The sequence below is a fragment of the Salmo salar genome, chromosome 14 (genome assembly GCF_965601325.2).
Source record: "Salmo salar chromosome 14, fSalSal1, whole genome shotgun sequence".
Lineage (NCBI taxonomy): Eukaryota > Metazoa > Chordata > Actinopteri > Salmoniformes > Salmonidae > Salmo > Salmo salar.
Genome location: NC_138304.1, coordinates 101098964 through 101171052, shown reverse-complemented (window position 1 = coordinate 101171052; position 72089 = coordinate 101098964). Strand labels below are relative to the sequence as shown.

Sequence of the window (72089 nt, the reverse complement as noted above, 5' to 3'; positions counted from 1 at the left end):
GGTCTCGGTCAGCCTGACCTCGGGTTTCCACCCCGAGAGTAATGGGCAGGTGGAGAGGGTGAACCAAGAGGTGGGTAGGTTTCTAAGGACGTATTGCCAGGACCGGCCCAGGGAATGGGCGAGATACGTGCCATGGGCAGAAATAGCCCAAAATTCTCTACGTCACTCATCAACCAACATGTCACCGTTCCAGTGCGTGTTGGGCTACCAGCCGGTCCTGGCTCCATGGCACCAGAGCCAGACCGAGGCTCCTGCGGTGGAGGATTGGGTGCAGCGCTCGAAGGACACTTGGAGAGCCGTCCAAGACGCACTCACAAAGGCGAGTGGACGGCAGAAGAAGAGCGCTGACCAGCACCGCAGTGAGACCCCTGTGTTTGCACCAGGGGATCGAGTCTGGCTCTCGGCTAGAAACCTGCCCCTCCGCTTGCCCTGCCGGAAGCTGGGCCCGCAGTGTGTAGGGCCGTTTAAAGTCCTGAGGAGGATAAACGAGGTGTGTTACCGGTTACAACTTCCATCTTACTACCGTATTAACCCCTCGTTTCATGTGTCTCTCCTCAGGCCGGTGGTGGCTGGTCCCATGCAGGAAGGTGAGGTGCCGGAGGTTCCTCCCCCCCCGCTGGACATTGGGGGGTCCCCGGCGTATAAGATACGCACCATTCTGGACTCCAGACTTCGGGGGGGGGGGGGCCTACAGTACCTCGTTGACTGGGAGGGGTACGGTGCGGAGGAGAGGTGCTGGGTACCCAGGAAGGACATTTTGGACCCCCCACTACTGAGGGAGTTCCACCGCCTTCATGGGGATCGCCCTGCGCCTCGTCCTCCGGGTCGCCCTCGAGGTCGGTGGCGGCGCGCTGCGGGAGCCGCGCGTCAGGAGGGGTTACAGGGGTTACAGTCACGAATCCCACCGAAGGTGGCTCCCCTGCCTGCTCGGGCGGCGCTCGGCGGTCGTCGTCACCGGCCTACTAGCCGCCGCTGATCCCTTTTTCCTTTTCATTTGGTATGTCTTATTGTTTGCACCTGTTCCTCATTTGGGTCTTTTGATTTTGGTTATTTAAGCCTGGGTAACCCGCCCAGGTTTGTGCGGGATTATTTAGCGTCAGGTTGTGTTTTGTATTTGGATGTGCTGGCGATCTACAATTGTTATATTTTATGCATGCTGTGCGCCTGTTCTGGGCACTTTGCATTTTTCCACGCCGGTTGTGTTGGCGTCGTTCGTGTTGTCTTTTATTTAATAAACACACAGTTCCATACCTCTGCTCTCTGCGCCTGACTCCTACCACCACTCCTAGCAACGATTGACACCTGGCGCTTGCTGGACTTTCTTGGGCGCCCTGAAGCCTTCTTCACAACAATTGAACCGCTCTCCTTGAAGTTCTTGATGATCCGATAAATGGATGATTAAGGTGCAATCTTACTGGCAGCTATATCCTTGCCTGTGAAGCCCTTTTTGTGCAAAGCAATGATGACAGCACGTGTTTCCTTGCACGTAACCATGGTTGACAGAGGAAGAACAATGATTCCAAGCACAACCCTCCTTTTGAAGCTTCCAGTCTGTTATTCGAACTCAGTCAGCATGACAGAGTGATCTCCAGCCTTGTCTTCATCAACACTCACACCTGTGTTAACGAGAGAATCACTGACATGATGTCAGCTGGTCCTTTTGTGGCAGGGCTGAAATGCAGTGGAAATGTTTTTTTGAATCATTTGCATGGCAAAGAGGGACTTTGCAATTAATTGAAATTCATCTGATCACTCTTCATAACATTCTGGAGTATATGCAGAATGCCATCATACAAACTGAGGCAGCAGACTTTGTGAAAATTAATATTTGTGTGAAAATTTATATTTGTGTCATTCTCAAAACTTTTGGCCACAAGTGTACATACTCTACTCATAAACACATGTACAGATGTAGGATATTAATTTGAGCCAGTTTTCTACAGCAGACAAATGATCTGGCAGCAAAGTTAAGAAAAAAAAGAAAGAAAAAAAAAAAATATATATATATATACGTTTTTTTATATAGAAAACATATTATAATAATCCCTTAGCAACAGGACATTTGAATTACTGCATGGATTATAATTAATTAACATTTTGGTAGGGGTTGACATTTTTTTTGTGGAAATATTACTAACTTTAGAAGCCTTTTTAAACCTCAAATAGACAACAAGCTTGTATTTCCAGCATTGCAGTAAAGTTCTACTGCAACAGGGTGATCAAATTTAGTATGAACATACACTCACTCACACACACTGCCAGCGCACTGACCTTTCCCCTGTTGAGCTGCTGCCGGTAGGAGGGGGAGGTCCCACAGCGACCAGGAAGCTGTGGTGTTCAGCTCTTTTCTCTTAATTTAACCTCTCTAATGCCTGCTTCTACCTGCTGCTATCATACCAGGATCTGGATCTCTCTAATGCCTGCTGCTACCTGCTGCTATCATACCAGGGTCTGGACCTCTCTAATGCCTGCTGCTCCCTGCTGCTATCATACCAGGGTCTGGACCTCTCTAATGCCTGCTGCTACCTGCTGCTATCATACCAGGGCCTGGACCTCTCTAATGCCTGCTGCTATCATACCAGGGTCTGGACCTCTCTAATGCCTGCTGCTACCTGCTGCTATCATACCAGGGTCTGGACCTCTCTAATGCCTTCTGCTACCTGCTGCTATCATACCAGGGCCTGGACCTCTCTAATGCCTGCTTCTATCATACCAGGGTCTGGACCTCTCTAATGCCTGCTGCTACCTGCTGCTATCATACCAGGATCTGGACCTCTCTAATGCCTGCTGCTACCTGCTGCTATCATACCAGGGCCTGGACCTCTCTAATGCCTGCTGCTACCTGCTGCTATCATACCAGGGCCTGGACCTCTCTAATGCCTGCTGCTATCATACCAGGGTCTGGACCTCTCTAATGCCTGCTGCTACCTGCTGCTATCATACCAGGATCTGGACCTCTCTAATGCCTGCTGCTACCTGCTGCTATCATACCAGGGCCTGGACCTCTCTAATGCCTGCTGCTACCTGCTGCTATCAGACCAGGGTCTGGGCCTCTCTAATGCCTGCTGCTATCAGACCAGGGTCTGGGCCTCTCTAATGCCTGCTGCTATCAGACCAGGGTCTGGGCCTCTTCAATGCCTGTTGCTATCAGACCAGGGTCTGGGCCTCTCTAATGCCTGCTGCTACCTACTTCTATCAGACCAGGGTCTGGGCCTCTCTAATGCCTGCTGCTATCAGACCAGGGTCTGGGCCTCTCTAATGCCTGCTGCTACCTGGCTCGACCAGGCCCTGGGCCTCTCCCGTCCTCCCACTAAAATCACCACTAAATCCCAGATTAATGTTCCGTCCAATTTAATAACCAAAACAACAGAAGACAGAATAACCACAATAGCTCAAAGGCGTGGGCTGGTAGAGAGGAAGCCCATAGTTAAATGGCTTTAACGTGTTTCCTCTGGGAACCTGGGTTGTACTCAGCGAGTCTTTTTTTCTGTAATAAATAAATCAACAAAACCCAAACTCAACACAAAACAAGCACCACAGCTTGATGTGATGCCAAGGACTTGAACTAGTATCACAACTTGATGTGTTGCCTTGGATTTGAACTAGCATTCAGGGACCTTGATGTGTTGCCATGGATTTGAACTAGCATTCAGGGACCTTGATGTGTTGCAATGGATTTGAACTAGCATTCAGGGACCTTGATGTGTTGCCATGGATTTGAACTAGCATTCAGGGACCTTGATGTGTTGCCATGGATTTGAACTAGCATTCAGGGACCTTGATGTGTTGCCATGGATTTGAACTAGCATTCAAGGACCTTGATGTGTTGCCATGGATTTGAACTAGCATTCAGGGACCTTGATGTGTTGCCATGGATTTGAACTAGTATTCAGGGACCTTGATGTGTTGCTATGGATTTGAACTAGCATTCAAGGACCTTGATGTGTTGCCATGGATTTGAACTAGCATGCAGGAAGCTTGATGTGTTGCCATGGATTTGAACTAGCATTCAAGGACCTTGATGTGTTGCCATGGATTTGAACTAGCATTCAAGGACCTTGATGTGTTGCCATGGATTTGAACTAGCATTCAAGGACCTTGATGTGTTGCCATGGATTTGAACTAGCATTCAGGGACCTTGATGTGTTGCCATGGATTTGAACTAGCATGCAGGAAGCTTGATGTGTTGCCATGGATTTGAACTAGCATTCAGGGACCTTGATGTGTTGCCATGGATTTGAACTAGCATTCAGGGACCTTGATGTGTTGCCATGGATTTGAACTAGCATTCAGGGACCTTGATGTGTTGCCATGGATTTGAACTAGCATGCAGGAAGCTTGATGTGTTGCCATGGATTTGAACTAGCATTCAGGGACCTTGATGTGTTTCCATGGATTTGAACTAGCATTCAGGGACCTTGATGTGTTGCCATGGATTTGAACTAGCATGCAGGAAGCTTGATGTGTTGCCATGGATTTGAACTAGCAGCCAAGGACCTTGATGTGATGCCATGGATTTGAACTAGCAGCCAAGGAGCCCACGGAACAATATGTAGTGCTTTGTCTTTGGTTTAGTTTATTTATTTTTACAGGGACAGTGCACATTAATCAACGTTTCAGTAAAAGTGCCGGTTTTATCCAGCCGGCTAATTTTCAACCGCAGTCCCTGGGCAGGTTATTAAAAACAATTACAATACAGACAATCAATGAGCAGTGAGCACACGCAGAGCAACATAGGACAAGCAAGACATAGCATAAAGACAGAGCAACATAGGACAAGCAAGATGTAGCATACAGACAGAGCAACATAGAACAAAAAGCAACAAGACAAAATCCATAAAAACTATAGAGTGTTTCCACACCTCACAAGCTACAGACAACAGACAACATGGAAAGTGGTAATACACAGCTAGTGATTATGTTCACAAATCTGATTGACCTTTAGCCATGTCTTCATGCATTTTGTGAAAGTGTGATATGTGGTGCAGTTATGTGTGTCTGATGGCAGTGTATTCCAGACATGGGACGCTCTCACAGAGAAAGCGGATTTACTAAAGGTGCTTTTCCTTAAGGGAACTATACAGTCACCTCTCATGGCAGACCTTGTGGATCTGCTGCCATATGTTTGGGTTTCTGTTTAACAAAAATACTGAGTGGAGGGGGAGCTAGGACATTTAGGATCTTGAATACAAGACATGCGTCGGTGTATTGCACAAGATTTTCCCAACGAGCTCATGCTTTCTGAGGATGTAACAGTGATGATGGCTATTGGGCTTCCTATCGAGCACTTTGAGAACCTGTTTGTAGACAGACTGAATGGGTTTTAATGTTGTACAGCAAGCTTGGGCCCAACTAGTCAAGCAGTATGTTAAGTGGGGGAGTATCTTTGAGTTTTTGAAGTACGTTACCAACTCTTATTATAATATTCACAGCAAGCATTACTATTAAATCAATTTTGAAAGGAAATGTATGTTAGGTCGTAGGTGGAGAAACAGGAAAGTACTATTGTTTTTTAATGCATAGGTCTCAGAGCCATATATTTAGAAAAATATACATGGAACAGAAACATAAATGCAACATGTGTTGGTCCAATGTTTCATGAGCTGAAATAAAAGATCCCAGAAATGTTTCATTTGCACGAAAGGCTTATAAAACAAATGATAAAATGGCACAAATTTGTTTGCATTTCTCCTTTGCCAATATTATCCATCCACCTGAAAGATGTGGCATGTCAAGAAGCTAATTAAATAGCATGATCATTACACAGGTGCACCTTGTGCTGGGGACAATAAAAGGCCACTCTAAAATGTGCAGTTTTGTCACACAACACAATGCCACATATGTCTCAAGTTTTAAAGGCAGTGTGCAATTGGTATATTGACTGCAGGAATGTCCAACAGAGCTGTCGCCAGAGAATTGAATGTTCATTTCTCTACCGTAAGCTGGCTACAACGCTGTTGTTGAGAATTTTGTCTCTCTCCTGCCAATATCCAGCAACTTCACACAGCCATTGAAGATGAGTGGGACAACATTCCACAGACCACAATCAACAGCCTGATCAACTCTAGTCGAAGGAGATGTGTTGTGCTGATGTGTCGCGCTGCATGAGGCAAATGGAGCTCACACCGGATACTGACTGTTTTTCTGATCCACTTCCCTCCCTTCCTTCCTTCCTTTTTTTTTTTTTTTTAAGGTATCCGTGACCAACAGTCATGTGAAACCCATAGATTAGAGCCTAATTAATTTATTTAAATTAAACAGATTTTCTTATATGAACTGTAACTCAGTCAAATCTTTGAAATTGTTTCATGTTGCGTTTATATTTTTTGTTCAGTGCATGTCAAATAACAAATATATGGCTCGTACAGGTCTGCATAGAGACACACAACAGGAAACAACGGTGCCTGCCGCTCTCCTGTCAATAACCTTGCCCATAATTGATGCTATTAGTTGTTTACAGTGAAGCTGTCTAATTAACATTGCTTATTAACATGTTGACCTCTTTTAACCTATTGGCTTGTAATTGAACGTGTTCAGCGGAGTGTTTGTCTCATATTGGCTGCCTGGGAGGTTCTAGAGCTTCACCTCGGTCCATGGAGCCTATTACCAATACAGTATAGTGCACTACCTACTTATGACCAGAGTGCCGTTTGGGACACAGCCCATATTTTCCATCATTAAAATGATGGAAGAACAACTAGAACAGTATTGACACTAGAAAACTAACAGTACACTATCTCATCACAGTCAGAATATACAATGAGCTGTACAAAACAATAGGAACACCCCGTTTTTGCCCTCGGAACACACTCAATTCATCGGGGCATTGACCACAATGTGTCGAAAGCCTTCCATTAAAATGCTGGCCCATGTTGACTCCAATGATTCCCACAGTTGTGTCAAGTTGGCTGGATGTCAGTTGAGTGGGGGACCATTCTTGATATACACGGGAAACTGTTGAGCATGAAAAAACACAGCACCTTTGTAGTTCTTGACACACTCAAACCGGTGCGCCTGACACTTATTACTCTATCCCATTCAAAGCCACTTAAATGTTTTGTCTTGAACGCACACACAATCCATTTCTCAATTGGCTCAAGGCTTATAAATCCTTTAAAAAGTGGATTTAACAGCTGAAATCGATAAGGGATCACAGCTTTCACCTGGATTCACCTGGTCAGTGTACTGTATGTCATGGAAAGAGCAGGTGTTCATAATGTTTTGTCCACTCAGTGTAGTAGTGGTGGGAAGACAGATGGAAATAACAGCAGCAATATAGATACAACTGTTGGTTCTGCTTGGCTCTATTTTTCTGTTTCGCTTGCTGCAAACTCTGTTTCTGCTACATATTATGTCTCTATTTGGCTTGCTGTAAACTCTATTGCTGCTACATATTACGTCTCTATTTCCCTTGTTGCAAACTCTATTGCTGCTACATATTACGTCTCTATTTGGCTTGTTGTAAACTCTGTTTCTGCTACATATTGCGTCTCTATTTCCCTTGCTGTAAACTCTGTTTCTGCTACATATTGCGTCTCTATTTCCCTTGCTGTAAACTCTATTGCTGCTACTGTAACGGGCATCATATGAAGGGGACCAAGGCGCAGCGTGTTGAGTGCTCATCGTAAATTTTAATGAAAATGAACACTGAATACAAATAAACAAAAATTACAGCTGACAGTTCTGTCAGGTTAATCTAACAAAACAGAAAACAACTACCCACACAAACCAAGGGAAAAAGGCTGCCTAAGTATGGCTTCCAATCAGAGACAACGATAGACAGCAGCCTCTGATTGGAAACCATACCCGGCCAAAACATAGAAAACAAAAACCTAGAATGCCCACCCACCTATCACACCCTGACCTAACTAAACAGAGAAAAAAGAGCTCTCTTAGGTCAGGGCGTGACAGCTACATATTACGCCTCTATTTGGCTTGCAACAAACTCTGTTTCTGCTACATATTACGTCTCTATTTGGCTTGCAACAAACTCTGTTTCTGTCACGTCCTGACCAGTAAAAGGGGTTATTTGTCATTGTAGTTTGGTCAGGGCGTGGCAGGGGCTGTTTGTTTTGGTGTTTCTGGTTTAGGTTCTATGTTTTCTACTTCTATGTTTAAATCTAGTGTTCTAATTCTATGTTGGGTTTTTGGTAGGACCTCCAATTAGAGTCTGTTGTCGTTGTCTCTAATTGGAGGCCATATTAGGTTGAGGTATGTTTCCCTTGTGTTTTGTGGTTATTTCCTGTATAGTCTGTGCACCTTATGGGACTGTTTCGTCGTTTGTTTCCTTTTGTTTAAGTGTTATTTCTAATAAATTAAGAAGATGAGCACTTTACCCGCTGCGCCTTGGTCCAATCCTTACGACGCTTATGACAGTTTCTGCTTCATATAACGTCTCTATTTGGCTTGCTGCAAACTCTGTTTCTGCTACATATTATGTCTCTATTTGGCTTGCTGCAAACTCTGTTTCTGCTACATATTACGTCTCTATTTGGCTTGTTTCTGCTACATATTACGCCTCTATTTGGCTTGCTGCAAACTCTGTTTCTGCTACTATGACGATCGTCGAAAGGAGTAGACCAAGGTGCAGCGTGGAAAGTGCTTATATTTATTGTAACTCAGAACCCTAAATCAAAATAACAAAACAACGGAAAACGAACGTCACGTTCTGCAGGCTAACGGAGCTGTACAAAAAACAAGATCCCACAACTGAAGGTGGGAAAAAGGGCTGCCTAAGTATGGTTCCCAATCAGAGACAACGATAGACAGCTGCCTCTGATTAGGAACCACACTTGGCTAAACACAAAGAAATAGAAAACATAGAATGGCATAGAATGCCCACCCCACATCACACCCTGACCTAACCCAAAAAAGAGAAAATAAACGGCAATCTAAGGTCAGTGCATGACAGTACCCCCTCCCCAAAGGTGCGGACTCCCGGCCGCAAACCTGAACCTATAGGGGAGGGTCCGGGTGGGCATCTATTCTTGGCGGCGGCTCTGGTTCGGGGCGTAGCTCCCACTCCGCCCGCTGATCCCTCCACTTTTGTGTCTCCGGAGCGACGGTCCTGAAGACTCCGGGCTGCGGACCACCGCTGAAGACTCTGGACTGCGCACCGCCGCTGGAGGCTCCGGACTGCGGACCGTCGCTGGAGGCTCCGGACTGGGGAACGTCGCTGGAGGCTCCGGACTGTGGACCGTCGCTGCAGGCTCCGTGCCATGTATCGTCACTACAGGCTCCGCGCCATGGATCATCCCTACAGGTTTCGTGCCAGGGATCATCCCTACAGGCTTCGTGCCATGGATCATCCCTACAGGCTTCGTGCCATGGATCATCACTGGAGGCTTCGGACCATGGATCATCACTGGAGGCTTCTTACGTGGAGCCGGAACAGGTCTCACCGGACTGGGGAAACGCACTGGAGACTGAGTGCACAGAGCAGGCACAGGGTATACTGGGCCATGGAGGCGCACTGGAGGTCTAGCGCTTAGGGCTGACACAACCCGTCCTGGCTGGATGCTTACTTTAGCCAGGCAAGGGCGGAGCGCTGGCACAGGACGAACTGGGCTGTGCAGGCGCACTGGCGACACAGTGCATAGAACTGGCGCAGGATATACCGGGCCGTGGAGGTGCACTGGAGGTCTGGAGCGTATGGCTGGCACAACCCGTCCTGGCTGTATTCCCCCCGTAGCCCGGGAAGCGCGGGGAGTTGGAACAGGCCGCACTGGTTTGTGCTGGCGAACTGGGGGTACCGTGCGTAGAGCTGGCGCAGGATATCCTGGGCCGAAGAGACGCACCGGAGACCAGGAACGCTGAGCCGGCACAATCCAGTGGCTGCGCACTGGAGACACCGTGCGCATTACCGCATAACCCGGTGCCTGACCAGTCCTACTCTCCCCACGGTAAGCACGGGGAGTTGGCTCAGGTCTCCACCCTGACTCTGCCAATCTCCCCGTGTGCCCGCCCCAAAACATTTTTGGGGCTGCCTCTCGTGCTTGCCTCGTTGCCGTGCTACTTCCTCTTCTCGTCGCCGCTCTGCTCTCGCTGCCTCCACCTGTTCCCATGGGAGGCGATCCCATCCAGCCTGGATCTCCTCCCACGTTCAGGATCCCTTGCCGTCCAGGATGTCTTCCCAGGTCCACTTCTCCCGACCACGCTGCTTGGTCCGTTGGTGGTGGGATCTTCTGTGACGATCGTCGAAAGGAGTAGACCAAGGTGCAGCGTGGAAAGTGCTCATATTTATATTTATTGTAACTCAGAACCCTAAATCAAAATAACAAAACAACGGAAAACGAACGTCACGTTCTGCAGGCTAACTGAGCTGTACAAAAAACAAGATCCCACAACTAAAGGTGGGAAAAAGGGCTGCCTAAGTATGGTTCCCAATCAGAGACAACGATAGACAGCTGCCTCTGATTAGGAACCACACTTGGCTAAACACAAAGAAATAGAAAACATAGAATGGCATAGAATGCCCACACCACATCACACCCTGACCTAACCCAAAAAAGAGAAAATAAAGGGCAATCTAAGGTCAGGGCGTGACAGCTAAATATTACATCTCTATTTGGCTTGCTGCAAACTCTGTTTCTGCTACATGTTATGCCTCTATTTGGCTTGCAACAAACTCTGTTTCTGCTACATATTATGCCTCTATTTCCCTTGCTGCAAACTCTGTTTCTGCTACATATTATGCCTCTATTTCCCTTGCTGCAAACTCTGTTTCTGCTACATATTATGCCTCTATTTGGCTTGCAACAAACTCTGTTTCTGCTACATGTTATGCCTCTATTTCCCTTGCTGCAAACTCTGTTTCTGCTACATATTACACCTCTATTTGGCTTGCAACAAACTCTTTTTCTGCTATTAGGGCTGTTCAAGTGGTAGAAAAGACAGGTCACAATGTCCCCTGAGCCAGCCAGCCAGGCAGAAAGCAGAGCAGTGCTCAGGTGGGCTTGGATAAAATGTAATGGAAAGGCAAAGAACATTCTCTCTCTTTGGGTCAAAACAGCCACACTCTGACATTTTACTAAATAGATGGAGGACATTAATCTCTCTCCATCTCCCTCAATCCCCAATCGCTGTCTTCTCTCTCATTGTTCCCCCTCTCACTGTTTCTCTCTCTCTCACTGCTTGACTCTCTCTCAGTTTCTCTCTCTCAGTTTCTCTCTCTCTCACTGCTTGACTCTCTCTCAGTTTCTCTCTCTCTCTCTCTCTCTCAGTTTCTCTCTCTCTCACTGCTTGACTCTCTCTCAGTTTCTCTCTCTCTCTCTCTCTCTCTCTCTCTCTCTCTCTCTCTCTCTCTCACTGCTTGACTCTCTCTCAGTTTCTCTCTCTCTCTCTCTCTCTCTCTCTCTCTCACTGCTTGACTCTCTCTCTCTCTCTCTCTCTCTCTCTCTCTCACTGTAGATAATAAACACAAGTGAAATAGACATTACAAATGAACAGTAAGCATTACACTCACAAAAGTTCCAAAAGAATAAAGACATTTGAAATGTCATATTATGTATATATACAGTGTTGTAACGATCTCAGTGTCTCTCTCTCTCACTGCTTCTCTCTCTCTCTCTCTCTCTCACTGCTTCTCTCTCTCTCTCTCTCTCTCTCTCTCTCACTGTTTCTCTCTCTCTCACTGCTTCTCTCTCTCTCTCTCTCTCTCACTGCTTCTCTCTCTCTCACTGCTTCTCTCTCTCTCACTGCTTCTCTCTCTCTCTCTCTCTCTCTCTCTCTCTCACTGCTTCTCTCTCTCTCTCTCTCTCACTGCTTCTCTCTCTCTCTCACTGTTCTCTCTCTCTCTCTCTCACTGCTTCTCTCTCTCTCTCTCTCTCTCACTGCTTCTCTCTCTCTCTCTCAATTCAATTCAATTCGCTTTATTGGCATGACGTAACAATATACATATTGCCAAAGCTTATTTTGGATATTTACAATATAAAAATAAATAAAAATGAGAATCAAATATTGTCAACGGGACAATAGTAACAACAATAACCAAGGGTCAAAATAACCAACACATTCAACACTCTCTCTCACTGCTTCTCTCTCTCTCTCTCTGTTCTCTCTCTCACTGTGTCTCTCTCTCTCACTGTGTCTCTCTCTCTCACTGCTTCTCTCTCTCTCTCTCTCTCTCTCTCTCTGTTCTCTCTCTCACTGTGTCTCTCTCTCTCACTGTTCTCTCTCTCACTGTGTCTCTCTCTCACTGTGTCTCTCTCTCTCACTGCTTCTCTCTCTCTCACTGCTTCTCTCTCTCTCACTGCTTCTCTCTCTCTCACTGTGTCTCTCTCTCTCACTGCTTCTCTCTCTCTCACTGCTTCTCTCTCTCACTGTTCTCTCTCTCACTGTATCTCTCTCACACAGTTTCTCTCTCTCAATTCAAGGGGCTTTATTGGCATGGGAAACATATGTTAATATTGCCAATGCAAGTGAAGTAGATAATGAACATTACACTCACAGAAGTTCCAAAAGAATAAAGATCTCTCTCTCTCTCTCTCCCTCTCTCCCTCCCTCCCTCCCTCCCTCCCTCGGTGTAGGCATCATTGTAAATAATAATTTGTTCTTCACTGACTTGCCTAGTTAAATAACGGTGTTCCTGATGTCATACTGCCACCCAGTGTTTCACTATTGCTACAGTATGTTCCATTATCGCTCCTTCCTCCCAAAATGTTCACTTCCCTTCACTGATTTAGAAGGAAATGACTGGTATAAGGAATATGATGGAAACTCTCACTAGCCCATGCCTCCACCAATCCAATGCTTTTAGATTTTGTGGGAAGTAGTACACACTTCAGGAGAAGGGATTTGGGATGCAGCCAGTGTTGTACTATGACCATCAGAAGACTATTTATCCAACACTGCCCCTGAGTGGATGGCACAAGAATACTACCGCAGGTCACACTATCTCACTGTGACTTCTGTCAAGGTCGAGGCTGTGGGAACATGGCCATTACACTTACATAGACATTAATGTCTCCAGCTTTCTGTTACGACAAAACGAAGGTGCAACCTCTAAATCCTTCCAGAGCCAGTCAATGCATTGTCTGTCCCTCCTATCCATCGCCTATGGTGGAGCATGCATATGGGGAGATTTTTGTTTTATGTTGCAGTGGCTGAGGCTGAGGCTAAAAGTCTGTTAGGAGTTTAAAGACCTCTAAGTTCAACATAGAAAACATTAGAATCTACAGGTAACTGCCCAAATAATGGAAACACTTGAGTGAATGAGGAATGCAAAAGTATATTAAAAGCAGGTGCTTCCACACAGGTGTGTTTCCTGAGTTAATTAAGCAGTTAAAATCCCGTCATACTTAGGGTCATGCATAAAAATGCTGAGCAGGCCGTTATTTTGGCCAATATTTCGGCTACCATGGCAATGCACCCATATGATGACAATGTTCCCATCCACTAAGTGCAAGTGGTTACTGAATGGTTTGATGAGCATGAAAACGATGTAAACCACATGCCATGGTCGTCTCAGGTCACCAGATCTCAACTCAGTTGATTACTTCTGGGAGATTCTGGAGCAACGCCCGAGACAGCGTTTTCCACCGCCATCAACAAAACACCAAATGATGCAATTTATCGTGGAATAATGGTGTCGCATCCCTCCAATAGAGTTCCAGACACTTGTAGAATCTATGTCAAGGTGCATTGAAGCTGTTCTGGCTCGTGGTGGTCCAACGCCCTATTAAGACACTCTTAATGTTAGTGTTTCCTTTGTTTTGGCAGTTATCTGTATGATCACCATACTGGTTTAAACTTCTGGTTCATGCTGCCACCCGGTGTTCATACATGTTCAGTACACTTATTAGGTCTAGAGAAATCCAACGTCTCCACCAAGCGATGAAGAGGTAATATTGCATATCTGCAGAAAGCTCCTTTTCAATATCTGAATAAGAAAATTATCTAATCAAATATTCTTCATAACCTGTTTGCTTTAAGATAGTGACATGGAACTATATACATGAAATTAAGTTCATACATTTAGGATATCCATAGGACAAATGTATATACCGATGCATTTAGGATTAAAAATCTCAAAACTATGTTTTAAGTGAGAAGTAGGGATGGGTCTGCAGCCCAAAAAGAACGAAAAATTCACATGAGCACCACGATGCCTACTGCACCCATGCTATACCAAGGTTTTCCAACACACAGCTTTTACCTGCTAAAGTAGAAACAGTTGAAGTCGGAAGTTTACATACACATTAGCCAAATACATTTAAACTCAGTTTTTCACAATTCCTGACATTTAATCCTAATAAAAATTCCCTGTCTTAGGTCAGTTAGGATCACCACTTTATTTTAAGAATGTGAAATGTCACAATAATAGTAGAGAGAATGATTTATTTCAGCTTCTTTCATCACATTCCCAGTGGGTAAGAAGTTTACATAGACTCAATTAGTATTTGGTAGCATTGCATTTAAATTGTTTAACTTGGGTCAAACGTTTCGGGGTAGCCTTCCAGAAGCTTCCCACAATAAGTTGTGTGAATTTTGGCCCATTCCTCCTGACAGAGCTGGTGTAACTGAGTCAGGTATGTAGGCCTCCTTGCTCGCCCACGCTTTTTCAGTTCTGTCCACAAATTGTATGTAGGATTGAGGTCAGAGCTTTGTGATGGCCACTCCAATACCTTGACTTTGTTGTCCTTAAGCCATTTTGCCACAACTTTGGAAGTATGCTTGGGGTCATTGTCCATTTGGAAGACCCATTTGCGACCAAGCTTTAACTTCCTGACTGACGTCTTGAGATGTTGCTTTAATATATACACATCATTTTCTTTCCTCATGATGTCATCTATTTTGTGAATTGCACCAGTCCCTCCTGCAGCAAAGCACCCCCACAACATGATGCTGCCACCCCCGTGCTTCACGGTTGGGATGGTGTTCTTCGGCTTGCAAGCGTACCATTTTTCCTACAAACATAATGATGGTTATTATGGCCAAACAGTTCTTTTTTTCTTTCTTCAGACCAGAGGACATTTCTCCAAAAAGTACAATCTTTGTCCTAATGTGCAGTTGCAAACCGTAGACTGGCTTTTTTATGGCGGTTTTGGAGCAGTGGTTTCTTCCTTGCTGAGCGACCTTTCAGGTTATGTCGATATAGGACTCGTTTACTGTGGATATAGATACTTTTGTACCTGTTTCCTCCAGCATCTTCACAAGGTCCTGCTGTTGTTCTGGAATTGATTTGCACTTTTCGCACCAAAGTAAATTCATCTCTAGGAGACAGAACGCGTCTTCTTCCTGAGCAGTATGACGGCTGCGTGGCCCTATGGTGTTTATACTTGCGTACTATTGTTTGTACAGATGAACGTGGGACCTTCAGGCGTTTGGAAATTGCTCCCAAGGATGAACCAGACTTGTGGAGGTCTACAATTCTTGGCTGATTTCTTTTGATTTTCTCATGTCAAGCAAAGAGGCACTGAGTTTGAAGGTAGGCCTTGAAATACATCCACAGGTACACTTCCAATTGACTCAAATTATGTCAATTAGCCTATCAGAAGCTTCTAAAGCCATGACGTCATTTTCTGGAATTTTTCAAGCTGTTTAAAGGCACAGTCAACTTATTGTATGTAAACTTCTGACCCACTGGAATTGTGATACAGTAAATTATAAGTGAAATTATCTGTCTGTAAACAATTGTTGGAAAAATTACTTGTGTCGTGCACAAAGTAGATGTCCTAACCGACTTGCCAAAACTATAGTTTGTTAACACGAAATTTGTGGAGTGGTTGAAAAATGAATTTTTTGGACTCCAACATAAGTGTATGTAAACTTACAACTTCAACTGTATGTTGGTCTGTTGTACTTCAAACAATGTGTAGGCAGGATTAAAACCTTCTCAAACATACTATTTCATACTCTTAGAGGAGGTGCTTCCACAATAATGTGATTTGTACCGGATTCATATTAAAGTATTGAATTCTTCACTAACCACAATAATCCCATTCCACTACCTTTTCAAGATTGTTTTTTATTATATGAAAGCAAGCTTTGCTTTCATATTTACAACATCATCAGGCTTGATTGAGTGAACCGTTTGTCTTGTAGCAATGTGGTGCTTGCCTGTATTTCCTTAAACCTTGATTTTAACAATATATGTCATTGAGAAAAATATATATTTCATAACATATTTGTGTCGGAAGGTACCCAACATATCAACAGTTTGTGGCACGTTGGACACAGTCACTCATATATAGAGGTCTATAGAGCCTGTCTGCATTCCTGATTTCTGGAACCGTTAGCTTACCTGTGTAATATTGACAGAAGCTCAAAAACACTTGTTTTGCAAAATTAGTCCTGTTTTATCAATGGGCATTTCATTACCTGTGTCAAATGAATATGGAACTTAAAGTTGTGTGTATTTGTATTCATTTTTGCAATACATATTGTGAAGCTACAATATTACACATTTACAATGGGCCTATATCTAAAAATACATACATCCTAATGATATATTTAAGCAATAAATGACGAGGGGGTGTGGCATATAGCCAATATACCACGGCTAAGGGCTGTTCTTAGGCATAGCGTAACGCGGCGTGCCTGTTCTTAGGCATAGCGTAACGCGGCGTGCCTGGATACAGCCATTAGCCGTGGTATATTGGCCATAAACCACCAACCCCAGTGGTGCCGTATTGCTATTATAAACTGGTTACCAATATAATTGGTCCCGTGTGGCTCAGTTGGTAGAGGTGTTTGCAACGCCAGGGTTGTGGGTTTGATTCCCACGGGGGACCAGTACAGAGAAAAAAATTTATGAAATGTATGCATTCACTACTGTAAGTTGCTCTGGATAAGAGCGTCTGCTAAATGACTAAAAATGTAAAATAATTGGTAAAAATAAATGGTTTTTCATATACCACGGCTTTCATCTCCACCCGGCACAGCCAGAAGAGGACTGGCCACCCCTCAGAGCCTGGTTCCTCTCTAGGTTTCTTCCTAGATTTCTGCCTTCCTAGGGAGTTTTTCCTAGCCACCGTGCTTCTACATCTGCATTGCTTGCTGTTTGGGGTTTTAGGCTGGGTTTCTGTATAGCACTTTGTGACATCAGCTGATGTAAAAAGGGCTTCATAAATTCATTTGATTGATTGTTTTCAGCCAATCAGCATTCAGGTCTCAAACCACCCAGTTTATATATATATATTATATATACACACATGTATACATTATTTTAATAGCAGGAAGTCCATTCCTCTAAGACAGTGGAAAACATTCAACCTCCAGCTGCGTACCCCCTCTAGCACCAGGGTCAGTGCACTCTCAAAAGTTGTTTTTTGCCATCATTGTAAGCCTGCCACACACACACTATACGATACATTTATTAAACATAAGAATGAGTGTGAGGTTTTGTCACAACCCGGGTCATGGGAAGTGACAAAGAACTCTTATAGAAAATTATGGTCAGTAAAGAAAACTTTAAGCTAGTCTCTCAATTTAAAAAAAAAAACGTGTCAATACTTTGCCCCTTGATAACCAGCGCACTTCAGGATGTTGTAAAAGCGTTACATGGTCGCTGCCCATATCATTGCATAGTGCAGAAACTACACAAGAGTTCAGGGGCCTTGCTTTAACAAAGTTAACCATTTTCACTGTAGTGTCCAAAACGTCTTTCAAGCTGTCAGGCATTCCTTTGGTAGGAAGAGCCTCTCGGTGGATGCTGCAGTGGACCCAAGTGGAGTTGGGAGAAACTGCTTACACGCACGTTATCACTCCACTATGTCTCCCTGTCATGGCTTTTGCACCATCAGTACAGAGCAGCAGCTATGTTTGGCTACATACGGACCGTTGGTGGAATTCCCACTAGAGAGTAACGGTTAATGTGCTTGGATGTTAATTATTTGACTAGGCTACCTGTATTTGACATTGTGGTGTTATTTCGCTGAACACTAGATGGTTTCATTTTATTTTTGGCAGTGAAACGAGGCTACTCAGGCGACAAAAAAACCTCACCCAAATGTACAGCCCCGTTGGAAAATATAAAAGGACAGTTTGAAAATGTGAAGAAAAAAAAGTATAGATATTTTTTTAAATACCATTAAAAAAATGTTTTTTTTAATGTGAATTACATTTTTATTTGGCGCCCCCCTGAAGGCACTGCATACCCCAGTTTGGGAATACCTGCTCTAAGAGTATGAATTAGGATGTTTGAGAAGGTTTGAATCCTAAGCAACCTGCATACACATTGTTTGAAGCACAATAGACCAACATATCTACTGTAGTTGGTCAAAGCTGTGTGCTGGAAAACCTGGGTGAAGTGGCATTGTGGGGCTTATGTTAATTTCCTTTCTTTTTTGGGGGCTTCATACCAATACTTACTGCTCACTTAAAATGTTGTTTTTTTGTTTTTAATTTCCATGTTTTTTACACCGAAAGGCGATTGCTTTGTCAAAGGCGAACTGCACCCGCTGATTTCAAGACTGGGCATTCAACTGAGACTGCTCTTCTCTGTGTCACGGAGGCTCTCCGCACTGCTAAAGCTAACTCTCTCTCCTCTGCTCTCATCCTTCTAGACCTATTTGCTGCCTTTGATACTGTGAACCATCAGATCCTCCTCTCCACCCTCTCCGAGTTGGGCATCTCCGGCGCGGCCCACGCTTGGATTGCGTCCTACCTGACAGGTCGCTCCTACCAGGTGGCGTGGCGAGAATCTGTCTCCGCACCATGCGCTCTCACCACTGGTGTCCCCCAGGGCTCTGTTCTAGGCCCTCTCCTATTCTCGCTATACACCAAGTCACTTGGCTCTGTCATATCCTCACATGGTCTCTCCTATCATTGCTATGCAGACGACACACAATTAATATTCTCCTTTCCCTCTTCTGATAACCAGGCGGCGAATCGCATCTCTGCATGTCTGTCAGACATATCAGTGTGGATGACGGATCACCAGCTCAAGCTGAACCTCGGCAAGACGGAGCTGCTCTTCCTCCCGGGGAAGGACTGCCCGTTCCATGATCTCGCCATCACGGTTGACAACTCCCTTGTGTCCTCCTCCCAGAGTGCTAAGAACCTTGGCGTGATCCTGGACAACACCCTGTCGTTCTCCACTAACATCAAGGCGGTGACCCGATCCTGTAGGTTCATGCTCTACAACATTCGCAGAGTACGACCCTGCCTCACACAGGAAGCGGCGCAGGTCCTAATCCAGGCACTTGTCATCTCCTGTCTGGATTACTGCAACTCGCTGTTGGCTGGGCTCCCTGCCTGTGCCATTAAACCCCTACAACTCATCCAGAACGCCGCAGCCCGTCTGGTGTTCAACCTTCCCAAGTTCTCTCACGTCACCCCGCTCCTCCGCTCTCTCCACTGGCTTCCAGTTGAAGCTCGCATCCGCTACAAGACCATGGTGATTGCCTACGGAGCTGTGAAGGGAACGGCACCTCCATACCTTCAGGCTCTGATCAGGCCCTACACCCAAACAAGGGCACTGCGTTCATCCACCTCTGGCCTGCTGGCCCCCCTACCTCTGAGGAAGCACAGTTCCCGCTCAGCCCAGTCAAAACTGTTCGCTGCTCAGGCACCCCAATGGTGGAACAAGCTCCCTCACGACGCCAGGACAGCGGAGTCAATCACCACCTTCCGGAGACACCTGAAACCCCACCTCTTTAAGGAATACCTAGGATAGGATAAAGTAATCCTTCTAACCCCCCCCCCCCCCCCCTAAAAGATTTAGATGCACTATTGTAAAGTGGTTGTTCCACTGGATATCATAAGGTGAATGCACCAATTTGTAAGTCGCTCTGGATAAGAGCGTCTGCTAAATGACTTAAATGTAAATGTAAATGTAAATTTGGCCTAGTTATTGGCTTGCTCCTGAAGAAATACTGGATTCCATGACAGAAGCCAAATGTGAGTTGGATTGGGGGTGTGGTTTGATGTGGGTGTTTATTGGGTGTGTCCTGACTCCTTGCCACCACCAAGACACACCCCTCTGTCAGAACCTTGTCCACAGCCGTTTCCCCTCCACTCAATCACAACAAACAAACCTCCTCTTGCAGGTTGAGTTCAGTAACTACAGACAGATGTATGGTGAGATGCCAGAGGAAGCCTTGAAAAGGTCAGTAGCCCACAGATTAATATGACAAGAATGAAATTGCTGAATTGATATAGATATACTAAACTAAGTGTTTTGATAACTTTCAAATATACTAACAGGTCCATGTAGAATAAACAACCCTTTAAATAATACCATAGAAGAAGTGTTCTGGTTATATAACTATGTGCACCTTTCACCTTCCATTGTCATTCCCAGCTGTTACTGTGCCTATCAGCATTTTGTCTGGTGGTCATGGTAACATGTCAGAGTGGTCATACCTTCCTGTGTGGCGGTAATGGGGTTACCATGGTAACATGTCAGAGTGGTCACACCTTCCTGGGTGGTGGTAATGGGGTTACCATGGTAACATGGCACCGGAAGAAATGGCAGCAGTTTTACGGTCTCCTAACCAATTGTACTGTTATGTATTTTTTTTCACGTTATTTGTAACTTATTTTGTACATAATGTTTCAGCAACCATATCTTACGGCAGAAAAGAGCTTCTGGATATCAGGACAGCGATCACTCACCTCGGATTAGACAAAGATTTTTTCATCAACAAGCAAGACGCACAAGACATTCTCCAAATACCCGACAGGTATCCACGTTATTTGTAAGAGGAAGCGACGCAGGTACAGAGGACAAAGAGCCGGATGCCTCGTCAGGACCCGGAAAAGGCGAGTGGGAAAGCTGCCATTACCGTCAATACTACTTGCCAATGTGCAATCATTGGACAATAAACTAGACGAGGTACGATCACGAATATCCTACCAAAGGGACATCAAAAACTGTAATATCCTATGTTTCACGGAATCGTGGCTGAATGACGACATGGCTATTCAGCTAGCGGGATATACGCTGCACCGGCAAGATAGAACAGCACACTCTGGTAAGACGAGGGGGAGCGGTCTGTGCATATTTGTAAACAACAGCTGGTGCACGAAATCTAAGGAAGTCTCTAGATTTTGCTTGCCTGAATTAGAGTATATTGTGATAAATTGCAGGCCACACTACTTGCCTAGTGATTTTTCAGCTATACTTTTCGTGACTGTTTATTTACCACCACAAACAGATGCTGGCACTAAGACTGCACTCAGTCGGCTGTAAAAGGAAATAAGCAAACAGGAAACCACTCACCCAGAGGTGGCGCTCCTAGTGGCCGGAGACTTTAATGCAGGGAAACTTAAATCAGTTCTACCAAATTTCCATCAACATGTTAAATGTGCAACCAGAGGGAAAAAAATTCTAGATCACCTGTACTCCACACACAGAGACACGTGCAAAGCTCTCCCTCGTCCTCCATTTGGTAAATCCGACCACAACTCTATCCTCCTGATTCCTGCTTACAAGCAAAAATTAAAGCAGGAAGCACTAGTGACTCGGTCTATAAAAAAAGTGGTCAGATGAAGCAGATGCTAAACTACAGGATTGTTTTGCTATCACAGACTGGAACATGTTTCGTGATTCTTCCGATGACATTGAGGAATACACCACATCAGTCACTGGCTTTATCAATAAGTGCATAGAGGACGTCGTCCCGACAGTGACTGTACGTACATACCCCAACCAAAAGCCATGGATTACAGGCAACATTCGCACTGAGCTAAAGGGTAGAGCTGCCGCTTTCAAGGTGCGGGACTCTAACCCGGAAGCTTACAAGAAATCCTGCTATGCCCTGCGACGAACCATCAAACAGGCAAAGCGTAATACAGGGCTAAGATTGAATCATACTACACCGGCTCTGACGTTCATCTTATGTGGCAGGGCTTTCAAACTATTACAGACTACAAAGGGAAGCACAGCTGCGAGCTGCCGCGAGCTGCCCTGTGACACGAACCTACCAGACGAGCTAAATCACTTTTATGCTCGCTTCGAGGCAAGCAACACTGAGGCATGCATGACAGCATCAGCTGTTCCGGGCGACTGTGTGATCAAGCTCTCCGTAGCCGACGTGAGTAAGACCTTTAAACAGGTCAACATACACAAGGCTGCGGGGCCAGACGGATTACTAGGACGCGTGCTCTGGGCATGTGCTGACCAACTTGCAGGTGTCTTCACTGACATTTTCAACATGTCCCTGATTGAGTCTGTAATACCAACATGTTTCAAGCAGACCACCATAGTCCCTGTGCCCAAGAACACAAAGGCAACCTGCATAAATTACCACAGACCCGTAGCACTCACGTCCGTAGCCATGAAGTGCTTTGAAAGGTTGGTAATGGCTCACATCAACACCATTATCCCAGAAACCCTAGACCCACTCCAATTTGCATACCGCCCAAACAGATCCACAGATGATGCAATCTCTATTGCACTCCACACTGCCCTTTCCCACCTGGACAAAAGGAACACTTATGTGAGAATGCTATTCATTGACTACAGCTCAGCGTTCAACACCATAGTACCCTCAAAGCTCATCACTAAGCTAAGGATCCTGGGACTAAACACCTCCCTCTGCAACTGGATCCTGGACTTCCTGACGGGCCGCCCCCAGGTGGTGAGGGTAGGTAGCAACACATCTGCCACGCTGATCCTCAAAACTGGAGCTCCCCAGGCTCAGTCCCCTCCTGTACTCATTTTACATTTACATTTTAGTAATTTAGCAGACGCTCTTATCCAGAGCGACTTACAGTAGTGAATGCATACATTTCATCCTTTTTTTTTTTTTTTTTTGTACGGGCCCCCCGTGGGAATCAATCACTCAACCCACAACCCTGGCGTTGCACACACCATGCTGGCGTTGCAAACACCATGCTCTATCAACTGAGCCACAGGGAAGACAGTACTCCCTGTTCACCCACGACTGCATGGCCATGCACGACTCCAACACCATCATTAAGTTTGCAGACGACACAACAGTGGTAGGCCTGATCACCGACAATGACGAGACAGCCTATAGGGAGGAAGTCAGACACCTGGCTGGGTGGTGCCAGAATAACAACCTATCCCTCAACGTAACCAAGACTAAGGAGATGATTGTGGACTACAGGAAAAGGAGGACCGAGCACACCCCCATTCTCATCGACGGGGCTGTAGTGGAGCAGGCTGAGAGCTTTAAGTTCCTTGGTGTCCACATCAACAACAAACTAGAATGGTCCAAACACACCAAGACAGTCTTGAAAAGGGCACATCAAAGCCTATTCCCCCTCAGTAAATTAAAAAGATTTGGCATGGGTCCTGAGATCCTCAAAAGGTTCTACAGCTGCAACATCGAAGAGCATCCTGACTGGTTGCATCTCTGCCTGGTATGGCAATTGCTCGGCCTCTGACCGCAAGGCACTACAGAGGGTAGTGCGTACGGCCCAGTACATCACTGGGGCTAAGCTGCCTGCCATCCAGGACCTCTACAACAGGCGGTGTCAGAGGAAGGCCCTAAAAATTGTCAAAGACCCCAGCCACCCTAGTCATAGACTGTTCTCTCTACTACCGCATGGCAAGCGGTACCGCAGTGCCAGGTCTAGGACAAAAAGGCTTCTCAACAGTTTTTACCCCTAAACCATAAGACTCCTGAACAGGTAATCAAATGGCTACCCAGACTATCTGCATTGTGTGCCCCCCCAACCCCTCTTTTACGCTGCTGCTACTCTGTTTATCATATATGCAGTCACTTTAACTATACATTCATGTACATACTACCTCAATTGGCCTGACCAACCAGTGCTCCCGCACATTGGCTAACCAGGCTATCTGCATTGTGTCCTGAATAGTCTCCCAGTTCCTGCCACTGAAAAACATCCCCTCAGCATGATGCTGCCACCACCATGCTTCACCGTAGGGATGGTATTGGCCAGGTGATGAGCGGTGCCTGGTTCCCTCCAGACGTGAAGCTTGGCATGCAGGCCAAAGAGTTCAAACTTGGTTTCATCAGTCCAGAGAATCTTGTTTCTCATGGTCTGAGAGTCCTTTAGGTGCATTTTGGCAAACTCCAAGCGGGCTGTCATGTGCCTTTTAGGAGTGGCTTTCGTCTGGCCACTCTACTATGAAGGCCTGATTGGTGCAGTGCTGCAGAGGAACTCTGGAGCTCTGTTAGAGTGACCATTGGGTTCTTGGTCCCCTCCCTGACCAAGGCCCTTCACCCCAGATTGGTATAGTTTGGCCGGGCGGCCAGCTCTGGAAAGAGTCTTGGTGGTTCCAAACTTCTTCCATTTAAGAATGATGGAGACCACTGTGTTATTGGGGACCTTCAGTGCTGCAGACATTTTTTGGTACCCTTCCCCAGATCTCAGATCTGTGCCTCGACAAAATCCTGTCTCTGAGCTCTACGGACAATTCCTTCGACCTCATGGCTTGGTTTATGCTCTGACATGCCCTGTCAACTGTGGGACCTTATATAGACAGGTGTGTGCCTTTCCAAATCATGTCCAATTCAATTTACAACAGGTGGAATCCAATCAAGTTATAAAAACATCTCAAGGATGATCAATGGAAACAGCCCAATTTCAAGTCTCATAGCAAAGGGTCTGAATACTTATGTAAATAAGGTATTTCTGTTTTTTCTGTTTAATACATTTGCTTAACTTTATAAAAGCCTGTTTTCACTTTGTCCTTATGGGGTATTGTGTGTAGATTGATGAGGATTTTTTATTTACTTAATACATTTTCGAATAAGGTTGTAGCATAACCAAATGTGGAAAAAGTCAAGGAGTCTGAATATTTTCTGAATGTGCATGTTACATTATAATAATAGAGGTTTAAAGTATTAGTGTAGTAGTAGTGTAAAGTAGTAGTGTGAAGCAGAAAGGGAATATCCAGCAGAGGTTGGTATTAAAAACTATAGAGTAATATTGTTAGGGTAGACTACAATGAAAACATTGTCTTCTAGTAAGGAGAGAATAATCATGGTTTGGTTTCTTTTATTTTCATAACCTTACGATGGGTGACAGTGATGAAAACATTAATAAGGAGGGTTGATGTACATTCAATGAGTGTTGACAGTATGTGAATGGTAATAAACTCAGTAAAAAAAAAAACGTCCCTTTTTCAGGACCCTGTCTTTCAAAGATAATTTGTAAAAATCCAAATAACTTCACAGAGCTTCATTGTAAAGGGTTTAACCACTGTTTCCCATGCTTGTTCAATGAACCATAAACAATTAAATGAACATGCACTTGTGGAACAGTCGTTAAAACACTAACAGCTTACAGACGGTAGGCAATTAAGGTCACAGTTATGAAAACTTAGGACACTAAAGAGGTCCTTTCGACTGACTCTGAAAAACATCAAAAGAAAGATGCCCGGGGTCCCTGCTCATCTGCGTGAACATGCCTTAGGCATGCTGCAAGGAGGCATGAGGACTGCAGATGTGGCCAGGGAAATAAATTACAATGTTCGTACTGTGAGACACCTAAGACAGCGCTACAGGGAGAAAGGACGGACAGCTGATCGTCCTCGCAGTGGCAGACCACGTGTAACAACACCTGCACAGGATCGGTACATCCGAACATCACACCTGCGGGACAGGTACAGGATGGCAACAACTGCCTGAGTTACACCAGGAACGCACAATCCCTCCATCAGTGCTCAGACTGACCGCAAGAGGCTGGACTGAGGGCTTGTAGGCCTGTTGTAAGGCAGGTCCTCACCAGACATCACCGTCAACAACATCACCTATGAGCACAAACCCACCGTCGCTGGACCAGACAGGACTGGCAAAAAGTGCTCTTCACTGACGAGTTGCGGTTTTGTCTCACCAGGGGTGATGGTTGGATTCGCGTTTATCATTCAGGAACCCCTCTTTATACTTCTATTGGTACATTTTTAAGCTAGGACAGGCGGGAGGTGGGGGTGCTCCAGTACAGTAGGTACCATAACATTGGATGCCAACTGCAGATAAACTCCACAGAAGAAGAAGCGAGCGCAACAATGGTTGTAGTCCTTCACCTCCACCTGTCTGTTTTCCCACAGTTCTGTTAACGAAGGCAAGGGCAGGTGTTCGGCAGGCGGGCGTGAAGGACACTGTGTGCTAGCTAGCTAATTCTCTGGAGGACTCCGAGACACGGGAGTTGGAGGTGACACTATGCTAGCTATCTAGCAAGCAAGTAAGATTCCAGTTCACAGCAGGCGGGAGTGACACTGTGCTAGTTAGCTAGCTACCTATGTAGCAAGTAGGACTCCAGTACACAGCAGGTGAGAGTGACACTGTGCTAGCTATCTAGCTAGCAAGTAGGAGTCCAGTACACAGCAGGCAAGAGTGACACTGTGCTAGCTATCTAGCTACCTAGCTAGTAAGTAGGAGTCCAGTTCACAGCAGGCGAGAGTGACACTATGCTAGCTATCTAGCTACCTAGCTAGCAAGTAGGAGTCCAGTACAAAGCAGGCGAGAGTGACACTGTGCTAGCTATCTAGCTACCTAGCTACCAAGTAGGAGTCCAGTACAAAGCAGGCGAGAGTGACACTGTGCTAGCTACCTAGCTAGCAAATAGGTGTCCAGTACACAGCAGGCGGGAGTGACACTGTGCTAGCTATCTAGCTACCTAGCTAGCAAGTAGGAGTCCAGTACACAGCAGGCGGGAGTGACACTGTGCTAGCTATCTAGCTACCTAGCTAGCAAGTAGGAGTCCAGTACAAAGCAGGCGAGAGTGACACTGTGCTAGCTATCTAGCTACCTAGCTAGCAAGTAGGAGTCCAGTACAAAGCAGGCGAGAGTGACACTGTGCTAGCTATCTAGCTACCTAGCTAGTAAGTAGGAGTCCAGTTCACAGCAGGCGAGTGACACTATGCTAGCTATCTAGCTACCTAGCTAGCAAGTAGGAGTCCAGTACAAAGCAGGCGAGAGTGACACTGTGCTAGCTACCTAGCTACCTAGCTAGCAAATAGGTGTCCAGTACACAGCAGGCGGGAGTGACACTATGCTAGCTATCTAGCTACCTAGCTAGCAAGTAGGAGTCCAGTACACAGCAGGCGGGAGTGACACTGTGCTAGCTATCTAGCTACCTAGCTAGCAAGTAGGAGTCCAGTACACAGCAGGCGGGAGTGACACTGTGCTAGCTATCTAGCTACCTAGCTAGTAAGTAGGAGTCCAGTACACAGCAGGCGAGAGGCCTCCCGAGTGGCGCAGTGGTCTAAGGCACTGCATCGCTAGAGATTCTGGGTTCGAGTCCAGGCTCTATCGCAGCCGGCCACGACCGGGAGGCCCATGGGGCGGCGCACAACAGTGTCATCCGGGTTAGGGGAGGGTTTGGCCGGCAGGGATATCCATGTCTCATCGCGCACTAGTGACTCCTGTGGCGGGCCGGGCGCAGTGCACGCTGACACAGTCGCCAGGTGTACGGTGTTTCCTCCGACACATTGATGCGGCTGGCTTCCGGGTTGGATGGGCATTGTGTCAAGAAGCAAGGCTTGGTTGGGTTGTGTTTTGGAGCACGCATGGCTCTCGACCTTTGCCTCTCCCGAGTCCGTACGGGAGTTTCAGCGACGAGACAAGACTTTACCACCAATTGGATACCACGAAATTGGGGAGAAAAAGGGGGTGAAAATACAAAAAATAAAAAATAAATAGACAGCAGGTGAGAGCGACACTGTGCTAGCTATCTAGCTACCTAGCTAGTAAGTAGGAGTCCAGTTCACAGCAGGCGAGAGCAACACTGTACTAGCTATCTAGCTACCTAGCTAGTAAGTAGGAGTCCAGTTCACAGCAGGCAGGAGCGAAAGACTCCCAATAATACAATCACAATTATTGGAGGATTTATGTTACGCAAAAGTAGGGAGGGAGGAGCGCCCTTCTCAAATGAACAGCGGGGAGCGAGGAGCGCCCTTCTCAAATGAACAGCGGGGAGGGAGGAGCGCCCTTCTCAAATGAACAGCGGGGAGGGAGAAGCGCCCTTCTCAAATGAACAGCGGGGAGGGAGGAGTGCCCTTCTCAAATGAACAGCGGGGAGGGAGGAGCGCTCTTCTCAAATGAACAGCGGGGAGGGAGGAGCGCCCTTCTCAAATGAACAGCGGGGAGGGAGGAGCGCCCTTCTCAAATGAACAGCGGGGAGGGAGGAGCGCCCTTCTCAAATGAACAGCGGGGAGGGAGGAGCACCCTTCTCAAATGAACAGCGGGGAGGGAGGAGCACCCTTCTCAAATGAACAGTAATCTGCGCTGCTCGGTCATGTTGTCAACAAGGCAGCATGGTGTATCGTCCAGAAACATGAAACATCTTTTCCATGAAAATAAATGTTTGAAGTTTCTAATTAGTTGGGAAGGCAGATAAAGCCTTTTTTTTATCAAAAGCAATTACTTTGCATGTTTAGTTTATTAATTCAACCATTTAAAAAAAAAAAAACAAGCACACAAACTTTAAAATGCACATCATCGAGGACAACACACAATAAATTCCGGGACGTATTTCCATTGAGACAAAATGGCTAGGCAAGATCCAACAAGGTTGAACACAGGATGACAGCGAGATAATAAAACATAAAATCAAAGAAGAAGAACATCTATCTAATCGAAAGGGACATTCAAATGGGCACAGAAGTCATCAAACAGTTTTTTTAACTTCATTTTTAAAGCTGCCCAGAGAGGACAAAATTTTTAGGCTCCAGTATACAAGTACCTTTCCCAGCATTACTCCTGAACATGTATAAGCACACATCAGCAACACCTGATCTGGTGCTGTGATTGTGTGCATCCCTAACATGGGGGAAGTAAATCAGTTAGATATCTGGGCGTAGAACCATAAATACTCCTGTAAATCAAACCCTGTCTAATCTGGGACACCCTAGCCTCAACAGCCAGTCAGTTGAGTTCCTGAAAGCAGCTCCTGCCTATGTGAGTATGTGGACTCAATGCTACCCTGATCAATTTATTCTGGGCTATCTGGAGCTTCCCCTTCAGAAGTTTGGATAAGCCCCCAAACCAGGAAGTACTAGCGTACTCAAAATGGCATTGAATGAGGGCAGTGGATAGCACTCTCATGAAGTGCTTATCAAGCAGCTTGGACTTTCTATCCAAAAACTTGGTCCTTACATTCCTTCCCTAGCACTAGTGAACATGCTCACACCCCCCAAGCTTCCATCAAGGATGCATCCCAGGTAGCTAACAGGGGTAGTGAGCACCTCACCCCCTAACTCCACTCTGATTGTAGAGGACCTACTCAGTTTTACCTAAGTCCAGTAATAGCTTATTATCTCCAAGCCATTTGTTAATGTTAATAAGCTCTGTGCTAAGTATGCGCTCCAACATAGTTTTACTTTAATGAGACACCCGAAGTGTAGAGTCATCCGCATAAAATACAGCAAGAACAAGCATCTTTCATATCATTAATATAAAGTAAAAAAAGTAGAGGTCCAAGCACTCTCCCCTGCGGAACGCCACAATTTATTGGTTTTGCCTGAGACAGTGAACCATTAACCTCTACCACTTGCTCCCTACCTGACAAGTAGGACTTTACCCAGCCTAGAGGGATACTGCTTATTAACCCCTGAGCCTCCAGTTTGGAGATTAGGAGACAGTGGTTAACTGTATCAAAGGCCTTCTGTAGGTCAAGCAGGACCATTCCACACAGATTTCCCTCATCAATCTCTTTCCTGATGAAGTCAGTCAAGTAAAATAGACATGAATCAATGGAGTATGTTTTTCTAAACCCCAACTGAAAATCATACATCGGACTTTGTTTTGTGACATATTCATACATTTGCTAAATGTACAACTCTCTCCAGGTTCTTTGATGTTAAACTGAGAATAGATACAGGCCTATAATTCCCAGGGTCAGACTTTATCCCCTTCTTACACAGAGGTATAACTTTAGCTTGTTTCATGTCCCTGGTAAAGATGCCTCGTTCAAGAGAGAGATGAATGATTATGCGTAATACAAGTGACAATTTGCTCAGCAGAATCTCTAAGAATACTATCCAGTAATATTATCCAGGCATGTGGCTTTGGAGCATTTAAGCTCTGCAAGCATACTGGCTACTTTGACAGTTTCTACTTTGGCTGTTGCTACCTTTGGCTGTTGCTACCTTTGGCTGTTGCTACCTTTGCAAAAGAAAAGGAGTTTGGCTGAACCACTAACTCTGCATAATACTTTTTGACTTGGTCGTTTCCATACAAACTAGAACTGGTGGGCAGCTTGCTAACAGAAGAAAAATACAATTGATTTGCTTTTTCATATACCATCTCACCCCTGATGTTCAGTCCAATACTGTTTGGTTTTGGTAGTACTTATTCTGGGCTATCTGGAGCTTCCCCTTCAGAAGCTTGGATAAGCCCCCAAACCAGGTACAGCCTAGTTCCTTAAATTATTTCTAAAGCTTTTTAGGGTCATTTCTTTTCATCAGCAAAGTAACCCATTTTTCGCTTCATTTATCCTGCTCTGTGCTTCATTTCTGTGATGTTTATATAGGAGAAAAATCAGGCTGCTCTTGAGAGTTCTTCAATTTCTTAATCCTTGCTTGAATCGATTCTAGAATCTCATGATTAAACCAAGAGCTAGATCTCTGCTTTACTCTGACCCCTCTAATGGGAGCCATCATCACATCAAGGAATCTACATTTAAAGGCTTCCCAGACACAGTCTACCCGAATACTATCCAGCAAAGGTGACCTGTACATTTTACCCACTTGCTCCCTAAACATTTTCAAAAAAGTATTTTTTGAGTCATCTAATTCTAACCGTTTTGTGATACTTGAATATATCTTTAAAAACCCTCCTTGTGGAAATGTAATAAAATGATCACTGCTTCCATAGACTATTACACCACTCTGCAATATTTTAGATTTATCAGAAACCAGTATTAAGTCAATCGCACTCTTTCACAGATCTGCAGAAGTGCCTAAATACAGTCGTGGCGAAAAGTTTTGAGAATGACACAAATATTAATTTTCACAAAGTCTGCTGCCTCAGTTTGTATGATGGCAATTTGCATATACTCCAGAATGTTATGAAGAGTGATCAGATGAATTGAAATTAATTGCAGTCTCCCTTTGCCATGCAAATTAACTGAATCCCCCAAAAACATTTCCACTGCATTTCAGCCCTGCCACAAAAGGACCAGCTGACATCATGTCAGTGATTCTCTCGTTAACACAGGTGTGAGTGTTGATGAGGACAAGGCTGGAGATCACTCTGTCATGCTGATTGAGTTCGAATAACAGACTGGAAACTTCAAAAGGAGGGTGGTGCTTGGAATCATTGCTCTTCCTCTGTCAAACATGGTTACCTGCAAGGAAACACATGCCGACTTCATTGCTTTGCACAAAAAGGGCTTCACAGGCAAGGATATTGCTGCCAGTAAGACTGCACCTAAATCAACCATTTATCGGATCATCAAGAACTTCAAGGAGAGCGGTTCAATTGTTGTGAAGAAGGCTTCAGGGCACCCAAGAAAGTCCAGCAAGCGCCAGGACAGTCTCCTAAAGTTGATTCAGCTCCAGGATCGGGGCACCATCAGTACAGAGCTTGCTCAGGAATTACATTTTACACTTACATTTTAGTCATTTAGCAGACACTCTTATCCAGAGCGACTTACAGTAGTGAATACATACATTTCATTTTCATTTCAAGCATTTTTTAAATTTTTATTATTATAGTTTTTTTTGTACTGGCCCCCCATGGGAATCAAACCCACAACCCTGATGTTGCACACACCAAGCTCTACCAACTGAGCCACAGGGAAGACAGCACGAGTCTGGGCCAGAGTCTGGGCCTCTCTAATGCCTGTTTCTATCAGACCAGGGTCTGGACCTCTCTAATGCCTGCTGCTACCTGTTGCTATCAGACCAGGGTCTGGACCTCTCTAATGCCTGTTGCTATCAGACCAGGGTCTGGACCTCTCTAATGCCTGCTGATATCATACCAGGGTCTGGACCTCTCTAATGCCTGCTGCTACCTGTTGCTATCAGACCAGGATCTGGGCCTCTCTAATGCCTGCTGATATCATACCAGGGTCTGGACCTCTCTAATGCCTGCTGCTACCTGTTGCTATCATACCAGGGCCTGGACCTCTCTAATGCCTTCTCCTATCAGACCAGGGTCTGGGCCTCTCTAATGCCTGCTGATATCATACCAGGGTCTGGACCTCTCTAATGCCTGTTGCTATCAGACCAGGGCCTGGGCCTCTCTAATGCCTGCTGCTATCATACCAGGGTCTGGACCTCTCTAATGCCTGCTGCTACCAGACCAGGGCCTGGGCCTCTCTAATGCCTGCTGCTACCTATTGCTATCAGACCAGAGTCTGAGCCTCTCTAATGCCTGCTGCTACCTGCTGCTATCAGACCAGGGTCTGGGCCTTTGTAATGCCTGCTGCTACCTATTGCTATCAGACCAGAGTCTGAGCCTCTCTAATGCCTGTTGCTACCTACTTCTATCATACCAGGGTCTGGACCTCTCTAATGCCTGCTGCTACCTGCTGCTATCAGACCAGGGTCTGGGCCTCTCTAATGCCTGCTGATATCATACCAGGGTCTGGACCTTTCTAATGCCAGCTGCTATCAGACCAGGGCCTGGGCCTCTGTAATGCATGCTGCTCCCTGCTGCTATCAGACCAGGGCCTGGGCCTCTGTAATGCCTGTTGCTACCTGCTGCTATCAGACCAGGGCCTGGGCCTCTGTAATGCCTGTTGCTACCTGCTGCTATCAGACCAGGGTCTGGGCCTCTCTAATGCCTGCTGCTATCAGACCAGGGTCTGGGCCTCTCTAATGCCTGCTGCTACCTACTTCTATCATACCAGGGTCTGGGCCTCTCTAATGCCTGCTGCTACCTACTTCTATCATACCAGGGTCTGGGCCTCTCTAATGCCTGCTGCTACCTGTTGCTATCAGAGGAATGGCAGCAGGCAGGTACTTCCCCCCTTTGGAGGATAGCCTGGTGCCAAGAAGGGCAGCAAAGATGCCACTTTTCTCCAAGAAAAACATCAGGGACAGACTGATATTCTGCAAAAGGTACAGGGATTGGACTGCTGAGGACTGGGGTAAAGTAATTTTCTCTGATGAATCCCCTTTCCGATTGTTTGCGGCATCTGGAAAAAAGCTTGTCCGGAGAAGACAAGGTGAGCGCTACCATCAGTCCTGTGTCATGCCAACAGTAAAGCATCCTGAGACCATTCATGTGTGGGGTTGCTTCTCAGCCAAGGGAGTGGGCTCACTCACAATTTTGCCTAAGAACACAGCCATGAATAAAGAATGGTACCAACACATCTTCCGATAGCAACTTCTCCCAACCATCCAGGAACAGTTTGGTGACGAACAATGCCTTTTCCAGCACGACGGAGCACCTTGCCATAAGGCAAAAGTGATAACTAAGTGGCTCGGGGAACAAAACATTGATATTTTGGGTCCATGGCCAGGAAACTCCCCAGACCTTAATCCCATTGAGAACTTGTGGTCAATCCTCAAGAGGCGGGTGGACAAACAAAAACACACAAATTCTGACAAACTCCATGCATTGATTATGCAAGAATGGGCTGCCATCAGTCAGGATGTGGCCCAGAAGTGAATTGACAGCATGCCAGGGCGGATTGCAGAGGTCTTGAAAAAGAAGGGTCTACACTGCAAATATTGACTCTTTGCATCAACTTCATGTAATTGTAATTGAACGAAAGGTGATTTCTGGGGTAGCGTTAAACATGGAGGTGGAACAATTTAAGTAGAACATTTCTGGTGTTTTTAACACCTGCTGTTTGGTGCGACGCAGATCTGGGGGGGAGCGTGGTGAAACAGAGGTGACACAGTCTGTTCTTTTTGATCTTTAATTCATACTCTTTACCTGACAAAGTAATATTAGGATATTTATGTTGTTAGAGCTTTTTTTGTGCCGAATACATTGAGGTGTTATAGGTGTCACATTTACCGGGCATGTCGCGGCAGTGTGCAGGAGGGAGATTTCCAAAGGAGTGTGAATTGTGCAGGAGGACATGGGACAGAGGAATATTTAGTTTCAGTTGTGTGTGTCAACTGTAGGAGTGCCCATGTTGCTGGGGATCAGAGGTGTCCGGTGCAGGAGAGGCAGGTTGAGGTGGCCAGTGTCAAAGTAGTGCATTAGATGTCGTACACTGAGGCAGTGAAGAAGGTAGAGGGTGGATCAAGGGTGAGGGATTCTGAGAGGATCCCTGATAATAGTAGATCTGTGCCAGAACAGAGGAATAGGCCAATGAGTGATAAAGTATATGTTTCAGTAAGGTTGGCTTCTTGGGTTCATAGTAATGGTTATCAACTGTACCGCAGAGATGGAACATAAAGTGCCTTTGGAAAAGTATTCATACCTCTTGACTTTTTCCACATTTTGTTAAGTTAAAGCCTTACTCTAAAATTGATTAAATTGTTAAATCGCTGCACTGCTTTTTTCAGGTCTCTCCAGTGATGTTTCGATTGGGTTCAAGTCCGGGCTCCGGCTGGACCACTCAAGGTCATTCAGAGACTTGTCCCAAAGCCACTCATGCATTGTCTTGGCTGTGTGCTTAGTGTCGATGTCCTGTTGAAAGGTAAACCTTAGCCCCAGTCTGAGCACATGAGAGCTCAGGAGCAGGTTTTCATCAAGGATCTCTCTGTACTTTGTTACGTTCATCTTTCCCTCGATCCTGACTAGTCTCCCAGTCACTGCCGCTGAAAAACATCCCCACAGCGTGATGCTGCCACCACCATGCTTCACCGTAGGGATAGTTCCAGGATTCCTCTAGACGTGACGCTTGGCATTCAGGCCAAAGAGTTCAATCTTGGTTTCATCAGACCAGAGAATATTGTTTCTCATGGTCTGAGAGTCCTTTAGGTGCATTTTGGCAAACTCCAAGCGGGCTGTCATGTGCCTTTTACTGAGGAGTGGCTTTCGTCTGGACACACTAATACAAAGGTCTGATTGGTGGAGTGCTGCAGAGATGGTTGTCCTTCTGGAAGTTTCTCCCATCTCCACAGAGTAACTCTGGAGCTTTGTCAGAGTGACCATCAGGTTCTTGGTCACCTCCCTGACCAAGGCCCTTCTCCCCTGATTGCTAAGTTTGCCTGAGCGGCGAGCTCTAGAAAGGTTCCAAACTTCTTCAATTTAAGAATGATGGAGGCCACTGTGCACTTGGGGACTGTCAATGCTGCAGAAATTTTTTGATAACCTCCCCCAGATCTGTTCCTCGACACAATCCTGTCTCTGAGCTCTACGGACAATTCCTTCGACCTTATGGCTTGGTTTTTGCTCTGACATGCACTGTCAACTGTGGGACCTTATATAGACAGGTGTGTGCCCTTCCAAATCATGTCCAATCAATTGAATTTACCACAGTTGGACTCCAATCAAGTTGTAGAAACAACTCAAGGATGATCAATGGAAACAGGATGCACCTGAGCTCAATTTCGAGTCTCATAGCAAAGGGTCTGAATACTTATGTAAAGAAGGTATTTCTGTTTTCTATGTTTTAAAAATGTGCAAATGTAACCGATGTGAAATGGCTAGTTAGTTAGCGGTGGTGCGCGCTAATAGCGTTTCAATCGGATGACGTCACTCGCTCTGAGACCTGAAGTAGTTGTTCCCCTTTGCTCTGCAAGGGCCGCGGCTTTTGTGGAGCGATGGGTAACGATGCTTCGAGGGTGGCTGTTGTCGATATGTGTGCAGAGGGTCCCTGGTTCGAGCCCAGGTAGGGGCGAGAAGAGGGACGGAAGCTACACTGTTACACAAAACATTTCTAAAAACCTATTTTCACTTTGTCATTATGGGGTATTGTGAGTAGATAGATGAGGATGTTTTTTTATTTAATCCATTTTAGAATAAGGCTGTTACGTAACAAAATGTGGAAAAAAGGAAAGGGGTCTGAATACTTTCCAAATGCCCTGTAAGAAAAAAGAAAAGCACACGATAACAGTTTTTGGGGCGAGACAAACGGGAGACGTCGATCAGCAGGAATAGACAGCATCCATGTTACCATGAAACTGTAGACAGGTTTTGCTGGACACTGCCACTGTTTCTGTAACTCCTGCTGCCATTTCTTAAAGTCATCCAACCTCTGCATAATGTCAGTGTCCAAAGGATCCTCATCTGTCTTCCTCTTCCGGCCATTGAAGCTGGGTCGGGGAGATGGGGTAGAAGTTGATTGACGGTGGGTTGACTGTTAGTGAAAAGGGCCTGGGCATTTGGGGAAAGGGGCCGGAGAGGTGATGAACATGGCCGGAAAATTATGAATCAAGGGGCAATGAACCACCTGTAGATGGGCCCTCTGTGCTCAGCTCCATCTCTGGACTGTCCAAAACACCACCCCTCCCCCCCAACACCTACAGGCAGATGGCGAATACATTAGAATGAATCAGAATACATTAGAATAAATCAGAATTCATCAGAATACATTAGAATAAATCAGAATACATTCGAATAAATCAGAATTCATCAGAATACATTAGAATGAATCTGAATACATTAGAGTACATCAGAATACATTAGAATCCATCGGAATATATTAGAATACATCGGAATACATTAGAATAAATCAGAATACATTAGAATACATCGGAATACATTAGAATATGTCAGAATACATTAGAATACATCAGAATACATTACAGTACATCAGAATACATCGGAATACATTAGAATAAATCAGAATACATCAGAATACATTAGAATACATCAGAATACATCAGAATAAATCAGAATACAACGCAAGCAATCTTAAAACTTCTCCATGGGCTCCTGAGTTAAAATATTTACCCAAAATAACTGATTTCATAAACATCTCAGTCTAATTAAGACACAACACACTGTCTGTTTTCAGATGTTTGAACTAGCCTTGCTAATCACTATGATAACAACACAGGCACTGAATATTTCCCACTCACAATTTCTCCCATCCAGAAAACAGCCGATTTCACATGTTCTAACTAGGTCTGTTAAACATGAGATCACAAACACACACACATTGACTGTACAAAAGGACTCTGCTGCGTGACGAGTACATACCGTATCTGGCCTATTGGTGTCTGCCTGACCATGTTTCACGTGAACACCAAGCCAATCCAGTTGTCTGCCAATCGGTGGGGGACACAACAGATGCAGCCCCACTCTTCGTCTCCTTCACACTTTTCAGATAGCGAACATATTGGTCCCGAATCTTTCTCCGTGTTTCTTTGAAATCCGTATTGATGTTAAAATTTCATGATACAGTATATCGCTCAAGCTGTTGTCTTTTGCTTGCTTGTCTGAATACAAGGTTCTCATATTGTCTCACCAGCTTGCACAGATGCTCTTCCAAAATTGGACATAGACATTATTGTTCTTAGCAAATCTCAAAATAAAAAGCACAAAAAAGGAAGCTTGCAAGTAGTACAAGCGAAGTAGCAGAACGGCCACCAGAAGGGATATCGGAGAAGACGTGATGTAGACACAGGAGTGGAACTTCAACACTGCCCCTCAGTATTCACAAAGGATGACAGGTAGGTTTCAATTTCCAGGTAGGAAAAAACTGTGTTGAATGACGGAGCGTATTACAAGGAGCCGCTTCTTTTGTGACCAAAACCCCCCCCGACATTGCAACACCATGCTACGCTCCATCAGCCCTGTTTGCTTATTGTCTGTAGACCCCGAAAATGTGGTCGGAGGCTTCCTATGGAGGGTGTGACGTAATTGCGGAGCTTCCGGAGGCATGCAGAGACCAAATTGAGCTCCGGTATGCCTCGCGCCTCCTATTGACATTAACATGCTGGCTGTGCTCTGTTTGCATCACTTTCAATGGGGGATTTTTATTATGAAGCCGAACCATAAATTCCACTGTTGTGGTTAATCATTATTGTAGATAGCTTCACACATAGGTGAGCCCAGCTACCTAGAGCTTCTTAGGGCTAGGCGTCCCGCTAGCGGGAAACTGGAGGACGAGCTATTCAAATAAATAATCATAAAAATGATGGATATTTTAACATTTAGGTACATACAAGTGTCTTATATCTCTGGATAAGAGCGTCTGCTAAATGACTTAAATGTAAATGTTATATCGGTTGAAAGCTTAAAGTCTTGTTCATCTAACTGCACTGTCCGATTTACAGTAGCTATTACAACGAAAGCATGCCATGCGATTGTTTGAGGACGGCGCCCCACATCAAAATATTTTTCCACCGGCACAGGTTTCATAAATTCACAAATAGTGATTAAATATTCACTTACTTTTTGAAAATCTTCCTCTGATTTGTCATCCAAAGGGTCCCAGCTATAACATGTAGTGTCATTTTGTTAGATAAATCCCCAAAAGTCTGTTTAGTTGGTGCCATCGATTTGAGTAATCCATTTGTTCAACATGCAGAGAAATGAATCCGAAAATCTACACCTAAACTTTGTTTCAACAAGTCAAAATACGTTTCTATTTATTCCTCAGATACTATAATATTTCTTACGGAAATAAGTATGTTCAATAGGAAACCGATTTTAGCAGGTGCATCTTGTCTTCATGGCGCACGCAAACACAAATTTCGAAGACTGTGTCCCTGTACTAAAACTGTTAGCATGCTAGCTAATCCAAACAACACATATTGCATGGAAAGTCTGTAGAATATGCTTTGGTAACTAGCTAGCTGGCCTAGTTGGTGACATAACAAAAACCCCAGTTAACGTTTGCTAGCTAGCGAGCTACGTTTGCGTACTAGCTACAGTTACCCAGAGCCATATGGCTCCAACACTGGGCTAGGTAGCTGGCAAATGCTAGTTAGATAGCTATCTACCTATGCTAAATTCATGTATCCCCCCTAAAAAGTTAAACAAATTGCATGGAAAACATACTTTCTCTCTCCTGTCTTGATGTTTCGTCTCATCTACGAACACATAGTTTTTTTCATACAGAAAACTGAAACAGAAGGCATTTGAACCCAGTCTGGCACAAACAGAAGATTCATGTGGGAGACAAGATCTATATACACACGTACCATTTGACACATATAATTAAATTATACAAATATTTTGCTTCTAAGTAGCCATTTTCCTTTTATTACAGGCTTTATCTAAAGATTCCGCAAAACGTAAAATACACAATAGACAACAAACAAAAAATCTGTTTATCCTCATCGCTAAGCCACATAACGCCAGGGTATATCTGGTGTGCTTTCTGGAATAAGAGCAAGCGTATATATCATGGTAAAAAGGGCAACAGAGGATGAAATTAGTTTCATTCTCTATTTCTTCAAGGTATTGGATTAAACTTGGTTAAGCTTCTCTAGTGTCCGTGAGTTATTTACTCAAAATTAGAACCTAACAAAGGTTAACCTAGTTACATATACTTTCCTCTTCCATTTCACTACAATACCGACCTGTTTCAATACGCACGGGCAATATTCCTGATCTTACCTGTGACCATAGCTATCTCTTGCTTTTTCATAATAAATCTCTTACAAACAAGTGTATTTATTCTCCCACTTGGATCGCACTTCCGCAAGCTTGAAGCTTGAAAATGAGAACCAGGTTTTCAAGATGGGAAATGTAATGTACTGTATAAGTGTTGTACATTTAGTGCAAACCTGGCCATTTCTAACAAGCAATCGTTGGTACACTACTGTAATTACATATCGCAATTACTACCAGATACATCTTGTTATTACATTGTAACTATGAGTCGTTACAGTGAACTACACTAATGTAATAAGGACTACCTAAAAATATTACTTAGAACTCTGAGCTTTGGCAAAAAAAAAAAAAGATGTTAGCATTGTCAAAAATGTAGCAAATGAGGCACACTGTTGACCCTACAAATGTATTCAGTCTGAAAGGTGGCAAGTCTAATGGTCACTTTATGAATGCTGTAGTCTCGTTCTTAACTGATGTCTAGATATTGAGCTAGGTAGGAGATTGTCTTTTCCTAATGCTAACAACCCTGCTAAAAATCTGATATTTGGTTCTTGGTAACGGCCGGACGGCTCATGAGAAGATGCAGGGAGTGTGTTGTGTACCTAGAAGGTGATTTTTTACATTTTCATCGACATTGGTGTCATATTGGCTTTATATATGACAGGAGGGAGATTGTTATTTAACATCAAGCTTCAATCAAAGCTTACTATTGTCGAACAATCGGACAGATGTGTAAACTAATGTCAATTAGGCTAAGGACTTGTTATAACCTTTGAATGACATTTACGTGGCGTCATAACATTCTCATTGACTTTACTTGAATGGCCTGACCCCAATACCCCCTGACAAAAAGTGTTTCAGTTACTCAGTCAACCCCATGGTGTTGGAATTCTCTGCAGATCAGTTTGAAACTTCAGGATCTTGTTTCTTTGGAGGAATTTAAATGTTCGATTGACTCGCGTTACTGAGGAATGTGATTGTTATTAGGATTTCAAGCGGTGGTACATATGATTGAGTTTACCTATGATGTTTGTATGTTTCTGTATGTAATTGTAATGTATGTGTGTCTACATCTGAAAGTTGTTACGTCTGATATTGGTCTGAATATTGTCCCCCTGCTGCTGCTGTTGGACTAAGTCTCTCTTGAAAAATAGATTTAATCTCAATGAGACTACCTGGATAAATAAAGGCTAAATAAACAATGAGATTACCTGGATAAATAAAGTCTAAATAAACAATGAGACTACCTGGATAAATAAAGTAAGTAAATAAAATATAGAGTCTATATTTTTCTTCGATCACATGCAATCGACAATATGACGTTATTGTGACGTGAAACACAGATTTATTTCCACTGCAACACTGCCATCATGTGCAGGATTGACAAAGCGATCAATTTATCAGATAATAGAAAATCGGCAGCTTCTACAAAAATGTTAGACTCACGAGCCTCCTAACCACGCAAGCTTACATGAATGGTTCGCTGCCCGGATATCAACCATTTTGGGATCAGCGGCTCGTAGGACCAGGCGGCTCGTGAGGCTACAAAAAAAACGTCTCACTTACACAGCACAAAATGGAAAAACTAAATGGATAGCAATTAACTAAAAATCAATACAATCTTACAAGGAGAAATGTTGGAAAATGGTCTTACCTGTGTAATGTCTGTCATCTTCAAAATGGACACACGGTGGAAGAACGAAACAGAGAATTGTGTTAGTTTCTATACACATACAACACATAGTGGATATAGTGCTACTTTATATCTTACTGTAAACAGAGCCATACACTAACAGAGCCATACACTAACAGAGCCATACACTAACAGAGCCATACACTAACAGAGCCGTGACCTAACAGAGCCATACACTAACAGAACCATTCACTAACAGAGCCATACACTAACAGAGCCATACACTAACAGAGCCATACACTAACAGAGCCATACACTAACAGAACCATACACTAACAGAGCCATACACTAACAGAGCCATACACTAACAGAACAAATCCAGAATTGGTTCTGGTAAAAATGTACATCAGTTAGAGTCCTAAGATCCACTTTTTGATCAAAGCACTATATCGCTTTAGTATCTTTACTCACAGTGGCAGACGGGTTTGGGAGAGTCCCACTTGCCCAGCTTGTTGCAGTGTGTTGAGTTCCTGCCGACCAGGATGAATCCTGGCAGACAGCTGTACTGCAGTACCGTCCCCTCCACTGGGGGCCCCAGGGGCAACTCGGATACACGCCCGTTCTCCAGAGACGTCCACACCCGCGGGCACTGTAGTACTAGGGGGATGGAGGGATAGATCAGGGTTAGAGAGGGTATGGGTGAGAGGGAGGAAGGGAGGGGTGAGGGAGAGAAGGGGGGATCAGGTTTAGAGGGGGTATGGGTGGGTGAGAGGGAGGAAGGGAGGGAGGGGTGAGGGAGAGAAGGGGGGGCTCAGGGTTAGAGGGGGTATAGGTGAGAGGGAGGAAGGGAGGGGTGAGGGAGAGAAGGGGGGGTCAGGGTTAGAGGGGGTATAGGTGAGAGGGAGGAAGGGAGGGGTGAGGGAGAGAAGGGGGGGGGTCTCAGGGTTAGAGGGGGTATAGGTGAGAGGGAGGAAGGGAGGGGTGAGGGAGAGAAGGGGGGGTCAGGGTTAGAGGGGGTATGGGTGAGAGGGTGGAAGGGAGGAAGGGAGGGGTGAGGGAGAGAAGGGGGGGTCAGGGTTAGAGGGGGTATAGGTGAGATGGAAGGAAGGAGGGAGGGAGGGAGGATTGACGGGGTTGGGGGTGCAGGAGAAAATGTATTCCTCAGGTTTTAGGTTCTAATATGCTTCCATAACGCTACTGTATCATTCACCCTGTACTACAATACGCAAGTGGGCCTGCAATGAATTTTCTAAAAGAGAGAAAAACACAGAAAAGATAACTAAAGAGTGGAACACAGTGAGTCGACAGGGGGTTACGGTGAGTCGACAGGGGGCTACGGTGAGTCGACAGGGGTTACAATGAGTCGACAGGGGTTACGGTGAGTCGACAGGGGGTTACAGTGAGTCGACAGGGGTTACGGTGAGTCGACAGGGGGTTACGGTGAGTCGACAGGGGGTTACGGTGAGTCGACAGGGGGCTACGGTGAGTCGACAGGGGGTTACGGTGAGTCGACAGGGGGTTACGGTGAGTCGACAGGGGTTACGGTGAGTCGACAGGGGTTACAATGAGTCGACAGGGGGTTACGGTGAGTCGACAGGGGTTACGGTGAGTCGACAGGGGGCTACGGTGAGTCGACAGGGGGTTACGGTGAGTCGACAGGGGTTACGGTGAGTCGACAGGGGGTTACGGTGAGTCGACGGGGGTTACGGTGAGTCGACGGGGGTTACGGTGAGTCGACGGGGGTTACGGTGAGTCGACGGGGGTTACGGTGAGTCGACAGGGGGTTACGGTGAGTCGACAGGGGGCTACGGTGAGTCGACAGGGGGCTACGGTGAGTCGACAGGGGGGTTACGGTGAGTCGACAGGGGGTTACGGTGAGTCGACAGGGGTTACGGTGAGTCGACAGGGGTTACAATGAGTCGACAGGGGGTTACGGTGAGTCGACAGGGGGCTACGGTGAGTCGACAGGGGGCTACGGTGAGTCGACAGGGGTTACGGTGAGTCGACAGGGGGTTACGGTGAGTCGACAGGGGGTTACGGTGAGTCGACAGGGGGTTACGGTGAGTCGACAGGGGTTGCGGTGAGTCGACAGGGGTTACGGTGAGTCGACAGGGGGGTTACGGTGAGTCGACAGGGGGGTTACGGTGAGTCGACAGGGGGGTTACGGTGAGTCGACAGGGGGTTACGGTGAGTCGACAGGGGGCTACGGTGAGTCGACAGGGGGCTACGGTGAGTCGACAGGGGGTTACGGTGAGTCGACAGGGGGTTACGGTGAGTCGACAGGGGTTACGGTGAGTCGACAGGGGGTTACGGTGAGTCGACAGGGGTTACGGTGAGTCGACAGGGGGTTACGGTGAGTCGACAGGGGGTTACGGTGAGTCGACAGGGGGCTACGGTGAGTCGACAGGGGGTTACGGTGAGTCGACAGGGGGCTACGGTGAGTCGACAGGGGGCTACGGTGAGTCGACAGGGGGTTACGGTGAGTCGACAGGGGTTACGGTGAGTCGACAGGGGTTACGGTGAGTCGACAGGGGTTACGGTGAGTCGACAGGGTTACTGTGAGTCGACAGGGGGGTTACGGTGAGTCGACAGGGGTTATAGAGACGTAACATCGTTGCCATGAAAAAGCTGCATGCCTTGGGTGGATAGCAGTGGAGTATGTGAATGGATGTTAGAGGGCCTTACCTCGTTCAAAAAGGAGTGATCCCCCTGTTTGAAGGGGCTGAAAGTAGACAGTACGCACGATGGAGAAAGATGGGTCAAAGCAGAAAGAGATGGAGAGTTTTTGAGTAACCTTGACCTAGACTAGACTTTTTGGCCTTTCTAGGGAGTTTTTCCTAGGGAGTTTTTCCTAGCCACCGTGCTTCTTTCACATGCTTTGCTTGCTGTTTGGGGTTTTAGGCTGGGTTTCTGTACAGCACTTTGAGATATCAGCTGATGTACGAAGGGCTATATAAATAAATTTGATTTGATTTTGATTTGACTTCCGTTAGCTGCCCAATGCGAATGCCTAGGCTTTAGCTCTTTGGGCTAACACAGTCTTGTGGTGCACAGGAGACCCAGTCTGTCACACGTGGAAGCAGATATATAGATATATGGTCAGTTATGGAGTGTATTAGAGTAGAAGAGTTACTCACAACATTTGCTGCGCTGGGTGAGGTCAGTCCAGGTACCGTTGGGGAGACACTTCCTAACATTGGGTCCTACGATCACTCTGTTCCCTCTGCAGATGTACTCAATCTCATAATCCAGAGGTAACACCTGCACACTGCGGATCTGGACACACACACACACACACACACACACACACACACACACACACACACACACACACACACACACACACACACACACACACACACACACACACACACACACACACACCCACACACACACCACACACCACACACACACACACACACACACACACACCCCCCCCCCCCCTCATAACGTGAGATAGGGAGCTGTATCTGTTGAATAATTGTCATCTACATGTGTTACAATCTAGTACAGTAAATAAACCTGCGTCCCTTACCTGCTCTTGGGTCAGTCCTCTGTACCTTATCCCTCCATCTCTGGGAGGACGGATGATCGCACAGCCTCCTGGGAACAAGAAGAGAGACACACCGTCAGAGAAACAAGAAATGAGCAGGACATGATGAGAGCCAACCAGTCAGCCAGCCAGCCAGCCAGCCAGTCAACCAACAAGTCAGCCAGCCAGTCAGCCAGCCAGCCAGCCAACCCTGTCCTCTGGCTTGGTTTCAAAATGGCTCTCTATTCCCTTTATAGTGCACTACTTTTGACTAGGGTCCATAGAGCTCTGGTCAAATGTAGTGCACTATGGAAATATGGTGACATTTTGGGATGCGACCTATCTGTTAGATCTCTCTGTATCTGTTAGTCTCTTAGCCTTTTCTTCCTGTAAACACTGTCAGTACCTGCCTGTGGCCACTAGGTGCAGCTCTATGCCTACTGACTACTTATCAGACCTCAATCAATCTTTTCATGATTTCTCGCCTCTTTTTCAACCGTATTGGAGGAGGAGATTCAAAGTCCCACCCCTGTGACCTTTTCCAATGGGTTGTGAGAAGAAGGAGTGTTCTCTGGAGCATTAGTCAGGAAGTCTCAGCTGCTTCTCCATGTACTCCATGTTAGCCTGTGCCTTCTGAAACACAGCCTCCAGTTTATCAACCGCTGTCTCCATTTTGAGTAGTTTACGTTCTGTCTTCTTCTCCTCCAAGCACCCAAACTCACTTTACTTGAATCTGAAGTCAAATGTCTACTGTTTGCTGATGATCTGGTGCTGTTATCCCCAACCAAGGAGGGCCTACAGCAGCACCTAGATCTTCTGCACAGATTCTGTCAGACCTGGGCCCTGACAGTAAATCTCCGTAAGACAAAAATAATGGTGTTCCAAAAAAAGTCCAGTTGCCAGGACAACGAATACTAATTCCATCTAGACACCGTTGCCCTAGAGCACACAAAAAAACTATACATATCTCGGCCTAAACATCAGCACCACAGGTAACTTCCACAAAGCTGTGAACGATCTGAGAGACAAGGCAAGAAGTGCCTTCTATGCCATCAAAAGGAACATGAAATTCAACATATCAACTAGGATCTGGCTAAAAATACTTGAATTAGTTATAGAACCCATTGCCCTTTATGGTTGTGAGGTCTGGGGTCCGCTCACCAACCAAAAATTCACAAAATGGGACAAACACCAAATTGAGACTCTGCATGCAGAATTCTGCAAAAATATCCTCAGTGTACAACGTAGAACACCAAATAATGCATGCAGAGCAGAATTAGGCCAATACCCGCTAATTATCAAAATCCAGAAAAGAGACATTAAATTCTACAACCACCTAAAAGGAAGTGATTCCCAAACCTTCCATAACAAAGCCATCACCTACAGAGAGATGAACCTGGAGAAGAGCCCCCTAAGCAAGCTGGTCCTGGGGCTCTGTTCACAAACACAAACAGACCCCACAGAGCCCCAGGACAGCAACACAATTAGACCCAACCAAATCATGAGAAAACGAAAATATAATTACTTGACACATTAGAATTAACAAAAAAACAGAGCAAACTAGAATGCTATTTGGCCCTAAACAGAGAGTACACAGTGGTATAATACCTGACCACTGTGACTGACCCAAACTTAAGGAAAGCTTTGACTATGTACAGATTCAGTGAACATAGCCTTGCTAATGTGAAAGGCCACCGTAGGCAGACCTGGCTCTCAAGAGAAGACAGGCTATGTGCACACTGCCCACATTGCTTTGGCAATGTTAACATATGTTCCATGTGCCAATAAAGCCTTTCAATTTAATTGAATTGATTCATTGAGATCAGAGCCGCAATAAAATGCCTTTGTCTAGTGAAGGAGATAGTACACAGATGGGGGAGGTAGACAGGCTCTGATGAACACGTCAACAAACAAAGTCATGTCAACTGAGGACCGAATTCTCCCTACTTGACAGGCTTATTACACACCTACACACACACACACACACACACACACACACACACTATATCACACACCTATACTATATCACACACCTACACTATATCACACACACACACCTTGCAATACAACACAATTAGGCTATTTACATGAATGCAATAATGCTAGCTGATTAACATTGTAGCCTAGCTTCACACTGTTGCTGTATAGGCCTAGCAGATATAACTGGATGTAATTCTCATTGGAGTGATGTCACTGCTGCCATCCACATCATAGTATATTGTTCTCTCATACATCTAAATGTGGGTATTCCAGCTCCTGTGGTTGTTAGCTGATTAACGGTGTAGTCTCTCTTGGTTCACACTATTCAACAGCCAGTGAAAAATCAGAGCGCCAAATTCAAAACCACAAAATGTCATAATTCAAAGTTCTCAAACATACAACTATTTTACACCATTTTAAAGATACACGTCTCCTTAATGTAACCACATTGTCCGATTTCAAAAAGGCTTTACGGCGAAAGCATAAAGTTAGATTATGTTAGGACAGTTCCAACACAAGAAAAACCACACAGCCATTTTCCTAGCAAGGACAGGCGTCACAAATACCAGAAATTCAGATAACATTATGCACTAACCTTTGACGATCTTCATCAGATGACACTCCTAGGACACCATGTTACACAATACATGCATTTTTTGTTCGAACAAGTTGATATTTATATCCAAAAACAGCCTTTTACATTGGCGCGTGATGTTCAGAAAATATTTTGCCTCCAACACTGCCGGTGGATCAGCACAACAATTTACAAAAATACTCATCATAAACGTGGATAAAATATTAAACTGTTATTCAAAGAATTATAGATAAATAAACATCTCCTTTATGCAACAGCTGTGACAGATTTCAAAAAAGCTTCACGGGGAAAGCACACTTTGCAATAATCTGAGTACTGCGCTCAGAAAAATACACTAGGCAATACAGATACCGCCATTTTGGAGTCATCTAAAATCATAAATTGCATTAGAAATATTCACTTACCTTTGATGATCTTCATCAGAAGGCACTTCCAGGAATCCCAGGTCAACAATAAATGTTGTTTTGTTCGATAAAGTCCATAATTTATGTCCAAATAACTCCTTGTTGTTTCCGCATTCAGTAAGCTACTCCAAGTGTAGGAAGCGCGCCGAAAATTTCACGACAAAACGTCAAAAAATGTTATATTTACGTTCGTTCAAACATGTCAAACGTTGTATAGCATCAATCTTTAGGGCCTTTTTAACTTCAATAATATTCCAACCGGACGATTCCAGTGTCTTGAAAAATGTTTTGGAACACAGCTAACACTCACGTGAATGTGCGCCAATGAAGTCATGTCCTTTCCTGAGTAACAACTTCCAACTTCCTTTGTTCGCTCTCTGATTCATCATAGACGCCTCAAACAAATTTCTAAAGACTGTTGACATCTAGTGGAAGCCTTAGGAAGTGCAAAATGAACCCTAAGTCACTGTGTGTTCGATAGGCAATGACTTGAAAGGACTACAAGCACCAGACTTCCCACTTCCTGGTTAGATTTTTCTCAGGTTTTTGCCTGCCATATGAGTTCTGTTATACTCACAGACACCATTCAAACAGTTTTAGAAACTTCAAAGTGTTTTCTATTCGAATCTACTAATGATATGCATATTCTAGTTCCTGGGCCCGAGTAGTAGGCCGTTTAATTTGGGTACGTTTTTCATCCGGCCGTGAAAATACTGGCCCCTACCCTAGAGAAGATAACAGTGTAGCTGGAAAACTAGCTATAGGTTTTGTCTACTAGACAACAGCCTGTGTCCTCTCAACAGGCCAAATAGCATCATGTTTCTCACATAGAAACGTAATCCAGAATCTAGATTCTGTTTCTATGATTTCGCATACATCTGAGTGTTGCTGTGGGTATTCTGTCTGTTCTGCTGTGTTGTAACTGCCTCTCTATACCCCAGCTCCCTGAGGACGTGTGTGTGTGTGTGTGTGTGTGTGTGTGTGTGTGTGTGTGTGTGTGTGTGTGTGTGTGTGTGTGTGTGTGTGTGTGTGGTGTGTGTGTGTGTGTGGATTTGTTTTCCTACACTATTAGGACCCCAATGTCCTAATAATCCAACTTAATATAACAGTATATAACAGGAAAACAAGAACTTTTTTGAAACATCAGGACTTTTTTTCAGGACCTGAATTTGTTCAAATGCTATTTTAAGCTTAAGGGTTTAGGGTTTAGGTTTAGGGCTATTTTTATTAGGCAAAAAAGTACACTACAAAAGGTACAGGAATGTCCCAAAAACACAGCTGTGTGTGTGCAGTGATGGAAAAATTACCAAATTGTAATACTTTAGTAAAAGTAAATGTACCTTTATTTGGGGATCCCAAGTGGCACAGCAGGCTAAGGCACTGCATCACTACAGACCCTGGTTCAATTCCAGGCTGTATCACAACCAGCCGTGATTGGGAGTCCCATAGGGCGGCGCACAATTGGGTTAGGGTTTGGCCGAGGTAGGTCGCCATTGTAAATAAGGTTTTTTTGACTGACTTGCCTAGTTAAATAAATAAACAGAACATTTATTTTTATTTAACCTTTAACTAGGCAAGTCAGTTAAGAACAAATTCTATTTACAATGATGGCCTAGGAACAGTGGATTAACTGCCTTGTTCAGGGGCAGAATGACAGATTTTTACCTTGTCAGTTCGGGGATTCGATCTAGCAAAAATGACTTAAGTAAAAGTGAAAGTCACCCAGTAAAATACTACTTGTGTCACGTCCTGACCATAAAAAGCTTTTATTTTCTATGGTAGAGTAGGTCAGGGCGTGACAGGGGTTTTTGTCTAGTTTATTTATGTCTTTGTTGGTTCTAGTTTCTTTTTTCTATGTTGGGGGTTTTGTCTAGTTTATGTATTTCTATGTGGGGTTCTAGTTTCTGTAGTTTCTATATTGTTTTTTGGGGGATGATCTCTAATTAGAGGCAGCTGGTCATCGTTGTCTCTAATTGGGGATCATATTTAAGTTGCTGTTTTTCCCACTAGGTTTTGTGGGAGATTATTTTGAGGTAGTGTATGTTTCACCTCTTCGTCACGGTTTGTTATTTTGTTTAGTAGTTTATTTTGTATGTCTTGCATAGTTTCACAGTTAAAATAAAATGTGGAATGATACACACGCTGCGCTTTGGTCCCATTCTTCAGACAGCCGTGACAACTTGAGTAAAAGTCTAAAAGTATTGACACTGATCCCGTAGAGGTTAATCGTATAATAATGTGTATAATAATATCTATAATATAATAGAAGTTTAAAGTATTAGTGTAGTAGTAGTGTAAAGTAGTAGTGTGACGCAGAAATGGAATATCCAGCAGAGGTTGGTATTAAAAACTATAGAGTAATATTGTTAGGGTAGACTACAATGAAAACATTGTCTTCTAGTAAGGAGAGAATAATCATGGTTTGGTTTCTTTTATTTTCATAACCTTACGATGGGTGACAGTGATGAAAACATTAATAAGGAGGGTTGATGTACATTCAATGAGTGTTGACAGTATGTGAATGGTAATAAACTCAGTAAAAAAAAAAACGTCCCTTTTTCAGGACCCTGTCTTTCAAAGATAATTTGTAAAAATCCAAATAACTTCACAGAGCTTCATTGTAAAGGGTTTAAACACTGTTTCCCATGCTTGTTCAATGAACCATAAACAATTAAATGAACATGCACTTGTGGAACGGTTGTTAAAACACTAACAGCTTACAGACGGTAGGCAATTAAGGTCACAGTTATGAAAACTTAGGACACTAAAGAGGCCTTTCCACTGACTCTGAAAAACACTAAAAGAAAGATGCCCAGGGTCCCTGCTCATCTGCGTGAACATGCCTTAGGCATGCTGCAAGGAGGCATGCAGATGTGGCCAGGGCAATAAATTGCAATGTCCGTACTGTGAGACGCCCAAGACAGCGCTACAGGGAGACAGGACGGACAGCTGATCATCCTCGTAGTGGCAGACCACGTGTAACAACACCTGCACAGGATCGGTACATCCAAACATCACACCTGCGGGACAGGTACAGGATGGCAACAACTGCCCAAGTTACACCAGGAATGCACAATCCCTCCATCAGTGCTCAGACTGTCCGCAATAGGCTGAGTGAGGCTGGACTGAGGGCTTGTACGCCTGTTGTAAGGCAGGTCCTCACCAGACATCACCGGCAACAACATTGCCCATGGGCACAAACCCACCGTCGCCGGACCAGACTTGACTGGCAAAAAGTGCTCTTCTCTGACGAGTCGCGGTTTTGTCTCAACAGGGGTGATGGTCGGATTCGCGTTTATAGTCGAAGGAATGAGCGTTACACAGAGGCCTGTACTCTGGAGCGGGATTGATTTGGAGGTGGAGGGTCCGTCATGGTCTGGGGTGGTGTGTCACAGCATCATCGGATTGAGCTTGTTGTCATAGCAGGCAATCTCAACACTGTGCGTTACAGGGAAGACATCCTCCTCCCTCATGTGGTACCCTTCCTGTAGGCTCATCCTGACATGACCCTCCAGCATGACAATAGCACCAGCCATTCTGCTCGTTCTGTGCATGATTTCCTGCAAGACAGGAATGTCAGTGTTCTGCCATGGCCAGCGAAGAGCCCGGATCTCAATCCCATTGAGCACGTCTGGGACCTGATGGATCGGAGGTTGAGGGCTAGGGCCATTCCCCCCCAGAAATGTCCGAAAACTTGCAGGTGCCTTGGTGGAAGAGTGGGGTAACATCTCACAGCAAGAACTGGAAAATCTGGTGCAGTCCATGAGGAGAAGATGCACTGCAGTACTTAATGCAGCTGGTGGCCACACCAGATACTGACTGTTACTTTTGATTTTGACCCCCCCTTTGTTCAGGGACACATTATTCGATTTCTGTTAGTCACATGTCTGTGGAACTTGTTCAGTTTATATCTCAGTTGTTGAATCTTGTTATGTTCATACAAATATTTACACATGTTAATTTTGCTGAAAATAAACGCAGTTGACAATGAGAGGACGTTTCTTTTTTTTGCTGAGTTTATGCTAATGAATGTATTTTTTAGCACTCTAATGATGCGATATTTTAGTAATACAAGGTACAAGGTTAAATAATGAGTAGAGTGGTAATGGAGACTACTGCGCCCGCTGCATTTGGGGGGGGGGGGGGGGGGGTGCGATGCAAGCCTTAGCATCTTTTTCAAAAGAGCAGTAACCAATCCACTTGAAAGCAATCGGATCAGGAAAATGGTACATAGCGGTGTATGGCCTAGATCAAAAGTGGTTCATAGAGGTATGGTTGTTAAGGGAGACGTAGGAGACCACATCTCAAACAACTTTTTAATAGATGCCAGGGATAAAACATCACTGATCCCTTATGCTAAAGAAATGTTTTGTTTCCAATCCAGGAGAATGGGGGTAGTATTTTTTTTTTCTATCTCTCTTTGAAATGTTTCCCGAGGCTATGGTTTTTAGGAGAGATCAGTGAGTGAAATTCTGCAGTGTAGTTAGTATAAAAGGTATCCGGATTAGGCAGTAAACTACCAAATTAAATAAGTCCTGGCCATTTCTGTTTGTTTTTACCATATGGTTTACCACACACACACACACACACACACACACACACACACACACACACACACACACACACACACACACACACACACACACACACACACACACACACACACACACACACACACACACACACACCTTACTGGTCATGAATATGGGTTAGTGCCGAGGTATTTTAAAGGGGCACAGTCACACATGGGATTTTCAGATATTTTTATTTTCTGAGTTTAATTGAACACATGAATTAATTTTGATTTAAAAAAATGTACTGGAGAAACTTACTGTGAACCTGGGACACGAAATGTATGAAATGATTGACTGTTTTTAGATAATTGGTCTAATAGAGAAAGAGACGCTTCTTTGAAGGGTTTGAATGACCTCTGACCTCTTTTCTGACATTCTAGTGTGGTTTGACCGCCCTCACTGGAAAGCCGAGAGACATTGGATGATGAATTTAAAGTCATTTGTAATGATGGATAATTACGGAGACGGTTATATTTAATATTTCTATGTGTAATGGATGGATAGTCCTGTCTCTAGTCTATGTTTCTATTCCTTGAATCAAGTTATGGGTACAAATCTTTTCTTTATGGAGTTATTATGGGTAGTGATTCTAATCCGATTTTGTTATTTTAATTTGTTTTGTTTTATTTCTCATCAGTAGTGTTGTTGTTTTTTACACATTAGTCACTATGGTGAGTCGTGTCAAAATGGGGGAATTACCAGTCTTTTGAGGGTTTTGGATTGAAGTTTAGACACCTTGAGTGATATGTTGGGATGTATTGAGTGATATATAAAGGACTGTAATGTTGCGTTGTTTGTTCTGTTTTGTTTAGATAAATCTCACCAGATTGGGTCTGCTGGATGATCGGGATAATTTCCTGACCCTATGACTCTGCGATGAGGTTGACAATGTGATAAGGGGAGTATAACCAATTTGGAAAAATTGTTTCAACAGAATGTGTTGTTATTCTCTTTGACGTTTGTTTAGAGATTTGTAGTAATATTTGTCCGAAGTAATAATTTGTCATGTTGTCTGGATTTCCTGAATCAGAAATGAACTGAGCTGTTGTTCTGATCTCTTCTTGTGTGTGGTGTTAAAGTATGTAATGATGTTTGAATTCATATGTTCCTTACCCCCTTCTGAGATTGAATTGCACTATATGAAGGGTTGAAACTCAATGACAACAGAGGTCATTTACAATTGTAATGTAGTAAGTGTAAGAAAGCATTTTATTTTCCCTCGTGTTAATGCTTGTTTAAGGAAATGCTTGTAAGCCATTTTCTATTAGGCTACCTAATACTGATACTTAGTCTCAAAAGGGAGGAAAAGCAGTGGAAAATTACATCATTAGTCATACTATCCTGTGTTTTACTGCTTGGTGTTTTACTGCTTGGTTTTACTGCTTGGTGACCCATTTTTCCCGTGTCCAAGGGCATTGAAATATTTGATAATGATTTATACACTTTGTTCTGTTGGAATTTAGAATTCCCAAATCAAAGCTTTTGATTATGCGGAACACCTGCTCCAATATCCAATGATGGGCGTGGCGTGAAATACAAACTCCTCGAAAATCTGAAAACTTCCATTTTTCAAACATATGACTATTTTACAGCATTTTAAAGACAAGACTCTCCTTTATCTAACCACACTGTCTGATTTCAAAAAGGCTTTACAACGAAAGCAAAACATTAGATTATGTCAGGAGAGTACCCTGCCAGAAATAATCACACACCCATTTTTCAAGCTAGCATATAATGTCACAAAAACCAAAACCACAGCTAAATGCAGCACTAACCTTTGATGATCTTCATCAGATGACACTCCTAGGACATTATGTTATACAATACATGCATGTTTTGTTCAATCAAGTTCATATTTATATCAAAAACCAGCTTTTTACAATAGCATGTGACGTTCAGAACTAGCATACCGAAACTTCCGGTGAATTTACTAAATTACTCATGATAAACGTTCACAAAAAACATAACAATTATTTTAAGAATTATAGATACAGAACTCCTTTATGCAATCGCTATGTCAGATTTTAAAATAGCTTTTCGGTGAAAGCACATTATGCAATATTCTGAGTAGATCTAGTGAACCCTGAAAAGAGAGAGAAGCTCTGCAGTGAGGTGGAAAGTTACTACGGATATTGCAGGAGTTTCCTCTTGTCTCTGTATCTAAGATAATTGTGTAGTTTGAGTAATTATCGAGGTGAGCTAGCCAGCCGCGACGCGGCGCCAGACTTAGTCAACACACCTAGTCATCATTAACCCACTGCTAGCTAGCCAACCGTTACCGACTAGCAGCGCTGCAGATACTAATACTTTACAACGGAACGATTTGACTAGTGCAGTGTTAGCTAGCTAGCTACTTAGTTGACTTTGTCATAGCTTGATAATTGTGTAGTTTAGTAATTACCGAGGTTAGCTAGCCAGCCATCGAAGTTAGCTAGCCAGCTATTTCCGTCCCCCGCGACGCCATTTTTCCTAACCCAGCCAACTATTACCGACGAGCAGCATTGTAGAAACTAAATACATTACAAGGAACGTCTTGATTAGTGTTATGTTAGCTAGCTAGCTACAAAGTTGCTTTGTATCAAGACATGGTGTAGTACTGAAACTAGAGGTTACCTAGCCAGCTACACGTTCAAAGTCAACAACGCAGCCACTGCTAGCTAGCCTACTCCACCAGCCAGCAGTACTGTATCATTTTCGTAATTTTAGTCAATAAGATTTTTGCAACGTAAGCTTAACTTTCTGAACATTCGAGACGTGTAGTCCACTTGTCATTCCAATCTCCTTTGCATTAGCGTAGCCTCTTCTGTAGCTTGTCTACTATGTGTCTGTCTATCCCTGTTCTCTCCCCTCTGCACAGGCCATACAAACGCTCCACACCGTGTGGCCGCTGCCACTCTAACCTGGTGGTCCCAGCGCACACGACCCACGTGGAGTTCCAGGTCTCCGGCAGTCTCTGGAACTGCCGGTCTGCGGCCAACAAGGCTGAGTTCATCTCAGCCTATGCTACCCTCCAGTCCCTAGACTTCCTGGCGCTGACGGAAACATGGATTACCACAGATAACACTGCTACTCCTACTGCTCTCTCCTCGTCTGCCTACGTGTTCTCGCATACCCCTAGAGCATCGAGCCAGCGGGGTGGTGGCACTAGAATCCTCATCTCTCCCAAGTGGACATTCTCTCTTTCTCCCCTGACCCATCTGTCTATCTCCTCATTTGAATTCCATGCTGTCACAGTTACCAGCCCTTTCAAGCTTAACATCCTCATCATTTATCGCCCTCCAGGTTCCCTTGGAGAGTTCATCAATGAGCTTGATGCCTTGATAAGTTCCTTTCCTGAGGATGGCTCACCTCTCACAGTTCTGGGTGACTTTAACCTCCCCACGTCTACCTTTGACTCATTCCTCTCTGCCTCCTTCTTTCCACTCCTCTCCTCTTTTGACCTCACCCTCTCACCTTCCCCCCCTACTCACAAGGCAGGCAATACGCTTGACCTCATCTTTACTAGATGCTGTTCTTCCACTAATCTCATTGCAACTCCCCTCCAAGTCTCCGACCACTACCTTGTATCCTTTTCCCTCTCGCTCTTATCCAACACTTCTCACTCTGCCCCTACTCGGATGGTATTGCGCCGACCCAACCTTCGCTCTCTCTCTCCCGCTACTCTCTCCTCTTCCATCCTATCATCTCTTCCCTCTGCTCAAACCTTCTCCAACCTATCTCCTGATTCTGCCTCCTCCACCCTCCTCTCCTCCCTCTCTGCATCCTTTGATTTCCTCTGTCCCCTATCCTCCAGGCCGGCTCGGTCCTCCCCTCCTGCTCCGTGGCTTGACGACTCACTGCGAGCTCACAGAACAGGGCTCCGGGCAGCCGAGCGGAAATGGAGGAAAACTTGCCTCCCTGCGGACCTGGCATCCTTTCACTCCCTCCTCTCTACATTTTCCTCTTCTGTCTCTGCTGCTAAAGCCACTTTCTACCACTCTAAACTCCAAGCATCTGCCTCTAACCCTAGGAAGCTCTTTGCTACCTTCTCCTCCCTCCTGAATCCTCCTCCCCCCCCCCCCCCTCCCTCTCTGCGGATGACTTCGTCAACCATTTTGAAAAGAAGGTTGACGACATCCGATCCTCGTTTGCTAAGTCAAACGACACCGCTGGTCCTGCTCACACTGCCCTACCCTGTGCTTTGACCTCTTTCTCCCCTCTCTCTCCAGATGAAATCTCGCGTCTTGTGACGGCCGGCCGCCCAACAACCTGCCCACTTGACCCTATCCCCTCCTCTCTTCTCCAGACCATTTCCGGAGACCTTCTCCCCTACCTCACCTCGCTCATCAACTCATCCTTGACCGCTGGCTACGTCCCTTCCGTCTTCAAGAGAGCGAGAGTTGCACCCCTTCTGAAAAAACCTACACTCGATCCCTCCGATGTCAACAACTACAGACCAGTATCCCTTCTTTCCTTTCTCTCCAAAACTCTTGAACGTGCCGTCCTTGGCCAGCTCTCTTGCTATCTCTCTCAGAATGACCTTCTTGATCCTAATCAGTCAGGTTTCAAGACTGGGCATTCAACTGAGACTGCTCTTCTCTGTGTCACGGAGGCTCTCCGCACTGCTAAAGCTAACTCTCTCTCCTCTGCTCTCATCCTTCTAGACCTATCTGCTGCCTTTGATACTGTGAACCATCAGATCCTCCTCTCCACCCTCTCCGAGCTGGGCATCTCCGGCGCGGCCCACGCTTGGATCGCGTCCTACCTGACAGGTCGCTCCTACCAGGTGGCGTGGCGAGAATCTGTCTCCGCACCACGTGCTCTCACCACTGGTGTCCCCCAGGGCTCTGTTCTAGGCCCTCTCCTATTCTCGCTATACACCAAGTCACTTGGCTCTGTCATATCCTCACATGGTCTCTCATATCATTGCTATGCAGATGACACACAATTAATCTTCTCCTTTCCCCCTTCTGACAACCAGGTGGCGAATCGCATCTCTGCATGTCTGGCAGACATATCAGTGTGGATGACGGATCACCACCTCAAGCTGAACCTCGGCAAGACGGAGCTGCTCTTCCTCCCAGGAAAGGACTGCCCGTTCCATGATCTCGCCATCACGGGTGAGAACTCCCTTGTGTCCTCCTCCCAGAGTGCTAAGAGCCTCGGCGTGACCCTGGACAACACCCTGTCGTTCTCCACTAACATCAAGGCGGTGAGCCGATCCTGTAGGTTCATGCTCTACAACATTCGCAGAGTACGACCCTGCCTCACACAGGAAGCGGTGCAGGTCCTAATCCAGGCACTTGTCATCTCCCGTCTGGATTACTGCAACTCGTTGTTGGCTGGGCTCCCTGCCTGTGCCATTAAACCCCTACAACTCATCCAGAACGCCGCAGCCCGTCTGGTGTTCAACCTTCCCAAGTTCTCTCACGTCACCCCGCTCCTCCGCTCTCTCCACTGGCTTCCAGTCGAAGCTCGCATCCGCTACAAGACCATGGTGCTTGCCTACGGAGCTGTGAGGGGAACGGCACCTCCGTACCTTCAGGCTCTGATCAGGCCCTACACCCAAACAAGGGCACTGCGATCATCCACCTCTGGCCTGCTCGCCTCCCTACCTCTGAGGAAGCACAGTTCCCGCTCAGCCCAGTCAAAACTGTTCGCTGCTCTGGCACCCCAATGGTGGAACAAGCTCCCTCACGACACCAGGACAGCGGAGTCAATCACCACCTTCCGGAGACACCTGAAACCCCACCTCTTTAAGGAATACCTGGGATAGGATAAAGTAATCCTTCTAACCCCCCCTTAAAAGATTTAGATGCACTATTGTAAGTGGTTGTTCCACTGGATATTATAAGGTGAATGCACCAATTTGTAAGTCGCTCTGGATAAGAGCGTCTGCTAAATGACTTAAATGTAAATGTAAATGTAGATAGCCCGGCCATCATGGCTAGCTATTTTGACACCCACCAAGTTTGGCACTCACCAAACTCAAGAAAAATTGGATTACCTTTGCTGTTCTTCGTCAGAATGCACTCCGAGGACTTCTACTTTACACCCAATGTTGTTTTGGTTCCAAATAATCCATAGTTATATCCAAATAGCGGTGTTTTGTTCTTGCGTTCAAGACACTATCCGAAGGGTAGAACATTTCAAAATATTCCATTACCGTACTTCGAAGCATGTCAAACGCTGTTTAAAATCAATTTTTATGCGATTTTTCTGGTAAAATAGCGATAATATTCCGACCGGGAGTCGTTGTTTTCGTTCAAAGACTGAAAATGTAAAATGGACTCTTCACGTTCACGCGCGCACCCGTGTCATTGTTCTCAGATCGATCACTATCCAAATTCCCTACTGTTTTTCGCCCAGGAGTAATAACCAGATTAAATCGGGTACGTTTTTTATCCAGCCGTGAAAATACTGCGCCCTATCCTAAACAGGTTAAAGAATAGTCTCTTGTCTTGGTGTGACAATCATAAGACTGGGCTTACAGCTAAGAGACGTTTGGGTGCAACCGCAGCATGTGAAATCCCGTGGGTTTACTATCTAAAGAAAGTCACATGTATGGAACCTTGCAGAAAGGATATTTGTTGTTGTGAATGCAGTTAGACGGTTGAGCCCTAGTGCTATCAACCTTGTGCTATCTTAAGTTTACACAGACAACGAATTACCTTTTACACACTATCTACTGACTGCCACGTATACAGAAAGGGGTTGTATGTGTCTTCTCTATAAAAGCATTGAACCGGCACTGTTCGTTGAACTTTTCAACTATGCACTGTTGAGTGAATAGTTGATTCTCCATTTTTGCAAATCTTATGATAAAGTGTTGTTTGAAAGAATCTGCAGTCTCTCTTCCCGTTGATTAGAAATTCCACGACAGAACTCTACAGACAATTCCTTCAACCTTATGGCTTATTTTTTGCTCTGACATGCACTGTCAACTGTGAGACCTTATTAGACAGGCGTGCTCCTTTCCAAATCATGACCAATCAATAGAATTTACCACAGGTGGACTCCAATCAAGTTGTAGAAACATCTCAAGGATGATTTCGCTTCGTCATTATGGGGTATTGTGTGTAGAATAACAAAAATATTTAAGCAATTTTAGAATAAGGCTGTAACGTAACAAAATGTGTAAAAGTCAAGGGGTCTGAACTCTTTCTGAATGCACTGTATAACAGGGTATATAACAGGTTATATAACAGGGTGTATAACAGGGTATGCATGAGTATAGGGTATATAACAGGATGTATAACTGTATATTATAGGGTATATAACAGGATGTATAACAGGGTATATAACAGGTTATATAACAGGGTGTATAACAGGGTATGCATGAGTATAGGGTATATAACAGGATGTATAACTGTATATTATAGGGTATATAACAGGATGTATAACAGGGTATATAACAGAGTATATAACAGCATATTATAGGATGTATAACAGTGTATATGACAGGATGTATAACAGGGTGTATAAAAAGGTATATAGCAGGATATATAACACAGTATTTAACAGGATGTATAACAGCGTACATAAAAGGATGTATAACAGGGTATATACCAGTATATAACAGGGTATATAACAGGATGTATAACAGGGTATATAACAGTATATAACAGGGTATATACCAGTATATAACAGGGTATATAACAGGATGTATAACAGGGTATATACCAGTATATAACAGGGTGTATAACAGTAAATAAAAGGGTATATAACAGTATATAACAGTACATAACAGGGTGTATAACAGTATATAACGGGGTATAACAGGGTATATAACAGTATTTAAAAGGTATTAGACAGTATTTAACAGGATGTATAACAGTAAATTACAGGGTATATAACAGGATGTATTGTATACATGATAGGGTATACAACAGGGTATATAACAGTATATAACAGAGTATTTAACAGGATGTATAACAGGTTATATAACAGCATATTATAGGGTGTATAACAGTGTATATAATAGGGCGTATAACAGGATGTGTAACAGTATATAACATGTTGTATAACAGTATATAAACAGATTATATAAAAGGATGTATAACAGGGAATATAAAAGGGTATATAGCAGGATGTATAACAGGGTATATTACAGGAAGTATAACAGGGTATATAAGAGGGTATATAACATGGTATATACCAGTTTATAGTAGAGTGTATAACAGTAAATAAAAGGGTATATAACAGGGTATATAACAGGGTGTATAACTGTAAATGTAACAGGGTATATAAAACGGTATATAACAGGGTGTTAACAGAGTAAATAACAGTATATACAACAGGGTATATAACAGGATATTTAACAGTATATACAAGGTATATAAGACAGCGTATAAAACAGTATATTAGTGGGTATATAACATGATGTATAACAGGGTATATAACAGTATATAGCAGGGTGTATAACAGGTTATATAAGACAGTATATAACAGGATGTATAACAGTATATAACACGGTATATACCAGTATATAACAGGGTGTATAACAGGATGTATAACAGGGTGTAATTTGTATTTATTTATTTCACCTTTATTTAACCAGGTAGGCAAGTTGAGAACAAGTTCTCATTTACAATTGCGACCTGGCCAAGATAAAGCGAAGCAGTTCGACACATACAACAACACAGAGTTACACATGGAGTAAAACAAACATACAGTCAATAATACAGAAGAAAAATAAGTCTATATACAATGTGAACAAATGAGGTGAGATAAGGGAGGTAAAGGCAAAAAAAGGCCATGGTGGCGAAGTAAATACAATATAGCAATTAAAACACTGGAATGGTAGATTTGCAGTGGAAGAAAGTGCAAGTAGAAATATAAATAATTGGGTGCAAAGGAGCAAAATAAATAAATAAATACAGTAGGGGAAGAGGTAGTTGTTTGGGCTAAATTATAGATGGGCTATGTACAGGTGCAGTAATCTGTGAGCTGCTCTGACAGCTGGTGCTTAAAGCTAGTGAGGGAGATAAGTGTTTCCAGTTTCAGAGATTTTTGTAGTTCGTTCCAGTCATTGGCAGCAGAGAACTGGAAGGAGAGGTGGCCGAAGGAGGAATTGGCTTTGGGGGTGACCAGTGAGCTATACCTGCTGGAGCGCGTGCTACAGGTGGGTGCTGCTATGGTGACCAGTGAGCTGAGATAAGGCGGGGCTTTACCTAGCAGGGTCTTGTAGATGACCTGGAGCCAGTAGGTTTTGGTGACGAGTATAAAGCGAGGGCCAGCCAATGAGAGCGTACAGGTCGCAGTGGCGGGTAGTATATGGGGCTTTGGTGACAAAACGGATGGCACTCTGATAGACTGCATCCAATTTATTGAGTAGGGTATTGGAGGCTATTTTGTAAATGACATCGCCGAAGTCGAGGATCGGTAGGATGGTCAGTTTTACAAGGGTATGTATATAACAGCATATAAACAGAGTATATAACAGGATGTACAACAGGATGTATAACAGGGTATATAACATGGTATACACCAGTTTACAACAGGTTGTATAACAGTAAATAAAAGGGTATACAACAGCATATAACAGGGTGTACAACAGAACATAACAGGGTATATAACAGTATATAACAGGGTGTATAACAGTATATAACAGGGTGTATAACAGTATATAACAGGGTATATAACAGTATATAACAGGGTATATAACAGTAAAGAACGGGGTATAACAGGGCATATAACAATATATAAAAGCGTATATAAGACAGTATATAACAGGATGTATAACAGTAAATAACAGGGTATATAACAGGATGTATAACTGTATATTATAGGGTATATAACAGGATGTATAACAGGGTATATAACAGGTTATATAACAGCATATTACAGGGTGTAAAACAGGGTATATAACAGGGTGCATAACAGGGTGTATAACAGTATATAACAAGGTATATAACAGGGTATATAACAGTATATAATGGGGTATATAACAGGGTGTTTAACAGGGTGTATAACAGTATATAAACACAGTATATAACAGGATGTATAACAGGGTATATAGCATGGTATATAACAGGGTATATAACAGCGTGTAAAACAGTAATTAACGGGGTATATAACAGGGTGTATAAAAGCGCATAACAGGGTGTACAACAGTAAATAACAGGGTATATAACATTGTATATAACAGGGTGTACAACAGTAAATAACAGGGTATATAACATTGTATATAACAGGGTGTACAACAATAAATAACAGGGTAAATAACAGGGTGGTGTATAACAGGGTGTATAACTGTAAATAACAGGGTATGTAACAGGGTGTTAACAGAGTATATAACAGCGTGTATAACAGTACATAAAAGGGTATATAACAGGGTATATAACAGTATATAAGAAGGTATATAACAGAGTAAATGATAGGGTATTTAATAGTATATAAGACAGTATATAAGACAGTATATAACAGGATATATACAAGTATATTAGAGGGTATATAACAGGATGTATAACAGGATATATAGCAGGGTGTATAACAGGGTATATAACAGTATATAACAGGGTATATAAGACAGTATATAACAGGATGTATAACAGCATATAACAGGGTATATAACAGGTTGCTTAACAGTATATAACATGGGATATAACAGTATATAATGGGGGGTATATAACAGGGTGTATAACAGCATATAATAGGGTTTAACACAGTATATAACAGGGTGTATAACAGTATAACAGGGGGTATATAACAGAGTGTATAACAGTGTATAAAAGAGTGTATAACAGAGTGTATAACATTATATAATGGGGTATATAAGACAGTATATAACAGGATGTATAACAGTAAATAACAGGGTATATAACAGGATACATAACTGTATATTATAGGGTATATAACAAGATATATAACAGGATGTATAACAGTATATAACAGGGTGTATAACAGTATATAACAGGGTATATACCAGTATATAACAGGGTGTATAACAGTATATAACAGGGTGTATAACAGTATATAACAGGGTATATAACAGTATATAACAGGGTATATAACAGTAAAGAACGGGGTATAACAGGGCATATAACAATATATAAAAGCGTATATAAGACAGTATATAACAGGATGTATAACAGTAAATAACAGGGTATATAACAGGGTGTATAACAGGGTATATAACAGCATATTACAGGGTGTATAACAGTGTATATAACCAGGTGTATAACAGGGTATCTAGCAGGATGTATAACAGGGTAAATAAAAGGATGTATAACAGGGTATTTAACAGTATATAACATGGTATATAACAGTATATAACAGTGTATATAACAGTATATAACAGTGTATATAACAGTGTATATAACAGTGTATATAACAGTGCATATAACAGTACATAACAGGGCATATAACAATAAATAACAGGGTATATAAGACAGTATATAACAGGACATATAACAGTAAATAACAGGGTATATAACAGGATATAACGGAGCATATAACAGGGTGTATAACAGCATATTACAGGGTGTATAACAGCATATTACAGGGTGTATAACAGGATGTATAACAGCATTTAAACAGAGTATATAACAGGATGTATAACAAGGTGTATAACAGGATACGTAACATGGTATATAACAGTATGTATAAGCATACATTACAGGGTATATAATAGCATATTACAAGGTATATAACAGGGTGTATAAGAGTGTATAACAGGGTATGTAACAGAGTGTATAACAGGGTATATAACATGGTATATACCAGTAAACAACAGGGTATGTAACAGGGTGCATAACAGGGTGTATAACTGTAAATGTAACAGGATATAAAGCAGGGTATATAACAGGGTGTATAAAACAATATATAACAGGATGTATAACAGCATATAACAGGGTATATAACAGGATATATAACAGGTTGCATAACAGGGTGTATAACAGGGGGTATAACAGTATATAAAAGGGTACATAACAGTGTATAACAGGGTGTATTACACAGTAAATGACAGGGTGTATAACAGTATATAACACGGTATATAACAGGGGGTATGTAACAGGGTATATAACAGAGTGTATAACAAGATATTCTGCCTGAGAGCTTTAGTGTCATACCACTATGACATGTGATAACAAGCGACGGATGTACACAGCAAATGTCCATTCGTGTTATGGCACCGCTCTCTCGTTTGTGGTCGATTGTTTTTTTTTAACCCTGGGGTTTAGTCTAGCCTGCCATGCCTTCACTGTTGGAAGTGGCTGGAAATGGTGGCTGGCTGTCTGGATGTCTCTGGTATTAGTCTGCATCCCAAACGGCACCCTATTCCCTACATAGGGCTCTGAACGAAAGTAGTGCACTGTGTGAATAGGGTGTCATTTGGGACACAGCCGTGGTCTCAGGAGCAGTCACAGTGGTTTTTGTCCCAATGTGCAGACTGATCTGGTTGATGAGAAAGGAGTCCATACATATGAAGAATACCAATACATGCAAACTAAGCCATCAAAACAGAGGGAGGACCTTTGACCATTGCAGAGATACAATACCATGCATACACACACACACATACAAGCACGCAAGCACACACACACACACAGTCACTCACACACACATCTGTCACGTCAAAGACACACATTTAAATGAAAGCAAAAATTCATTACCCGTGGTTGTATTGTGTTTGGCCGCCGTGAGGAAGGGGAACACCAAGACAATTAAAATAAGTAATGACAGTGCCATCCCTCCACCTGCAGAAAGAAGAGGGGAGGTGGAGAGATATTAAGAATGGGGGGGAAGGAGAGAGAGAGTTACACTGAAGATGGATAATACAAAGAGACAGAGAGAAACCAAGAGGTGGAGGGTAAGAGAAAGGAAGGGAGGGAGAATGGAGGAGAGAGAGAATATGGCAGAGAGAGAGAGAGAGAGAGAGGATTTGAGAGAGAATTCTCCATGCGGAGAGAGAGAGAGAGAGAGAGAGAGAGAGAGAGAGAGACAGACAGAGAGAGAGACTCAGATAGCAACAAACGTTCCCACAAATTCAGAGGGGGGAGACAGAGAAAGAGAGGGGGGAGAAAGAGACAGTGAGAGAGAGAGATGGCGAGGTATAATAAAAGAGAGCTAAATGTTACATATATAATCACTAATGAACAAAGAACTATGGTGGGAGCTCCATCTAACTACAGTCCCTGTCTCTGTCTTTGTTATTTAATTAGTTTGGATGGCATCAGTAGTATGGTGCCAGTCCATTTCCTCCACCACTACCACCTACTGTAGTGACTGTCCAGTCACCACTTACCTAAACTCTCGCGGACAGACTTCGAGCATCTGACAAATTACCCAAGATTTTAGTTCTGGGTTAACCGAGATTACCACTTACCCAGTGTATGGGCAGGCATCGACCCAGCGCCAGTCCCATTCCCGTTCCCAGCCCAAGACCAGTCTCATTCCCGTTCCCAGCCCAAGACCCAGTCTCATTCCCATTCCCAGTCCCAGCGCCAGTCTCATTCCCGTTCCCAGCCCAAGACCCAGTCTCATTCCCATTCCCAGTCCCAGCGCCAGTCTCATTCCCGTTCCCAGCCCAAGACCCAGTCTCATTCCCATTCCCAGCCAAAGACCCAGTCTCATTCCCGTTCCCAGCCCAAGACCCAGTCTCATTCCCGTTCCCAGCCAAAGACCCAGTCTCATTCCCGTTCCCAGCCCAAGACCCAGTCTCATTCCCATTCCCAGTCCCAGCGCGAGGCTCATTCCCGTTCCCAGCCCAAGACCCAGTCTCATTCCCATTCCCAGCCCAAGACCCAGTCTCATTCCCGTTCCCAGCCCAAGACCCAGTCTCATTCCCGTTCCCAGCCCAAGACCCAGTCTCATTCCCGTTCCCAGCCCAAGACCCAGTCTCATTCCCGTTCCCAGCCCAAGACCCAGTCTCATTCCCGTTCCCAGCCCAAGACCCAGTCTCATTCCCGTTCCCAATCCCAGCGCCAGTCTCATTCCCGTTCCCAGCCCAAGACCCAGTCTCATTCCCGTTCCTAGCCCAAGACCCAGTCTCATTCCCGTTCCCAGCCCAAGACCCAGTCTCATTCCCGTTCCCAATCCCAGCGCCAGTCTCATTCCCGTTCGCAGCCCAAGACCAAGTCTCATTCCCGTTCCCAGCCCAAGACCCAGTCTCATTCCCGTTCCCAGCCCAAGACCCAGTCTCATTCCCGTTCCCAGCCCAAGACCCAGTCTCATTCCCGTTCCCAGCCCAAGACCCAGTCTCATTCCCATTCCCAATCCCAGCGCAAGTCTCATTCCCGTTCCCAGCCCAAGACCCAGTCTCATTCCCATTCCCAATCCCAGCGCCAGTCACATTCCCGTTCCCGCCCAGCCCAAGACCCAGTCTCATTCCCATTCCCAAGACCCAGTCTCATTCCCGTTCCCAGCCCAAGACCCAGTCTCATTCCCATTCCCAGCCCAAGACCCAGTCTCATTCCCATTCCCAGCCCAAGACCCAGTCTCATTCCCGTTCCCAGCCCAAGACCCAGTCTCATTCCCGTTCCCAGTCACCTGTTTTCCGGACCTCTGGCAGTCTCTACAGGGTTCAATTCTCGGGCCGACTCTTTTCTCTGTATACATCAATGATGTCGCTCTTGCTGCTGGTGATTCTCTGATCCACCTCTACGCAGACGACACCATTCTGTATACTTACATTTACATTTACGTCATTTTGCAGACGCTCTTATCCAGAGCGCCTTACAAATTGGTGCATTCACCTTATGATATCCAGTGGAACAACCACTGGACTCTGTGTTAACTAACCTCCAGACGAGTGCCATACAACACTCCTTCCGTGGCCTCCAACTGCTCTTAAATGCAAGTAAAACTAAATGCATGTTCTTCAACCGATCGCTGCCCGCACCTGCCCGCCCGTCCAGCATCACTACTCTGGACGGTTCTCACTTAGAATATGTGGACAACTACAAATACCTAGGTGTCTGGTTAGACTGTAAACTCTCCTTCCAGACTCACATCAAACATCTCCAATCCAAAATTAAATCTAGAATCGGCTTCCTATTTCGCAACAAAGCATCCTTCACTCATGCTGCCAAACATACCCTCGTAAAACTGACTATCCTACCGATCCTTGACTTCAATGATGTAATTTACAAAATAGCCTCCAACATTCTACTCAGAAAATTGGATGTAGTCTATCACAGTGCCATCCGTTTTGTCACCAAAGCCCCATATACTACCCACCACTGCGACCTGTATGCTCTCGTTGGCTGGCCCTCGCTTCATATTCGTCACCAAACCCACTGGCTCCAGGTCATCTATAAGTCTTTGCAAGGTAAAGCCCCGCCTTATCTCAGCTCACTGGTCACCATAGCAGCACCCACCCGTAGCACGTGCTCCAGCAGGTATATTTCACTGGTCATCCCCAAGCCAACTCCTTCTTTGGCTGTCTTTCATCCAGTTCTCTGCTGCCAATGACTGGAACGAATTGCAAAAATCACTGAAGTCTTATAGCTCCCTCACTAACTTTAAGCATCAGCTGTCGGAGCAGCTTACCGATCATTGCACCTGTACACAGCGCATCTGTAAATAACCCACCCAACTACCTCATCCCCATGTTATTTTTTTTGTTGCTCATTTGCACCCCAGTATCTCTACTTGCACATTCATCCGCTGCACATCTATCACTCCAGTGTTAATTGCTAAATTGTAATTATTTCGCCACTATGGCCTATTTATTGCCTTACCTCCTTAATCTTACTACATTTGCACACACTATATATATATTTTTCTATTGTGTTATTGACTGTGTGTTTGTTTATCCAATGTGTAACTCTGTTGTTTGTGTTCCACTGCTTTGCTGTATCTTGGCCAGGTCGCAGTTGTAAATGAGAACTTGTTCTCAACTGGCCTACCTGGTTAAATAAAGGTGAAATAAAAACAAAATAAATTATTCCCATTCCCAGTCCCAGACCCAGTCCCATTCCCTGTCATTTCATTAGTTTCAATGATCAGAATAGTATGCTGGTCCTATTCCTTACTGCTGTCGCCCAGTGACTCACCACCAGCCCAGTATATACGAAGGCATCGACCCAGCCCTAGTCTGAAATAGGGCTAAATTAGCAATACATCAATGCACCACTAACGCTTGCTTGCTTTGCATGGAGCCAGAGAGCCAGCGAGCCAGAGAGCCAGCGGGCCAGCGAGCCAGCCAACCAGCTAGCCAGCTAGCCAGAGAGCCAGCCAGCCAAAGAGCCAGCCAGCTAGCCAGAGAGCCAGCCAGTCAGCCAGAGAGCCAGAGAGCCAGCCAGAGAGCCAGCCGGCCAGCCGAGAGCCAGCCGGCCAGAGAGCCAGCCAGCCAGCCAGAGAGCCAGCCAGCCAGCTAGCCAGCTAGCCAGAGAGCCAGCCAGCCAAAGAGCCAGCCAGCCAGCTAGCCAGAGAGCCAGTCAGCCAGCCAGAGAGCGCAGGCCTATTTAGGTGCACTTCATCCAGTGCTTTTGAGGGGGAGGTTGTGACACGCCAATTCTTTATACTTTTGACCAGGGCCCATAGGGAATTAGCTGCCATTTGGGACACGGCCTCGATGAAAGCGGAGAAGTGGAGGTATAAGAGAGTGAGTGCAAAAGTGTTTTGTTAAGCGTTGCCCAGCCCAACAACAGAAGTGACACAATTAAACACTCAAACACACCACCGAAGCCAACCGTTGGGATACGAAACCCGGGGAGGGGACCATCATAGTGAATCTGCATCTGTCCAAAATTACACCCTATTCCTACGCAGTGCACTACTTATGATCTGAGCCCTGGTCAAAAGTAGCGCACTACATAGTAAGTAGGGTGCAAGTTAGGACGAAGCCTGTCACACCAGAGACCAGATGCTTCATATTAAAATGTGCCAAACACTTACAGATAATCACTGTGCAAATCCACAAATCCTGGCATGCCCACCACAGGTATATCTCTCCTAACCCATATACCTTTGCATGCCGCCGCAATATGTTCCCCCACAGTCCCGAGTACTTTTCCTGTGTTTATATATATTTCCACACTACGAGGTCGGAATAGTAGTATGAAATTGTGAATGATGATAATGACCTTTTAGTGTAAGAGCTGTTTGAAAAGACCACCTAAAATTTCTGTGTGTTTTGGTGGGATGGAGTTCTGGCCTTCCATGGTGAAATCTCAATGGAATACATTTGTTAATAGACCAATAAGAAAGAGAGTTCTAAATCTCTCTGCCAATAAGAGCTCGTTTTCAGTTTTCCCCTCCTCATTCCCAGACAGCTCTAGTAAATTGCCTTCAGTAAGAAATCACAATAAGGTACTTAATTGTTACCCAGAAATGATTTCATATTGAAATAAAGATGGTTGCATTGGACCTTTATTGGAAATAAATCCTACATTGGATTTTTTATTAAATGGCTTTTTCATTTACTTTATGATTAGCCCATCAATCAGCCATGAAATGACAATGAATCGATCTGGACACATTATTATCATCTTGAACTGTACAGGTGGGAGTCGCTCCTTTGCTACAGCAGGAAAATAATCATGCTGCAACAGGAAATATAGGGACATTTTTGTAGGGGTTGATACATTTTTCTTAAGGGAAAATCAAGTCTGACATTTCTAAGTGGAAATTACAAAGATCAAAAGCCTTTTTAAACCTCAAATAAACTACGACCTTTCCTGCATTGCACGAAAGTTCTCCTACAACAGGGTGATCAAATTAAGATCCTACATCTGTACATGTGTGAAGGACCCTTTGGAACAGAGCTGTGACAGTTAAAAGCCCATGGCTATGTCGCAAATGGCACCCTATTGACCTATATAGTGCACTATGGGGCCCTCGTCAAAAGTAGTGCACTATAAAGGGAATAGGGTGCCATTTGAGACGCGAACTAACTGTATAACCATGACAGAGCACGCAGTCACCTTTATAGGTTCCTGCTGCATTGAGGGGAATTTCTAGTGACTGTCAGCGGGTAGAGAGCGAGGTGGCCTGGTACTGGAAAGTGAATGTGCTTCCCAAATGGCACCCTATTCCCTATATAGTGTAGTACTTTTGAGCCCTATGTTCCCTGGTCAAAAGCAGTGCACTGTATAGGGAATAGGGTGCCATTTGGGACGCACTTAAGTATGAAGGTAGCTAGGCTAGTGTAGTGTTAGACTGCTCTGCTGCAATGCAGCGTTAACAGTAACACTCCTTCAGACAAACACTACTGTTCATAGAGGCATACAAGTGGGGATAGAGGCATGAAGACAGCTAGGAGTCCAGCTCCAGCTGAAGACCATGCAGGCAGGATCCTCTCTCTCTCTCCCTCTCTCTCAAATTGAAATTGCTTTATTGCAATATTGCCAAAGCAACAATGCATAAAATATATATAATCAAATAATGAATAATATTAATATTAAATAGTGCTACTTAAAAAATATTATAGATGTAAATAAATTATATAAATTACAAAAATAAAAATGGTAGCAGTGAATAGTACTAGGAAAACATAATAACAAATAGTAAGGACAATAATATATCTACTAATAATACCACTACCACCATTACCACTACTACCATTACCGCTACCACCATTACCGCCATTACCGCTACTACCATTACCGCTAGTACCGCTACTACCATTACCGCCAGTACCGCTACTACCATTACCGCTAGTACCGCTAGTACCATTACCGCTAGTACCGCTACTACCATTACCGCTACCACCATTACCGCTAGTACCGCTACTACCATTACCACTAGTACCGCTACTACCATTACCGCTAGTACCGCTACTACCATTACCGCTAGTACCGCTACTACCATTACCGCTACTACCATTACCGCTAGTACCGCTACTACCATTACCGCTACTACCATTACCGCTACCACCATTACCGCTAGTACCGCTACCACCATTACCGCTAGTACCGCTACCACCATTACCGCTAGTACTGCTAGTACCGCTACCACCATTACCGCTAGTACCGCTACTACCATTACCGCTAGTACCGCTACTAACATTACCGCTAGTACCGCTACTACCATTACCGCTACTACCATTACCGCTAGTACCGCTACCACCATTACCGCTAGTACCGCTACCACCATTACCGCTAGTACTGCTAGTACCGCTACCATCATTACCGCTAGTACCGCTACTACCATTACCGCTAGTACCACTACTACCATTACCGCTAGTACCGCTACTACCATTACCGCTACCACCATTACCGCTAGTACCGCTACCACCATTACCGCTAGTACTGCTAGTACCGCTACCACCATTACCGCTAGTACCGCTACTACCATTACCGCTACCACCATTACCGCTAGTACCGCTACTACCATTACCGCTACTACCATTACCGCTAGTACCGCTACTACCATTACCACTACTACCATTACCACTAGTACCCGCTAGTACCGCTACTATCATTACTGCTACTACCATTACCACTAGTACCGCTACTACCATTACCACTAGTACCGCTACTACCATTACCGCTACTACAATTACTGCTAGTACCATTACCGCTACTACCATTACCGCTAGTACCATTACAGCTAGTACCATTACCGCTAGTACCACCATTACAACTACTACCACCATTACAACTACTACCACCATTACAACTACTACCACCACTAGTAGCATTTCTACCTGTAATATCTCTACTACTAAACTCAGCAAAAAAAGAAACATCTCTTTTTCAGGACCCTGTCTTTCAAAGATAATTTGTAAAAATCCAAATAACTTCACAGATCTTCATTGTAAAGGGTTTAAACACTGTTTCCCATGCTTGTTCAATGAACCATAAACAATTCATGAACATGCACCTGTGGAACAGTCGTTAAGACACTAACAGCTTACAGACGGTAGGCAATTAAGGTCACAGTTATGAAAACTTAGGACACTAAAGAGGCCTTTCTACTGACTCTGAAAAACACTAAAAGAAAGATGCCCAAGGTCCCTGCTCATCTGTGTGAACATGCCTTAGGCATGCTGCAAGGAGGCATGAGGACTGCAGATGTGGCCAGGGCAATAAATTGCAATGTCCGTACTGTGAGACACCCAAGACAGCACTACAGGGAGACAGGACGGACAACTGATCGTCCTCGCAGTGGCAGACCACGTGTAATAACACCTGCACAGGATCGGTACATCTGAACATCACACCTGTGGGACAGGTACAGGATGGCAACAGCAACTG

The 72089-nt window shown here is 44.5% G+C and overlaps 1 protein-coding gene across 1 annotated transcript; it reads right to left on the bottom strand.

The window, feature by feature from the left end:
* Window positions 1-33988: 33988 nt before the first annotated feature.
* Window positions 33989-64638, bottom strand: LOC145850463 (gamma-aminobutyric acid type B receptor subunit 1). Its single transcript, XM_082961424.1, has 6 exons — window positions 64560-64638; window positions 44414-44481; window positions 44016-44154; window positions 41350-41535; window positions 40900-40917; window positions 33989-34074 (listed from the first exon to the last, which is right to left on the bottom strand). Exons 1-6 carry the CDS (start codon window positions 64633-64635, stop codon window positions 33989-33991), a joined length of 573 nt encoding a protein of 190 aa, XP_082817550.1. The 5' UTR covers window positions 64636-64638.
* Between the last annotated feature and the right edge of the window lie 7451 nt (window positions 64639-72089).

Excerpts from the sequence above, each read along its gene's own strand:
- LOC145850463 (XM_082961424.1), bottom strand. The coding sequence starts at position 64,635 with ATGGCACTGTCATTACTTATTTTAATTGTCTTGGTGTTCCCCTTCCTC. Across the intron at positions 44,482-64,559 it reads CAAACACAATACAACCACGG|GAGGCTGTGCGATCATCCGT; the intron begins GTAATGAATTTT and ends TCTTGTTCCCAG. Across the intron at positions 41,536-44,015 it reads CACCCAGCGCAGCAAATGTT|TACTACAGTGCCCGCGGGTG; the intron begins GTGAGTAACTCT and ends CCATCCCCCTAG.